The sequence below is a fragment of the Hydra viridissima genome, unplaced genomic scaffold, assembly GCF_058129835.1.
Source record: "Hydra viridissima isolate aposymbiotic clone 2 unplaced genomic scaffold, HvirCarnegie_v1 scaffold_6, whole genome shotgun sequence".
Lineage (NCBI taxonomy): Eukaryota > Metazoa > Cnidaria > Hydrozoa > Anthoathecata > Hydridae > Hydra > Hydra viridissima.
This window is the reverse complement of record NW_028324305.1, coordinates 3,494,482-3,555,429: the sequence shown is the minus strand read 5'-3', so window position 1 is coordinate 3,555,429 and position 60,948 is coordinate 3,494,482. Positions and strand designations below refer to the sequence as shown.

General features: G+C 29.8%; 5 protein-coding genes, 1 non-coding gene and 2 pseudogenes across 10 annotated transcripts; 6 read left to right on the top strand and 2 right to left on the bottom strand.

Annotated features, from left to right (window-relative positions):
- The first annotated feature begins 218 nt into the window (after window positions 1–218).
- Window positions 219–290, top strand: Trnae-uuc (transfer RNA glutamic acid (anticodon UUC)). Its single transcript has one exon. It is a non-coding gene; the product is annotated as a tRNA-Glu (tRNA).
- Window positions 291–13,803: 13,513 nt separating this feature from the next.
- Window positions 13,804–20,483, top strand: LOC145189995 (uncharacterized). The gene is made up of 6 exons (XM_080066737.2): window positions 13,804–14,541; window positions 15,683–15,766; window positions 18,478–18,605; window positions 18,796–18,915; window positions 19,948–20,027; window positions 20,131–20,483. Exons 1-6 carry the CDS (start codon window positions 13,898–13,900, stop codon window positions 20,245–20,247), a joined length of 1,173 nt encoding a protein of 390 aa, XP_079922863.2. The 5' UTR covers window positions 13,804–13,897; the 3' UTR covers window positions 20,248–20,483.
- On the bottom strand, window positions 20,071–22,426 carry LOC145189996 (uncharacterized). 3 transcript variants are annotated; one of them, XM_090090919.1, is made up of 3 exons: window positions 22,254–22,426; window positions 21,950–22,181; window positions 20,071–21,620 (listed from the first exon to the last, which is right to left on the bottom strand). In XM_090090919.1, exons 2-3 carry the CDS (start codon window positions 22,017–22,019, stop codon window positions 20,644–20,646), a joined length of 1,047 nt encoding a protein of 348 aa, XP_089947045.1. In that variant the 5' UTR covers window positions 22,020–22,181; window positions 22,254–22,426; the 3' UTR covers window positions 20,071–20,643. The 3 variants fall into 3 exon arrangements, with proteins under 3 accessions (XP_089947045.1, XP_089947044.1, XP_089947046.1); XM_090090918.1 differs by having other exon boundaries at window positions 21,950–22,162; XM_090090920.1 differs by having other exon boundaries at window positions 21,950–22,114.
- Window positions 22,427–25,051: 2,625 nt separating this feature from the next.
- On the bottom strand, window positions 25,052–26,208 carry LOC145190370 (uncharacterized). Its single transcript, XM_080067212.2, has 2 exons — window positions 25,886–26,208; window positions 25,052–25,466 (listed from the first exon to the last, which is right to left on the bottom strand). Exons 1-2 carry the CDS (start codon window positions 26,128–26,130, stop codon window positions 25,073–25,075), a joined length of 639 nt encoding a protein of 212 aa, XP_079923338.2. The 5' UTR covers window positions 26,131–26,208; the 3' UTR covers window positions 25,052–25,072.
- Window positions 26,209–35,333: 9,125 nt separating this feature from the next.
- Window positions 35,334–44,116, top strand: LOC149886668 (uncharacterized). The gene is made up of 4 exons (XM_090090648.1): window positions 35,334–35,580; window positions 35,734–35,996; window positions 42,356–42,574; window positions 42,738–44,116. The coding sequence occupies exons 3-4, from the start codon at window positions 42,537–42,539 to the stop codon at window positions 43,192–43,194; spliced, it is 495 nt and encodes a 164-aa protein (XP_089946774.1). The 5' UTR covers window positions 35,334–35,580; window positions 35,734–35,996; window positions 42,356–42,536; the 3' UTR covers window positions 43,195–44,116.
- Window positions 38,373–41,156, top strand: LOC149886670 (uncharacterized; annotated as a pseudogene).
- Window positions 41,487–42,525, top strand: LOC149886669 (uncharacterized; annotated as a pseudogene).
- A 10,974-nt stretch (window positions 44,117–55,090) lies between the features above and the next one.
- LOC149886667 (uncharacterized) lies at window positions 55,091–56,919 on the top strand. 3 transcript variants are annotated; one of them, XM_090090756.1, is made up of 5 exons: window positions 55,091–55,227; window positions 55,940–56,056; window positions 56,234–56,336; window positions 56,615–56,674; window positions 56,789–56,919. In XM_090090756.1, the coding sequence occupies exons 2-5, from the start codon at window positions 55,976–55,978 to the stop codon at window positions 56,863–56,865; spliced, it is 321 nt and encodes a 106-aa protein (XP_089946882.1). In that variant the 5' UTR covers window positions 55,091–55,227; window positions 55,940–55,975; the 3' UTR covers window positions 56,866–56,919. The 3 variants fall into 3 exon arrangements, with proteins under 3 accessions (XP_089946882.1, XP_089946880.1, XP_089946881.1); XM_090090754.1 differs by having other exon boundaries at window positions 55,096–55,231; XM_090090755.1 differs by having other exon boundaries at window positions 55,112–55,235.
- Window positions 56,920–60,948: the final 4,029 nt, after the last annotated feature.

Here is a 60,948-nt window from a genome sequence, read left to right as displayed (position 1 = left end):
CGTGAAATATTTTCGAAATTAGTTTATAGACGTGTTGCAGAATACAACATAACGCAAATATTTGCAAATGTTAATTTACTAATTCAACTCAATAACCAAAAATAACTTCAAAAAGCAATCAAATATAATCAAAATTGAAGTTCACATTTTATATAAAGGTTTATAATTAATTTTTCAGAAACTTATAATAATATAAAATAAAATTTCAAAAGAGTCATTCCCGCATGGTCTAGTGGCTAGGATTTCTGGTTTTCACCCAGGCGGCCGGGGTTCGATTCCCCGTGCGGGAGCATCCTTTTGCTTAAATGAGAGACGTTCAGAATTTTTTTTTTATGTTAAAAAATTTAAGTTTTTTCTAAACTTTTCGAAGCTTTAAATTTACATACTTAAGATTCATCATTTTAAAAACTCATAAAGATTGCTTGCTGAAATTGCTTGACAGCCTGAAAATGTACCGTGAATGGGGGTGACTATGAACGCTTTTTGAACATTTTTGCATCATGAAAGAAAACTGTTTGCCTAATCACTACCATTTTTACCAACAGAACATTATACTTTTCAGCTTTCTGTAAAAGTTGTAAGCCTGATCAACACTATGAAGTAAATGCCTTAGTTTTCTGGTTTTACACGAGTATATACGTATTTCCGAAACGGGGTGAAAGTGAACAGCCGATTTGGGGTGACTTTGAACACTACACATCGTTTTCATATCCTAAATTAAGGCTATATTACAATAATACAATGGGGGAAAGTACTGTTAAAGATCAAACAGATAACAGAAAGTTTATTGTAAATAGAACAATTTTTTTTAAAATTCAGTTCATGTTAAAAAATTAACATACTACTTTTAAAACCTAGTTTTTTTAATATATTTACATGTATCACAATGTTTGCAAAGCTATCCTACATAAAATAGCACATCAACTGTCACTATCCTTCAATATCTCAAATGATTCACACATGCTGCATACAAAGTTGATATTTTTAATATTGAGCTCATAAAAATAATCTTTATCATGAGGCCACAACACTGGAGGTGATATGGTTTACTGCAATTGTCGCATTAAATCCATACATCATTGCTTAACTCTACCCACTTTTTGTTACATAAAGCAGAGTAAAAATTACTATCTGTGTTGTTGCTAAGCTCTGTTGAACTTGATGGCATTGACTTTTCTAAACAATGAATTCTTTTACCTGGTTCCACCTTTGAACCACGTGGTTTGCGTTTTGCAGGTGGATTTGCGCCTAATCCTAAATTATTTTTGTAAAATATCTAAAACAGATTCGTTAAGAATCATTACGGTGTCTTCACCACCAGGATCTTTATATTTTCCTGGAAGGCGTTTCATAACCTCTGTTTTGCTCCTTAGAGTAGATCCCCGTTGCTCGAAATCCGCTAATCAAAGCTTCTGGCCGCAAAGTGTTATTCAATTTATTTAAAAGCGTAGGTAGGTGTTCCTTTGGGATTGCTCCTTTGATACGACTTTCTACTCTCCACTTCAAAAGAATACTCCTCCACGACTGCTTTAATCCTCTAAATACAGCAACATCTAATGGTTGACAGAGATGAGTTGCATTTGGGGGCATTGTTATAAACTTGATGTTATGTTGAATTGTGGCTTCAATAACTTCAGGAGAAAAATGTGAACCAAGATTATCCCCAATTAACAATGTTGTTCCGGCTTTTGAAATAGCAACAGGTAAGTATATTTCCATAAACCATCTAGTAAATGTTCTACTATCAAACCACCCATTAGGAGTGATGTCATAAACAGTTCCAGGTGGTCCACCTTGAGTCCAACCCTGGTAAAAATTCTTTGCTTTATAAACAACCACGGGCGGCAAAAACTCTCCGACAGCATTGCCAGAAAACATTAAACTGGTCGACTGCTTTGAATATTCTTGTTTTTTTTCAACACGGTTTCCATGGCCACGACGAACAATAACAGATTTGGACCCTGGATTATCTGTTATATTGGTCTCATCATAGTTGTAAATATTTTCTGGAGGTATATCCTTTAACTCTAGGTAAAAATTATCAAAATATTTGTTAAGGGTTTCTTCGTTTACCACGGCTCTACTATGTTTCACATTGTCTGCAACCCTATTTGTTAAACAATGTCTCTTCATGAAAGACTGAACCCAATCTACCCCAGGCATATTATTTTTGAATCAAGCGTCATTTACCTTCACTTTATCACAATAAGATTTGACTAAAAGTCTTATGTCCAACGAATCAAATGGTACTCTCCAGTCAGTCATATAAATAATTGTTTGGACAAATAAATTTTCAATTTTACTATCAAGTCTGGTTTGTCCGCCATGCTTTTTAGGAGCTTGATCCCCAAGCTTTACTTTTTTATGTAATGTTCCTAATGGAATATTGTACATTTTTGAAGCCTTCCTTATGGTAAATCCATGATTTTTTACTTTAATTACAGCTGTTTCTATGTCTTTTTTTGTGTAGCTTGTTTTATAACCACGACTGTTTTCCTTTCTTTTGTAATTTCGAGGCATAGTTCCTAAAATTTACAAAGAAAAGCCTAATTTCGTATTAAAAAAATTTCATTTTAAAATGAGCTATTAATCGGATACAGGCAAGCTATACTTTAAATTATTATTTTATTAAAACATTATGTAGCTGAACGTGATGCGAGCCAACTTTAATGACGTTTAGATGTGGGGTTCTTAAGATATTCCTTGATAAGTGAGTTAATTGCCCTAACCACGTAACTTGCAATGTTTGTATGCGATAGAGAAAAGGCGGGAAAAGATAATTTTGAGGGCAGCCGAAAATTATCTTCAACAGATTATTTTTAAGACAAGTGAGTAAAAAAATTTAAATTTTTGGCTATATTTTATGTGCTACTTCATCATTTAGTAAAACTAGTACTGGTGTTCATTTTCACCCCGCTGTTCATAGTCACCCCCGATCACGGTACGAGATGACAAAAGAATGTTTAACTCACCTTTTATGAAGGGATTTTAATATTATTCAATAATAGATAATTTAGTTAAGATTTAAGGTATTTTATTCAACTGACGTTAAAAAAATCAAGAATTTTCACAAGGTCAATCAATAAAAGTTCAATACTACTCACTTATCAGTATTTAGTATCAATATATTTTTCGTGTTAATAAGAATAAAACAAAAATACAGGTCATTGCAAATAGTGACTTACTAATAAAACTTAATGATCTAAATCAGATTTTGAAAATACAAACAGAAGTATCAAAAGAAAGAAAAAGTAAATAAAATTTAATTTGAAAACACATTGACAAATAAGATAAAATGGTTTACAGTTAGCCAACTAAAATTATTTGAATTCCATCAATATCATTCAATATAATATAATTCTCAGGTTTGTCCCCGAACAAAACCCAAACTAGGAAATATTCCTTGAACTCTAAATAAAATAAGTTTTTTATTGTAAAATAACTTTGTACTAATAGTTTCTTAAGACTTTTGGGCTTTTATAAACAAGTTTTTATGAAAAAAAAAAAAAAAAAAAAAAAAAGCGCGCATATACATTGACAAAAACACATATTCACTAACAAAACGTGTTTATACATGCACATATACGTATATACACGAATGAAAAATTATAAGATACACATATACACAAAGAAAAAAGTTACAGAGGAGAAGAATGAAATTCAGCGTTACTTTTTCGGTTAAAATGACGGAATGACTTTAAGAGCAGATTCTTAAGCCTAAAGATAAAATCTGTTTTTAGAGCGCTCAGAAGAGTACTTGAAGAAGGGACACACTGGTTTGAAATGGAATTAATTCAACGTTTTGTTGTCTGTAATTTGTAGTTGTTATATTGATCTTAGGTTATGCCCACACGTTCTATGATTAAAGTAGGTATGAAATATTGTTGTATGGATATTGTGGTGTTGATCCAAGACAAATGAACGATTTAGGAACTGTATTAAGTTATAGAAGTGAAGAATTTTGGATACCGGATTCTAGAGAGGTTTTTTGGGCAGAAAAGAAGCGAAACGATTTTACAGACGGTTTTAAGTTGTCCCCGATCTTGAAATGCATATGCATATCGTAAATGTGATCCAAATACTGAGTGATACTAACATTTCAAAATTTACGTCATGTCGAACTTGCTTTAATATGCCGCTGGGAAGGCCTAATTTAAGAGTAGGGTTATTTATGTGTATTTTGAATGAAAGTTTTTCATCTACCACAACACTAATATAACCTATATTACTAGACAAACACAGTTTTTGACAATCTATTCTAAATTTCAAGTATTTTTTTTTAACTTTTCTTATAAAATTTGGTATATTGTGTCTTAAATATTATTATTTCTGTTTTTTTAGTATTCAATGAAATTTTATTTACTCAAAGCCATAGAACAAGGCTGGCCTTATCTTCAATAATATGTTTATTTAGTTTTTTGAGAGAGCCTGCTTTTCACCGAAGATTAGTATCAACAGCAAAAGGATACGTATTTTAATATTTGATAGAAAAATTAGGATTATTAACTGAGACAATAAAGAGAAGAGGACCTTATATGGAACCCTGAGGGATACCAATTCAAATGCTTTTATTATCTGAGTAGGTGCAATTTAAATTTAATTACTGTTGATGAGAGGAAAGGTATACCTTAAACCATTACAAGGGTATCCCGTGTATTATACTTTTTTTCGAAAACACCTTAGAAAGCTTTTAAAAGTTGACAAAAATTCTTATACTACTCTACAATTTCTGTAATTCTTTTTAGGAAAACTAAACTGGGGTTTTGTATAAGCATAAATTTTGTTTTACGAAGTTGTATAACTTACTATGTTTAAATTTTATAAAGATTTTGCTTATATTAGAAAGAAGAAAAATTGGACAATATTTGGTGCTGTTAACCACGGATTTTTTTTATAGACTGAAATAACTTTAGAAAGCTTAAAGACATCAAGAAATAATCTTATGCGAAATGAAGTATTTAAAGTAATACTTAGTGGTTTACATAGACCTCCTAACACTAGTTTAAGAAGTTTTGTTGGAAGGCTGTTTGGTCTAACACTCTTACCTTCCAGTAAATTTTGATCTAATTTTACGTTTCCGTGGCATCTCTGGTTTGTCAAGTAAACTACATTCTGCTGCTACAACGGCTGCATCCCATTAGACTTTGAAGCGAGTATCACCCCGGGCTTGATATGTGTATTTAAAGCGATAAACCGAAAAACAGAACTTAAAGCTTACGCGACTTAAATTTTTGGGGCTTTCCAATATGGCGATTTAGGCGTCATAAAAATTGAAGTTTTGCTCGGATTATTATAGAGATCAGTGCTCCTTACGCGTGTTAATGGTATTTCTTGTTTTGCAAAAATTAAGCTACATGCCTAAAATGATTTTCATTCAACGTTTAACATTATAATTTGCTTAAAATAATAATAAAAAAAAAAAAACACTATGAAATAAAACAATATTTACCTCGGAGTGCTGTATTAGCATCCTCGATTATCGTGAAGATCATGCGCAAAATTTTCAATTTGAAAAATGTGTCAAACTTTCAAAAAGATTCCAGATAACCCGCTGCTTCTGATTTATTTTTGGCTGAATTATCAAAATGATTTTCAAAATCCTCTAACCAGTTGATAATGGCGGAATATAACAGATATAATGGTTTTCTAGCCACAGTGATGTTCCACTTTCTGCATCCTCTACATTTCGAAATTTATTGAAACATACCAATCGTTTTGGAGATCCACGGGCAAATGCGATGAATGATTGCACTAAATTCATAATATTCCTGATCTTGAAATTCATAATATTCCTGAATCTTGTGCTACCAAGTAGAGATTATGAGCGCGGCAGTGCACGTAAATTGCCCGCTCTTCTTTCCCCCTCATAAAAGTCTGCAATCCATAGATACTTCCAGACATGTTAGACAATCCGTCAAAACATTGGCCCCGACAATTTTGATACAACAGGCTAAATTGACACAAAACGTCCATCAAACAGTTTAACAAAGTTACGCTCTTGATGTTCCCGGTTTGGTAAAATCCCATAAAAAGCTCCTCAGTTTAAAATTTTTCGCTAACACGCCGAATGCAGATCGAAACTGGTTCTTACGCGGACATACCCGTTGTTTCATCGGCCATCAAACTATAGAATTGTGATTCCCTTATACTTTCGCATAGCTTACGAAACTTTGCATGAGCAAAGTCTTGTAGGAATTTGTTTTCAATTTCAGGCGAGAGCCACTTTTGCTTTTCAGGACGACTGAACCATTTCTTTAGTTCCAGAGAATCGTCTGCTCGTAGTTTGAGTAGCATGCGAAAGTTTGAATTATTTTCAATCTTTCCACGATTGGCAAGGCGTTCCCTAACACATTAAGAAGAAACATTTAGTTATCCAGTAAATAAATTCTTAAACAAAATTGAGGAATTACCAAATAAAGAAATGTTGTAAATATTTTTGATGAAGCCGTACGATTATCCATCATTTTTTTATTTTGGTGATAATTAAGCTGTTGGATAACGGTCAATTCCAGTGTTGCTGAGGTGATCATACTAACAGACGCCCTATGGAGTGCAGATCGCTCGTGAGAACCAAAAATTTGTAATGCTTTCTTCCAATTAGAAAATCCGTTTAAAATAAAAGCTTCGTACGAATCTTTTTCTCTTGAACTACGAGGTAAAAGCATTTTCATTTGGGTAGCTTTGATGCAGGTAGAACAAAAAACTTTTTCTTTCTCGCGGTCATGTAAAACCCATTTATATTTTTCATTCCAGTTTTGTTTAAATTTTCTTCCCTTTTTTGATGACTGTCTTGTAAAAGACGGCGACTTAACAACAGCGGGTGAAACAGTTGCATCATCTGACTGAACAAATGATAAATTTTCACGAGTATTATCTTGGAAGTTATTAGCATTTTGAGATTCAGAAAATAATCCAACTGTTTCCATTTGATTTTCTTTTTTTGAAAAGTATTCACTAATCTTCTTAATTCTACAACATCTTACAACTTATTACTTAAATGTCAATGTACTGTTGAAATGTCAATGAACTGTATTGAAAAGTCAATGTACTGTTGAACAATTAAAGAATTTCTTCAAAAACTTACTTTTTTTTAAATTCAAATGGTTTTTAATTCAAGACTTTTAAATAATTAATACAAATAATACTACCAAAGTTATCAAAGAAAAAAAATACTAAACGAACGTTTAACTCACACAAGTCTTTAGTTTAAGTAGTTCCGTTAATTTGCTTTTTGTTGCGTTTTTACAAATCTCAAACTCCCTTGAGACTCATCAGAAGCGTGGAATTTCTGAAATTCGAAAAATAATATAAACTTTTGAAAATCACCATAGGTATTTGCGGAAATATTACAACCGTTTTTAAATTGTTATATTTGTTAATCTTTAAGTATATTATGGTTTTTATTTTTTAAATATTTTTGAAAGCTTGGTGAATTTTCCCTGGTGGGGCAAAGCCCCAGCGACAAATTTCCGGATGGGGCTCGAGCCCCCTAGCCCCAGCGCGTTCTACGCCTATGAACTAATAACCCTTTTGGTGACAATAGAAATGTATTTGACTAAACAAATGAATGCTTTATAGTTGTTGAAAAAGCTATTTGTTAAATGTTATTTTTAAGAAAAATGTTGCTTTTATTTTTCTGTGAGATTCGCTTAGCTTTTTTTCTTTTTATCAGTAGCAGATAATTTTTCTACCAAATTGGTTGTCAGCAACTTGACAAAACCTTTTTAAATGGTGTGTCATATAAAGAATTTCATATCGTGCTAATTGTTCTCCAAGACTGATTCCCATGCCTTTTCTCATGCAAGAAAATAAATTTTTAGTGATGGGCACGTCAGCCTTCAATTTCTTTCTGGTAGCAGGAGTGCGTTTTAGGTAGGTGTTTAGAATAACTATTTCTAATATAAATAGCTATAATACATACTTTACAGCCATTAATTGTATGTTCCTTTTAAATTTGAGGTTCCAAAAAATTTTTTTTTATTTTGAGAATACTGCTTGAAACATCCTTTTCTTGCTTAACTACTTGAACTCTTCTTATGAAAAAATTAGACAAATCAATAGATTTTTTGTAAAAGTATTTTTCTTCGACATAAACATCAGGAAACTGGCAAAAGAAAATTTTCGTACCTTTTCCTTTTTTGAGAATGATTCTTTTACGCAGCGTTGCCGTATGGCATTATAGGATGGCAAATTTTGGAAAATTGACATTTTTTTGATCTAATGACATTTCATGCCATTTTGGCATTATTTTGGCATTATTTTGGCATTATTTTGGCATTATTTTGGCATTATTTTGGCATTATTTTGGCATTATTTTGGCATTATTTTGGCATTATTTTGGCATTATTTTGGCATTATTTTGGCATTATTTTGGCATTATTTTGGCATTATTTTGGCATTATTTTGGCATTATTTTGGCATTATTTTGGCATTATTTGGGCATTATTTTGGCATTATTTGGGCATTATTTTGGCATTATTTTGGCATTTAGTTACTGTAAAATTAAATTTCTTAAAAAAATGTTAGATATTAGTTTTTATTCCTCGTAATTTTTAATGGTGATGAAAAACTTTTGACTTCCAAACCAAATATTAACTTATTGATCCAATTTTGAAATAAATACTAAGCACAAATATGTTTAAATAGTATTTGTTTCTTTAGAAGTAAAAAGTTCTTTGTCTAGTGTTTCGCTTCTGGTATTTTTCATGTAAAAAATGTTGCTACTTTTACGCCTCCTAAAATGTTCTAAGATTCGAATTTAAATATTCGTATATTTTTCAAGCTTGTTTACTTTTTTTTTTTACTCCCATCAAACTTTGCGCGACAGAAATAAGAAAAGCTTAGCAGCTTATTGAAAATCTTTATTCGAGACTTAAAAAGTCTTCTGACTTCTAATGTCATTAAATCTAAAATGAATATAGAAAAGCTATTCGACAATAGCTATCTTCATCATCTTAGTTGTATATTTATCCTGATATTTTGTTTCTTTTTCTTTTTTTAAAAAATTATTATGAAGAAAATTATTTAAAAAAATTATTATGAAGAAAATTATTTAAAAAAATTATTATGAAGAAAATTATTTAAAAAAATTATTATGAAGAAAATCATTTTAAAATATTATGAAGAAAATTATTTCAAAATATTATTATGAAGAAAATCATTTTAAAATATTATGAAGAAAATTATTTCAAAATATTATTATGAAAAAAAATTATTTCAAAAAATTGTTATGAAAAAAATTACTTAAAAAAATTGTTATGAAAAAAATTTTTTAAAAAAATTACTATGAAGAAAATTATTTTAAAAAATTATGAAGAAAATTATTTCAAAATATTATTATGAAAAAAATTATTTCAAAAAATTGTTATGAAAAAAATTACTTAAAAAATTATTATGAAGAAAATTATTTCAAAAAATTATTATGAAGAAAATTATTTTAAAAAATTATGAAGAAAATTATTTCAAAATATTATTATGAAAAAAATTATTTCAAAAAATTGTTATGAAAAAAATTACTTAAAAAAATTTTTATGAAAAAAATTATTTTAAAAAAGATTGGCATATGGACATATACAAGAGGTTGTAGGTAAAAAAATCAGTACTATTTAACTTTTTGCTTCATTTTGAATTAACTTAAGCATATACTACATCCTAAGCCTTGACTCCCTAACCATTGCAGCAGACAATAACTCCTTAAACTTAGGAAACAAAAATTTATAAATAAGTACAAGTTAGTAAAATATTTTCTTTCTAAAACAGAATACAGTCAAAGATTGTCTTTTAAACTGCGTTAAAATCAAGTTTACTAGCCTGTACCATCAGATCAACCTACTCTGAGCTTAACATACTTTGTATAAATCAGCCTAGGTCAACTTGTAAAAGTTTTCAATGTTATATTTAAAAAAAAGCATAATTAAAAATGGGAGAACCCGGATGAAAGAGTAAAAAAACCTTATTGCGAGATTTAACAAAATTAATTATTTAAAGTGATTAATTATTGAAAAAGATTAATTAGTATTCGTTACTATCATTTCTTACTTTTGAAATGAAACAATCTGCTTGATACTATGATCTCATTTCTATATATATGATTTTTGAAGAGTGCTTAATATTTATTTTTCATTGAGAAACAAGCTTTGTCGGTATTAATTAAGCAGTTTGTATTTTACACAAAATTTAACATAATTTTCATATAATGAATAAAAAAAAGGTTGAATGGAACTTGAGTTAGAAATTTTATATAGTTTTTATTTAGAACCACCACCAGTTTAAAATTCAGGGCTAGAGAACATTAACTACAAAAAAAAAAAAAATTTTGGATTTTGCAACTTTTTCTTACACTTTCAAAAATTATGTTTTTTGATGAAGATAGTTTTGAACTCCTCAATATCTTCTCTTAATTGTTAATCTCTTCTCAGATTGTTTAATAAAACATTTCGTGTATTTTTTTTCTTTACAATTACATTAAATACTATCAGAGTGTTTCATTTTTCTTTTCAATTGTATTAAATACTATCAAAACTGTTGCATTTTTACTTACTTTATTAGGTTCAATAGGCCGGGTGAATAAAAATGAGCAATTGCTTTTACTCAGTAATTGGTCAGCTTTAAGTGAATAAAAACTTCTACAACTTTTTTTTAGTTTTTATTCACGTAAAATTGAGCAATTACTGAGTAAATTGCTTACCTTTACGCGAATAAAAATATGAAGAAAACTGCTGAAGTTTTTATTCACGTAAAGCTGACCAAATACTGAGTAAAAGCAATTGCTCATTTTTATTCAGTATTATCCCCTTTTTTATCAATACCTAGTTGCATTACCTGCAGATAGTTCTCGAACATTTTTAGCCACTCTTCTTCGGATACTGCGGTGAATACCTCTGTAATCTGCTTTTTTGGACTCTAGAAATTTTTATGATCAGTCAAGTATTTTTTGATTTTGTTAAAAAGTAAAAAATCACAAGATTTCAAGTCCGGCGAATACGGTTGGTTGTTGATTATTACAATGCCCTCCTTGTTCAAGTACTTTTCAACAACTTTTTTGTCATTAGGTTTTGTGTTGTCAAGTAAGATTTTCATGTTTCTGTTGCCTGACATTGGTCACTTTACAATGGTCCCAACAACAGGCTCGAGGCACTCCCAGACGTTGTTTAACATATTGGTTTTTCTTTTATCCAGGTAGTGGATCAAGAGAAGGGCCGTCGATTTAAACATGACGGTAATCATGCAAGCTCAAATTGTTCTCCGAGATTCTCCAACCTTAAGCCATAATGAATTTAATTGTTTGCAGCCAACTTGTCTGTACTATATTCAGGATTTTAATCTGAATAAAAGAACAAAAGTGCGTTCTTCTCAACAGAAAAGATCACGAAAATGCGTTGGTTCTTTTTCAGAAATGAATTACTTTTTATCTTAGTTATAAGCTTAAAAACTCTCTAATTTTTGAATCATCGTCTTGAAATGTCGCATCATCTTGAAATGTCGATTAGTTCAAAAGGAGCAGTGAGCTTGGATCGCAGTGCGAATTTAGAGAGAGATTTAGGACTTTACCATCATGCCATCATTTCATCTAAAAAAAGTTGTTTATTCCCTCTCACTTGCACGGTTTTTGAGTACACAAAGCAATATTTTTCGACAATTTAAACTTTGTGCCTATGTTGAGACTGGTCAGAAAAAGAGCAAACCGGTCGTAGAGCAAAAAATGCCTTAAACGCGAAAGGCGTAAAACAGCAGCGGCCGATATATTCAAATTTCAAAGTATTTGCAAAAAAACAATTATGCTCAAAAAAAAAAATGTTTGTTAGTTTAACCGAACGCTCGCTAAAGCTAGACGTGCCTTTAATCACCGAGATGTACCTTGTCTTTGTATGTGTTTTTACAAATTAAGTCGCCCAAGGTTTTTAAAGGTAAGAATGTTTATGGCGACGTCATAGTTTAGAACATTTAACATAGACCTAAAAGAGATTTATAAAATAAGCCAATATTGAGATTCATAATCTTCCAACTTGGAGCATGTCCCATTTAACAAAACAATAATTTTCGAACTTAACAAAAATAATAATTACTAAAAAAATAAATGTGAAAACAGTCGGTTTTTCTGTCCACATGACGAAAATTTGAATCCCGTAAAAAATTTTCCTAAATTTGGCCGGAAGAGTTCGTAAAATAATGAAGATTTTCAAGTGTTTATAGGCTTATAACACCATTTAACTTTTATATCTGAATATAGAAATTTGAGCATTGGAATTTATTTTTCTGATTGAAATTAAAGATGTAGAATTAGTTTAACAATCGGCGTAAAAAATAACGATCCATGCAAAAATAATTTTTTTTTTTATAAAACCGTCGATTGAAAGTTAGTTTATAGGAGGTAATTTTTCACGAAGCGGTTTTATTTTCATAAAACCGTCGATTGAAAGTTAGTTTGTAAGAGGTAATTTTTCATGAAGCGGATTTATTATGGGGTTTTACACCAAATAATTTCTTTTTCTAAACAGCTACGGTGCAAAAATAATTTCTCTTCAAATCCTCATGAGATATTTCTTAAAATATTTTCCTCTTCCAAATAAATTCTCTTTTTCTTATACTCAAGTGCAAAAGAGTTTTGTCAAATCCTTCGGTTTATTAATTTGATAATTTTAGGCTATGTTTACTTTGCAAAATAATTCCTTAAACAACGCAACCTTTGGAAAGTATAAAAAGAATATACGCTGATCTTATATCAGCGTTTATTGGACAACGTCATACTTTGTTATATGATTGACAGTTTCAGTAAACTTTCATTTATAGGATTTCCATCTCCTTTTTCTCGACAATCTCCAAACAAATGTTTGTCTGTGCCACCAATGAGCTGCACAATTCATGAATTAATGTTGAACTTTTTATACACTTTGTGTTTTATCCGTGTTTTATCTTACCCACTGGCCTTAAAGAGTTGAAAGCTAGGATAAAATTTTTTGTTAGTTCTGCTAATTTCAACATTTATTGGTTTATAGTGATTATTATTGCTAACATGTTTATCATGGTTATGTAAAAAACAGAGCAGCAAAAGTATTACAATAAATTCGTTAAGCATGAAAATCAAAATCTTATAAGCATAAACTTAAAAAAAGGCAAAAATACTTATTACATCTATGAATTTTGATGGTTAAATTGAGCGTTAGAATTTAAAACATCTAACAATTCAATAAAATTGATTGTTAGGCATAATCTGAAAACATTTTTGACCCCTCTTTTTTAAAAAAGATTCAAGCGATCGGAGCTTTGATTTTTTAAGCAATAAATACGACGAAAGATTGCTAAGGGTCTGGTACTTGGTTAGTTCAGGCTATAACTCCAGCTGTCGCAAAAGAAATAAAATCAAAATAATAAGTACTGTTTTCGTTTTATTTCGAAAGGAACAAGTGCTCTTAATCTACACCAAAAAATAGTTATTCAGAATAAGTTAAAATTTCCAAGGACTGATAAGCTTTTGTTATCTTTTAAAAACAAGTTGATGATTTAAAATATCTTTCAGTTGGCTAAACATGAAAAACAGATGTAGAAGTCATGACTAGCTAACCTAGCGACGTTAATGCCCACTTATCTTATCCACTCATGTCGTTAGCTATACAACTTAAATCTACCAACTCTATCTGATTAGAAATATCCCATTACTTTTTGATATTTGTAAATGCAAGCATGAAGTTAAGGAATAAAAATTAATATGAAATTCTAATTTGAAAAAACACTGAGCTTAAATGCTTACGTATTTAAAAGTTTCATATTTTTTAAAAATAGTTTTTAATTATTATACTTTTAAAATATATTATTTAGGATATGACTTAGTTATTTAAGGTTGAATAAAGTTAATCTAAATCAAATTTGGTTAAGCAAAATTGCTTCTTTAGAAAAAAAAATGCATATTGCTCGTCGCTATTCACCACCACCACCTGATCCTTATCCACTACCCAGCCTACGTTTGGTTATACTGTGTGTATCTGTTGCAGTTGCATTAAGTATGGTAGTTGTTATTTTACTTATTGATGTTCGTCCACCACCTCTTTCAGATATATTTCTTACAACTGCATATTTTCCACTTGGTCAAAGTTTACAACTAAAAACACGACGATGGACAAAAAATGAGAAAAGTTGTCAGAGCTATGGAGTACCTAGATTAGTTTCAAATATTACTGATACTCTTTGTGGACAGGCTGTATGGCAAAGTACAGCAGAATCTGAGGAAGGAGATCGTTATGTGAATAAAATTGATACAGCTTATAGATTTTTTATTAATTACAATGACAGTTCTGAGTACTTCAAATGGTTTTTATTCAGTGGTAGTGCTTTGCCTCTACCTATTTCTTATTATACAGAAGAAACCAATAATGCTCCAACTGCAGGTCAGCAATATCGTGCATTTCGTTGGGACCCTTTAAATGGGATTGACTTAAATCCTAATAATGATTCTAAAAGAAATGAACAGTTTGGTGTAAAGAAAGAGAAAGTCTGCAGTAATAAAAAATGTAGAGATGTTTTTCGTCATATTGTTTATGTTTTTCGGTAAGTTATGTAAAAACCATATATTTATGGATTAAGTAATATGTAAAGTTTTTCAAGCCTTATGAAAAGGAAAGATCCAAGAGTAATAATATTATTGCCAAGGCATGGATAATTAGTTATTTGTTTGGCTTATGAATAATCACTCTTTTTCTATGGGAAAATCTCAGTTTTTTTTATCTGATTGAAATGGAAAAAATTATTTTGCTGCAGCCAATTTTTCATCAAAGAATGATGTTAATAGCCTTATTTGTTGCTTTATATATTACAAAGACTTTAGAAAGTGTATTTGTATACTTATAAAAAAATTTATATTAAGAACAAAAAAAGAAAAATAAAAACAGCCTTTTAAAGGCATATTATTTATGTATAATCAGTATTATGATAATTTAGAAAATATTAGGATAAGAAGAGTATAATTGAATAAACATAGCTAGGATTAGCGTAATATTGATTACAGCTACTCTTGAGCTGAATATAGATTAGTAGTTTGTTCTCATGTACAATAATATGTGGTGCTTACATAAAGGTTAGAAGTAAGGGTGTTTATAAAAATAATTTTTAATTAAAAGAATATGGTACTTAGATAAATACTCCTTTGAAAACTGAAGAGCTTATGAAAAGGTTCATAAGCTCTTCAGTTTTCAAAGGAGTATTTATCTAAGTAACATATTCTTGAATTGTTCTGAATGTAAAATTTTGGTTAAAATGAAAATTGGTTTTTATATTTTTAGCTCAAGTAAGCCTATTATCATGGGCAGACAAAATAGATAATGAAAAAACTAACAAAAGAAAGTTTTGTATTTAAGTTGATAGCATAACCATGCTTCCCTGTTCAGTTAAAGTATCAGAAAAATTGTTTTTGACTTGATTTCGGGCACAATTTTATGGCAGCAGCAAAATATTATAATTTTTTCATATGGCAGCAGCAAAATATTATAATTTTAAATAACTTGCAAAGTTTTTAGGATAAATCTTTCTACATTCAAATGTAAAAAATGCTTTTTACAAACTTTGTTTTCCAGTGTTTACACTTTTCAAAGATAATTTTGAATTTTGAACAAGAGTAATTTTTTTATTTTTACATTTTTAAAACAGTTATTTGATTAACAAGTTAAAGTTATTTATTCTTTTTAAATTTCAGACAGAAAAATGCTTTTGCTCGTTTAATTATATATGGTTTCAACCATAGTAAAGATGGAAGACTTGGTGTTGACTTTGCTGGCCGGTTGGTTAATTTCAAACATTTTTTTAAAACATGTTATTATACCTTGAAGATTTTTAAGTTCACAAAGTTTCAGGAATTTTTAAAAATTACATTGTTTCTAAATATTTAGCATAGCATTGTCAGATTGTTTAGCACAGTAAAAGATAAAGCTAAATTAAATTTTTTTTTTATGCAGGATTTTCTCGATATATATGCATTACTGTGTCAAAAGTTCTTCTTTCATTAGATGAACTTTTAAATGAAAAAACTTACTTAAAAAAGGTTCCCCCAATGTAGAAAAAAATCAACTTTAAATAGAAAAATTACTGCAATATGGAAAATTTGTATAAATGCTTCTTATTCATTGCTCAATTTGGAATTTTAATTTACTTTTTTTTTATATTAATGCATTTTGGAAAAAGGTCTCAGACAACTTTCAAAGTTCTTTCTATGCAGATATTGCTTTGTTGGGTGAGAATTAGATATAGGAATCTTGACCAAAAATTTCAAATAATTTTATTTCTATTAGTAATCTGACTCATATTCTTAAAGAAGTTTGTTGTATTGTTCAAAAATACAAGTATTCATTTATGAGATGATGAAAAAAGTGTAACAAATTTTAATATAACCAACTCTGTTTGAGGTTGATTTGATCTAAAGATGATCAATTGATGATTTAAATCTTAGTCAAAGATGTGATGCACACAACTGAACTTCATTCTGTAACTTCATTCTTTACCTCTATAACTTTTTCTTTATGAATATGTTCATCTTATAATTTTTTATTTGTGTATATGTGTGTCTGTATATGTATATGTGAATACATTATATTAATTGCTTGACCTATATTTATCACTTTTAAAAGTCTTTTTTATGGGTGTTACTTACAAATTTTATAAAATTCTACTTTTTACTATTTGATTAGTTTGTTTCTAATGTTTTTCTTTTGTCCCTTTCTTTGTCTTATTTAGGTCATTGTGTTTTATTGATGAATTACCATTTGAAATGATCTATGTTTTGTAACATCCTTATTAACATGAAATAATAAGTATATATATATATATATATATATATATATATATATATATATATATATATATATATATATATATATATTGAGAAATAGCAAAAAAAATGTGACTTTATGAAAATATTTGTATGTGGAGGAGCAAATTAAATGCATCCTCTCCTTTCATTTCTTTCACACCAAAGAAAGTAAATGGCTATTGGTTCTTTATTTTATAAAAAGATTTGCTGTAGTATGTATAATCTATTTTAACACAAATTGAAACGAACTTTGTTAGGTTCATTCATATTTTTTTAAAACTCAAAACCTGTATACAAAAAGTTTTCATCTTTTTTACTTCTTTTTTTGTTCATTTAAGATTACTATATTGAATTATCATTATTTTTAACTCTGCAGAAAAATGTTTTGACATTTTTAAATATATTTACATTTGTGTCTTTGATTTGCTTGACTGTGACAGTAATGGAATTGACAGCTTGACTTTGTAAAGTCATTCTATTCATAAGTCCTTCTTTCATTAATTATTATTTTCTTATTTTCTTCTTATTAATAAAAGTATAATTAATTTTAAAATAAGTATAATCTAATTATTAAATTTACTTTTTTATTTATTATTTTGTCAAATTAAAGCAGTTTCGCCAAACTGAGGCATGATTTTGACCACCATTTATCTTACACTCTAGTTAAAATGCTTTTCTTGCTTTTTCTCTGTCTTGTGTTTGTTCCAGACAAGATGTTTAGTTGTATTTATTTAAGACAAGAGCTTTTGTTTTGTGTTCATGATGGGCAAGATATTTTGGTGGAACACAAAAGTAATCATAACTCGATAAAAATTAAGCTAAATTTGACCAAAAATGTAAGCAAAGTTGTTTTGAGTATTAGTCATCCATATATGAATTTTTATCCTGGACATAAAAGTCATTTCTGCATGTGACTTTGATATGTGACTTTGAAGTTTACTAGCTTAATAAATGTTTATAAGGTGAGTTTAAGTAAGTGCACACCAAAAACTTTATTTAAAAAAAAAATTGTTAAAACATTAAATTGATTTCTGTTCCAGCCTCTTTTCAAAATATTTTTTTACTAAATTAACCTATAAAAGGTTATTATATCATCTATAAAAGGTTAAAAACATCAATGATAAATTTAGTCAGATTTAAGAGCTGTTATGAGATTTTAAGAAGACTTGAAGTTTAAAATATAAATTAGTAGACCAGCTGGATCACTGAAGATGAATAAAAATTTGTTGTTGCTTTATTATTTATTTTATTGGATTTTTCCATCAAAATTTTTCTTTTAAATAAAAAAAAAATTAGGTCAATATCTTTGGTTCTTATTTTTAATTGAGTTTAGTGGACAGTCATGGGATGAATCTTTAAAAGTAATGCACAAGATCAATTTATTATCTGGCCTAATACTTAAACCTGAATCAGTAATTAATTTTTACACAGGGGAGAAATGTCTGTGCCTATTACTTTTCAAGGGGGAAACTCTTAAGATTGAAGGAAAAAATATTGAGTTCAAAAGTGTGTGGATGTAACTCTAAATGATTAGAAATAGAGTTTCAAAAGTCTATTAGTGTGAAGTATGCAGGCTATGTTACAAACTACTAGAGCCTAAGAAACTTAATAATAAGGCATCTTGCAGTGAAGGACTGTAGAAGGTGTCCTTTATATACATTATTATTATTTAAATTTTTTTTCAGCTTGGCAGGTACAATGGTTGACTTAATTTCTCAGAACCAACCTTCATCACTGGATGCTTTTATTATAAATTTTCAAACATGGGTACAATTTATTGTCCGCACTTTACCTCTTAAAGTTGTTAGTAAAGGTTAGTTCATTTACTCTATTACTCAAACAAAACATTTTGTATTAGTATTTTCATTTATTATTAATGATGATTTATCTGTTTAAGTATATATATTCAGCGGCAGTTGTATAAAATTGCATTTTAATTTACTTTTATGCTGTTGAATAATCCCATTATTCAAAATAAACTTATTTTAAATTCCATTATTTAGCATATATGAGCATTTTTATGTTGGGGACAGGCATCATGGCATTATTTGATGCTGACTCTTGGGTGATTCTCATAGATTTATTCTCAAGTAAATTACAGTTATTATGGCGGCATCTTATTGGTATTAATTATTTTTTGTCTAAAATTTTTAAACATCTTTATTACTAATATTATACTTCTTGTTTATTTGTATTAGAATTTTATGGTCTTAAATATTGATAAATATACTCTGCTTGCATGCAACTCCCTGTATGTATGAATCTTACCAAATAATTCCTAATTATTACCCAGGAAAACAGTGATTAAATATTAAAAACTGTAACTACTTATTATGCTACCATACAGCGATACATTCTTCTTTTACCTTCTCTTATCTCACTTCTCTTACATCTCTTCTCTTACTGTATCATAAACTAGATGGCAAAACTAGTTATAGAAGCACACTGACATACCTACTGAAATAACTCACCAAGTTTATCATTCAGGGTATAATTTTCAAAGCTACCATACATTTTAATGAAAAAGCACTAAGAAGATCTTGGTAAAATAACACTTTTAACAACACTATAAGCAATGTATATAGATATGAAATCATTTCTACACCATAAAGCAATGCACCAAAATCATCCGATTGTAATGTTAAGGCATGAATTTTTAAGATAATCAGCACTCTGTTTTTAATTTCAACTATCCTAGTAGAGAACAAATTAAATATAACTGGAAAAACTTCACAAAAAATAACTATCAAATAACTATCAGTTTTAAATCTGAAAATTTTAAAAAAATCATAACAAAAATCTGAAATTAAAAGTATCATAAATGAATTTTGTTGATATTAAAAATTTAAATAGAAAAATGGAGACAAATATTTATAAGTTTATAATAAAGGAGAATTTTTGCCATATTTAAGCGCAACATTTTATCCTTGTAATATTAGTAAACGTTTGCGTGTGTGTTCTTTTTTGATTAAATCTTTTTAAATTTAGTTTTTTATGGTTTGCAATAAAAAAAAAGTTTTTGGTGTAACTTTTGTTTATTTTTTTAATAAATCTATTTTATTTTATTTTTTTATTAATCTATTTTATTATTATTTTCATCTATTTCAGTTTCTGACTGTAAAAGTTTAAAAGCTTGATTTTTTTTCCTCCTTCAGAGGCTTCGATAAAAGACTTGTACTTTTTGGTGGTTGCACTATTTTTACTTGTCGTCCATCGAACGCAGATATTTCTTTCGGTAAGTTCATTTTTTTAATTATATTAAAAACCATAGGCAAATAACCAACTCCAAAAAATATTAATCCGACGAGCAAATCAATTCAAAATTTCTATTATTACAGCCATACGGTGAAATGAATCACATACACACAAAATGCAGCAGTTTATTGACGTCAGCAGTTGAAAAAACGCGTCAGCAAGCTGATTCTGTTAAAGACGATATAATTTTGCAGTCCTGATCGATTTGAGAACGCATCAAGGAACAATTTAGTTTTTAAAGAAATGTTTTGCTTGTTTGAACAAGTTTTATGTTTTATATTTTGTTTACTATGTTCCGGTAACCGTTACTTTCTACGTGATGGTTTTCTCCGGTAACCGTTACTTTTTATGTGGTGGTTTTTGTTTGCATTTTGTATATTGAGGCATATACACGTGTTTATTTTTTATTTTCGGACAATAGAAGTCCTTTAAAGGCTTTTTTTTGTTTGCTCGTTCGCCACATTTTTAACTAGTAATAGTTTTTGTTTTCTTCATAACGTGAAGACTTGCCTTGTTTTCTTCATAATGTGGAAAAGACTTACTAATAAAAATTTTCAGCATGCAGTAAATGGTTATTAACATGAGATTAGTTTCTGCTAAAATGTTAAACACTGAACATATCGCTGAGTTTTTGCGATGAGCAAGTGTTTCAATAAAAGCAGATTTAAATCCCTATTGTGGTGGCTTTTGTGGTGCAACTTAAAGGGATGTATGAACCAAATGTACGGTTTGCTTAAATAAAGCATCCAGAATATTCTACTATCTATAACACGCTGGTCATTTTTTCTCACATCGCCAGGAATATAATGTCCGCTCAGTACTTTTAGTTGGTTTGACTCCGTTAAAAAACGCAACATGGTTGGTATAGCTATTTCCAGAAACACCTGATGCCTATAAAAAATTCTAGAAAGCTCTTGGAACTTCATGGCAAATTTTTGTGGAATATATAATATATCTGAGCGTCCGCTGTGCACCAAAGACAAGTTATTTCCATTTTTTATAAATGTTCGAAATAGTCGGTGATACATTTTATATCTTTTACCTAGCGTGTGAATTTCTTGTACAGCCTGCTTTGTGTTGTTAAACCCGTACGGAGAAACCCACCAGTACCATGCCGTTGGAATCGACTCGTTTAAGTTTACATAACCGTATTGATTGTTCGAATGCCAAATTAAATCAAAATCAAAATTTCCATCTATCAAGTTCCAATAGTTTAGTATGACGTCATCGTTTATATAAAAATAACCATCAAAGTTGTGGTGGGAGCGAATAACCTCCGCCAAGCATTCATATCCAAATAGTCCACGTCGTATATCGACTACAGTAATGTTTTTAAACGATTTCCCTTGCACTGAGCCGCAAAAAAATATTTTACGGAATATTGGTCCGTAAAATTCGTGTAGTAACGGAATGCTATCATAAAACGGATTGTTGTAGATTATTACTAGCGCAATACGATTAAAATAATTTTTTCTGCATTTGAGCTCTTCATGACGATAAGAGTCATTGTTAAAGCAGGTGTGTACTGCCAATTGTCTCTTATTTGATGGGTTGAACTGCTGAAGGTCGGTATCTAAACAAAGTATTCAAATACATCAACGTACTTGTTGATTGGTTTAAGTGGCTTTTTGTTGATTGTTACAAGTGGCTTTTTGGTTAGCGAACATTTGTGGCATTATATATATATATATATATATATATATATATATATATATATATATATATATATATATATATATATATATATATATATAATGCCACAAATGTTCGCTAACCAAAAAGCGAACCTAATTTATATATATATATATATATATATATATATATATATATATATATATATATATATATATATATATATATAAATTAGGGGGTAATTTTTTATTTATATTAAAAATTGATTACCTCTGAAAAAATAAATAACAAATATTAAGATAGCAACAGCTAACATCAAAATCAAGTTCTCGTTTTTCATCGCTTTCGTTCGAAAACAAGTTTATAAAAAGTTTATGAAGGTTTGAGCCTTTAAACTTCCAAGATCGGACCCTTTATATTATAAAGTTGTAGTCTCTAAATTATGAAGCTTGGTCTTTTAACTATGAAGGTTGGTGCCTTAAACTAATTAAAAGAAAGTGGTCTACAGAAAGTTTTACAAAAAAAAATGCTTTCAGAAAATTTTCTCTAAATTAAAGACAGTAACAAAACTTACCATTCTAAAGAAATTCTCTTTATATGCTATATGTTTAAACGTAATTTTACATATTTGAAAATGAAATATCTTTTTAAAAATAGAATTTAACTTAAGTATAAAAATCAAAGTCAAAATGATTTCACTTCAAGTTAATAGTGCACATTACTTTTTTTCTTCACACTCCTGTTAGGTATGGATCACACTCACTATCAGGTTTATTGTACAGAGCGAAGAGAGTTGTCTCTCACTCACGATCAGGTTTATTGTACAGAGCTCATTGCGAAGAGAGTTGTCTCTCACTCACGATCAGGTTTATTGTACAGAGCTCATTGCGAAGAGAGTTGTGGTTTAATTTTCATCTAGATTGAGACACACTTCATAGCCGGATAAATTTTATAACTATTAGGCCCAAAACACTTCTATGAACCACAACTCTTAGACACCAAATATCTTTATAAAAAATAAGTAGAATGTTTTTGCTCTTAAAATTATACAAAAACAAAAGGCTATTTAAAATCATCTTGTCCCGCTAAGGAGTTGACAAGTAAATAACATATGCTTTCAATTTTAAGATCAACCTTTTGAACACCAAACTATTTAAAATGATTCTTTTGCGCAAAAGTTTTACATTTTCATTAAATTTTTCTTTTAGTGGTTTCATAAACTCAAAGTTAACTTCTTTTGATGATAAAAATTCTAAAATATTTCAAACTATAGGAATGTAAAAAATAATATTTTGCATGTTAGTTGTACAGAATAAGTTTCGAAAACTTTCAAAGTAACCTGTCAACAGCTTGTTTATATATGAAAAATACTTAAACTTTTGTTTGTTTAGAGTGCTACACATGAGCTACGCATGAGCTGCACATAAGCTGCACATGAGCTATACATGAGTGTAACTGAAAACTCAATTTAGTCCAATTGAAGTGATCATAATTTATATTTAGAGTACTACATATAAGTCACGTGAGTGAAACTGAAATCTCAATTTAGTTCAATTAAAATATTTACAATTTATATTTTGTTTATAATGACTGGAAAAGCAAAGCTAAACACACATTAATGTACTAAATATAAATGCAAATAATAATAATAATAATAATAATAATAATAATAATAATAATAATAATAATAATAATAATAATAATAATAATAAAAAATATATGACCATTAATGTACCAAATTATATACTAAATATTCAATAAATAGAACAACTCGCAGAGTTTTGAAGTTTCTAATATACAAATCAATTTGCACATACATAACTTTAAAAATAACACAGGCCAACACATCTTTTGGTATAATATTCAAGTTTTAAATATAACAAGGCACCGTTTTAGTGTTGATTTCTAAATTACTTGAAACTATTTCTGTTAGTTTGTATTTATAAAACTTCTACTTGTAAGTTAGTTTTGTTGTAAAATCAAAATTTCTGATATTTTTAATTATTTTGTTAACCATATTCATTTTTTGACTTAGGCTACGGCCAATTTTTATGCAGTATAGGTTCACGTTTCTTTCTTGGTTGCAGTGAAAATAAAATAATATCATATGGGTTACTGTCAGAAAGTAGTCATATCATTTACAGATTTACAGGTCTATTAAGCTATAATCAAGTGCAGTGTTTAGTTTAATTTAATATGATATTTCTAAGATCTGTAGATTGGGGAAATTCACTTGCTCAAAATTAATGTGGACAAGAAGAATTCTTGGAGAAGCACTGGAGAATATAAAGTTGGACAATTGAATTATCAACTTGTCAAAATTCATTTTAATATTGAATAGTGTAACTGTAAAAGTTCAAAGGGTAAATTGAGAATCTGAGATATAAACTAAGGTGGGCTCTTGGTAAATTTTACAGCCACTTGGTTGTAAATAAACTAACTACATGCTACGTAAAGTCAAAAAAAGAAGACTTCAAGACGGTTTAAATTTTAGTAATATTGTAAATAATTAATAAATAAATGATTAATACTTCATTAACTTTTCAAAAAAGAAACTTTATGATCATTTTGTGGAACAAAAAAATTGGAAACCCCGCTTTATTGTTTTTAAATAACTAAATGCTAACAAAAAATGATACAAAATATCTAGTTTAATTGTCCAGAGTGACAATTTTTAAGAGAGTGTCTTTCAGAACCTCGTTTTGTTAAGATAAAGTTGTTGTTTTGTTTATCATTTTGCTGAAAATTCTATTTGAAAAAAAGTCATCATATTACAAACTCCCCTCACAACGTATGGCCGCATTTTAATGTTCTGCAGAATAAAATCTGTCACTAGTCTAAAACGCTGTTAACTAAGTAATTGACGCATATTTTATGTACTTAAGTAATACGGGCCATTCATTTGGTGTTGTCTTTCTTTTAAATGTTGTATCCGTCATAAAAATATGTTTGAAAGGCCCACCTAACCTTTAATGGGCTCTAGTGTGGCACTTCGGCTGCACCTCCTTTTCGTGGGGTCTGCTTTGTATAGTTTGGAATGATAACACAGTGAGGGACAAATTTGCTTACTGTTTATTTCATGCGTTCAAAGAACAAATCTGCATACTGTTTATTTTATGCGTTCAAGTTTTGTCAATAATTGAATTGGTTATTTATCGAAGGACATTAGTCATGATTTTTTTTAAAACTGATTGACTACCGAACATTTAATATACTTTACTTTTGTTTTTGTTTTTATCGTTATTTTTTTTCTTGTTCACATAAAAAAATTTTATTACGCAAAAAGGCTATAAATTTTATTGAAAAAGCTTAAAAAATAAAAAAACATAAACACAAAAATAAAGAATGAACATTAAAAAGAAAAATCAAACATTGTTTTCACATTTCTTTAAACTACGCCACAATCTTTATATCTGCGCAATTTACAAAGTGCTCTTGAGGCCCAAATCCCATACCACATTTTCTCGTTGCACTGTCACATCCCCAGTTGTTTCCGCCTTTGTACCACCACTGTAAAACGCATCGCTCGCATGTTAAACCAGAAGGAAGACGTACCTTATATTTATATAAAAATCTACCCGCTTCTGTAACAGGAAACTGTGTTCCTCCTTCTACTAATGACAAAAGTTCTCCATTTAACTTTCCAATTGCATCTCCTGATGTCTTAGTATTTGAAAAATCACCCACTCTAATCTCAAAATATCCTTTGTGACTTGTAGTCAACAGAATTTCAACATCGATTATTTGTCCACTTTTATATGTCCTTGTAATGATGCCCTTTGCATAACTAAATAAAAATATATATGCATTTCATAAATTAACTAATATTGCATTCTATAATTAATGTTTATAATTTATGTAAATTGATTATGTGTATTGAACGCAACAAATTTTTTAATTAAAAAAAAACAACCGATAAATCATTAATCAAGGTAATGGCTACATTTTAGTTTCCACACTAATTTCATTGGCTAATGTATAGTAGTTAGAGATACAATAGTTAAAGCTTAATAAAATTTAAGTTTTCTCTATTTTATCTTTTTTCTAAGTTTGCTTGTTTCCAATCTTCTACTAAAAGAAACAAAAGCTATTTTCTCTTCTTCGCTTTCCCCCGCCTTTTCTCTTTTACCTTGCTTTATGTGAGAAAAAAAAGACAATCTTAAGAATAAAAATACAATCAATTTAAATATTGATATTTTAGATTACCTTCCTCCGTCCATATGTGGCTGATCTTTTACATGCCAAGGGTCTCCACAAACTCCACAGCGACCACCATTGTTTAAGTTCATAACAGTGGCTCCTCCACAAAAGAGCTCGTTATCATTGTAATTTTTTGGTGTATTAAAGCCGAACCTCCACATTGAATTCCTTGCAGGCGGGTTTTGTAGATAACCATGACCAGAAATTGGTTGAGCAAGACTAATCAAAGTGATGGCTACAATAAACTTCATGTTAAAAGTATTTTTTTAAAAGCGTTTTACTTCTTCAATACTTCGTTAATCAGATCAAAAGAGAGTGTTTTGAATCCATTTCAGGTATTTATACTAGCTTTTTACAGTTTGTACAGCTTTTCGATGCCTCTTCATAATTTAAACGTGTTGTTTTATAATAAGAATAGCAACGAAAGAAAAATTTGTCAATATTTAAAAAGGTATGTTTGATGTCGTTGTGTAATTTTCCACTCCTACTTTATAATGCCTATTTCTTTAACTCCTACCTTTTTCATGCCTATATCTTTAACTTGGCCAATCTAATTTTAAAACTGTATATTGTAATAAATTTTGTTGTAAGAACGAATTAGCTTCTTTGGTCGCTTATAAGGTCCTTTTTTATATTTGACTTTTCATGTTGATCGAGGCAATTTTAGATAATCAAGGATGTTTTGTGCGTATCTATTTATATATTATCTAGGTGTATTTATTTGATCATTCTTAGCATTTAAGCCAGCACTAAAATTAAATCCGGCGATCGATTAGGAATAAACTTTACATTAGTTGACAAGAGCGGTCACATTTTCTATACTTATTGCACACCATAGTGTCGTTCATGAACAGTTACTCGGATATTTAATGATTTAAGTAAAATATTTATTTTGATCGTGGTGAGGAGAAAGGAGGAGGGGCACTTTTCCTTTTAGAGTTACATTTAAAAAGATTCTCAAACGACATTTTTGTATGATTGAAACTTATTAGTAAAATGCGTTGAAATTTATTTGAAAATTATGCCTATGAGTCAAAATAAAAGAATACAGTGGATAAAAAAGTATGCAAGTTATAAACAAATTAGTAAAATTAAGCTGATACAATTACTATACTTATTATAAACTAGGGGTGGTAGTTAAGATAAGTTTTAGTCTAACTAAAATTAGCAGACTAAATTTTTAGCGTAACTAAAATTAGTCGACTAACTTTTTAGTCAAACTAATATTGGTTGACTAAAACAAGATTTAGTGCTAAAAAAAACTGAATAACCTATACTATAAAATTATGTGAATATAATATGAGTTATGACAAATAAATTAATTTAAAGTCATTCATAAAAATTTATTGTTTTTTAAGAAATTAAAAAAAACTTAATACAACTTGTGACAATTAGGCAATAAAAATGTTTTGTTTGTACCTAGCATTGCCCCAAATTTTCTTTTTTTGACTTAAATAAAACTGCTTTGTTAGCAGAATAACTCCGTCAAAAGCAGCTGTTATTTTATACCGAAAACATAATTAGTTATTAGCATTTTAATAATAATTTTTAAAAGAAAAACAAAATTTAGAGTTGAACAAGATATATATTCAAACAAGATATTTATTCAATTACACAATATAGAAATAATAAAAAATATTAAATGCCTAACTGTTTATTGCCTTATTGTTGTCACTGTAAATATCTGCGTTTTTATGAGTGTTGATAAAACAAATTATGTATTATTACCTCAAAAAATCATTGCAGGTATTATATAATGGAAATCTGAAAATGCTTCTGCACATAATACACCTTTCAAAAACATGGCACCATTTTTTTTTATAAATTGATTTCACATGTATTTTATAATTTGTAATTCACTTTAAATAGAAATTGAAAAAATCCAGATCTGAACCGCTTTTCATTGAAAATTAAAACAAATACTTAATAATAATGGGTGACTAATTAGATAAGTTTTACTACAAAATTCCGAGTGTCTATGCCGCAAACCTTTCTCCAAAAACCTGAAAAACACTGAAAATCGAACTTTGAAATAGATGCCTTGCAGATAAAAATTGTAACTTACAGCAATTTGTAATTAAAAACATGGCGCTCAAAACACTTCACAACTAACGCATAACAAGATTTTAAAAAGTGTTTTTTTGGGTAGCAGTAATAATATATTTTTCGACTAAATTTAGTTAGACTAAAAAGTTAGTTGACTATTATAAGTTACGTTAAAATGTCAATCGACTAATTTTAGTTAGACTAAAAAGTTAGTCGGCTAATTTTAATTAGACTAAAAAGTTAGTCGACTAGTTTTAGTTAGGCTAAAATGTCATTCGACTAAATTTAGCTGGACTAAATTCTTAGTCGGCTAACTTTAGTTTGACTGAAATGTTATTCGACTAAATTTAGTTAGACTAAAAAGTTAGTCGACTAAATTTAGCCACTACTTTTTTAGTTTAGTCAGTCACAATTTTTAGTTTTGGTCACAACACTATTACAAACAGTGATTAATATTTTTTGCATAAAAGTAAGTTGTTTTAGATTTATTTTTATATAGAATTTTTTTTTGGTGCTGCTCCGTATGCTGGTTAGAACAGATCCAGGTCACCAAACCTCTTTTGTATCTTATTATCAAGAAAGTTTGACAAACTGATTTTATTATTACACTCTATTCATTTAATGTAAAACTTCACTGGATATTGTTACCTTTTCAACAAATAAACAGCAGTTTGATGGATGTGTTAATGGAAGAGCGCTTTCTTTTAAAATGTCTCTTTCAGGGGGAATTTACAAATTTATTAACGCAAAGTTTGATAGAAGGGATGAAGATGTGACCATTTTAAACAGACGTCCTCGTCATTTATATAATCACAGTGTTTTGTCAAATTTTAAAAATAGACCGTGGAATAAAACCTAAAAAATGGAGAAGGAAAAGGGAGTTACTGATTATCGATATCCTTGTGCGTCTTGGTTATACGTAGGATGTTTTCTATAATATGTAAGCGTTGCGATATTATCATAGGCTTTCCTTTTCATCTTTAAAATATGCAGTATATTAAGACATATTGAAATTAAAGGGATTTCTTGTTGCACAGCTGCAAGAAACCCCTGTAATTTGACTTATGTTTGTTATAATTAAAAGTATTATAATTATACCTAGAAATGAATAAGAATATTAATAATACAAATTTTCAATAACTACAGAAGCAAAAGTCTAACTTTCAGCACGCTCTGATAAAACCTTGCAATGATAAAAAAATGAAACAACATAAAAATGAAACAAATCGAATTGTTTTTCGGATTAAGTTTGCAAGATCGGATGGGACTAATATTTCAGATTATTTATCGAAGTTAAAATTTTATGGTCCATGGGTTATTAAAAAAAATATTTTTTAAATAATTCCATGTATTCTACCAATTTAGCTAGGGTAGAACAAATATTTAGTAATCAATTTGCTACTACTTTGAATGTAGGGGAAAACCTCAATGAATGGGACAGTTTTTGCAAAATGCTTTTTAAACGTAAATAAAATTGTTTAACATATATATTTAAATATGTTTGATAACCACCAACTCTTGCTCAATGATATAGTAAAACAAAAAAATTGGATTTGCATTTGGCTATTGGAAAAAAGAGAGTTTTTTTGGAGCATGATTTTTGTCCCATTCATTAAGTATGTCTCATTGAATGGGACAAACATAAAAGAATTTAAAATAAACGTATTCAATTCAATCATTTTTCAAATTAGTTTATTAATTGTAAATGTAGTTAAATATATAGATACATACATAAAGACCACACAAAAAATATTTTTAACTTTAAACATTTTAACTCTAATTAAATTTCAATCAAAGCAGAACTTTCTCATTTTAGAATATTATATTTAGTTATTTTTATTTAAGTAAAATATTGCAGTATAAAAGTGTGTAAATAATACCCATTACCCATGGGGATAAAAGTAAGGGACTGCAGCATCCCTCTGCTGAGCTGTAAATAATACTTTGTTAAATTCATTCAATAGGTAGTATTTTGTCCCATTCAATATGCGCATCACTTTATCCAAAAATGATTAGTCACACCAAAAACATCATTAATTAAGCTTGAATGTTTTACTCACTGTAGTACTAGAGACTGCTATCTATTTAAGCATGGAATTTTATTTTCCATAACTTCAAAAATTGCTGCAAAATCAGAAAAAAAAAAAACGCTTTTAAAAATTACTTTTTACATTTGAAAACACAATAACATCCATTGTCATTATGGTCATAGAGCAATAGGATGGATGAGACGATGCTTCTATAAGAATCTGAGTTTGTCCCATTCAATAATCGTCCCATTCATTAAGGTTCTCCCCTTTATAATTTTATACTTATTGCCTGACAATACTTTGTTCTTTAGTCCTTTTTATTAAAAATATGGATATTTTGTTCGACATACTGAATTCTTCTAAACCAAAAGCAGATAAAAAAACACGTTTTGCTTTAACTCTAAATGATAAGTTTATACAACAGCTCGAAGATTTGAGAGTTTGGTTCTTAAGGTGGCATTTTTGTGATGCTAACAGTCAAAAAAGTATATCTAGTCATTTGGTTTTAGATGTCACTATTTCTAATATTGTTTGTCTGACAAACAAATTGTTTTATGAGGGTTTCTTTTATGTTTTTACAGCTCAGTTTAATCATGACTTTGTAGAGAACTTTTTTGCATTAATACGAAGTAATGGAGGTTGGAATGACAGACCAAAAACAATGCAAATCATGTCAGCTTACCAAAATGTGTTAGCGCTCCCTTTAATAGAACAACCTAGTTCTAACAGTAATTGTCTCCCAGAGTAAGACTTTTCTGGTGCAGTTACAATCGACTTAATAACCAATATAGTTATTGAGAACCATATCTCTACAAATAAACAAGTGATTTTCAAACACCCATCTGCATTATTTAAAAAAAAAATTAGTACCTCGTATATTACGAAATGTTTCAAGTGATTTAGTTTTCTCACACTCAGTTAAAGAAGTTTTTAAACCAATTGCTGATTACTTCATGAAGAAAGTTCCAATTTGTCAAAAACGTATTCAAGTTCTTTCAAGTTTGTGACACCAAGTGAAAGTAATTTTTTTAATACTGATTCTTTTTTACAAAACTTGCTTCATGAAATGGAAAATTTTATTAACTAAAAGAAAATTTTATACAACAAATTTATTGAAATAATAAAAAGTAATTTCAATTTTACATATATTTGTATTGAACGTGTTGATGATCACTTTCATTTGAAAGAAAGTCTAATTAGAAACTTTGTTTATATGAGAATATGTTATTTTATGTTTATGAGAATATGTTGTTTTTTGTTTATATGAGAATATGTTATTTTATAGGTTTTAAAATCGAGATATGGCACTACGGAACAAAACATGTTAAAAAAAGTCGGCTCGTATTATCTATGCTTAATTTTATAAAAAAATTATTATATTAAAAAAATATTACAAAAGTATATTAAAGTGTGATTAATGCAAAAGTTGATATATTTCATTAAGTTGCGTTTTATCAAGAATACCGACTTTACGAAATCGGAACGCTTCACGAATGTGACGAGAACGTAAAACGATGGCTCCGCGCAAAATCGGACTATCTGCAATCTCCGCTAAAAACAAAATTGATCTATCTGCAATCTCCGCGTAAAACAAAATTGGACTATCTGCATTTTCCGCCAGCTTTATTTTTAAACTATCTGCATTCTCCGGGCGTTCAAAGTTTTTATTGCATGAAATTATGCGCCTTGTCAAAATTTGATTTCACTACAAATGGCAGATCTGATGATAAAAGTTGTTAATAAGAAGACAGTAATTGCATTATTTTCCATCTATTCCTGAGATATAAATCTGCTTAAGTTTTAACACAAAGTTTCACTTGCCACATTTGATTTTTTTTAGAAGTAATTTTTTTAAATAGTTATATGACATATGGTATGTTAATGCAAATGAAAAATTTGCAATATTTTTAGAACATCATTTTAGCAGCTAAAATAAGAACAGTCTGCATCTACTTTAATCTCAAGTCTGAACTTAGTAAGCGTATACACATCGTGAATTGATCAAAGTGTAGCTGATCGCAAAACCAATTTTATGTATTCAAATTTAATTTGAAATTAAGTGATAAGTATGAAGTTAAGTTAGCGGCCCATAAGCCTCGTAACCCAGTTTTACGAGGCTTATGGGCCGCTAACTTAACTTCATACTTATCACTTGAAACTTCATAATATGAAGTTAAGTTGGCGGCCCAACTTAAAAAATTATGAAAAATACAGATACTGTGTTTTGACGTTGTACAGCTGAGTTGCAGTTGGCGTTTTGATTTCGTGAAGTCGGTATTATTTGGTTTCGAAAGCATCCCAAAATGCTTTGTGCCTAAAGTTACACTATTTATCGAAAGTTTGGCATTCGTTAAGACTTTTAAATGGGGACTGACTGAAAATAAAAAAGAAATCCAATATTTCTATGACGCGCTCATAATGCAAATAAAACTTTTTTGGACCGCACCATTTGATAGTAACGTAAGTTAAAATGAAATTGATTCGTAAATATTTTTCGGATTATTTATCCGAACATCAAAAAGAATTCACAAAATAAAAATTCTTTAGTAGTTTGTAAATTAACTTTCGGATTATGATTTGTAAAATATTTAACAACTGGACTGTTATAATCCGCAAAATAAGTAAGATTGACTTTTTGAAGATTTCACGAACTAAATCGCCGGTGCCTAGTGACAACCAATCCCTCTCTCTCCGAATCTCTTTATCTAAATGAAAAGAATAACTATGGACTTATAAGAGATGGACGTGCAACGATATTGTTTATTTTGTGAACCATGCTCGTTGCGTATTGTTACAAATCTTTTGTTTTAACAATAGAAATCAAATTATATTAAAGTTTGTCGGATTTGTCGAGAGTTTTTGGTCTCGTCTAGCCAGTCACATCAACTTAAAGTATATAGCAATAAAATTAAGCTTAAAACTTGGTTCTATTGCAGTTAAAGGTAAAAGCAATAGAACCAAGTAATATGCTTAATTTTATATAGCTAGACATTCTTAATACTTTAAGAAATAACACTGATGGTAATATAGAAATTGAGATCATTTACTTAACTACTTTAGTACATTTATAACTAGAGATGTAATAAATAATACAAAATATCAACTAGTTTTGTAGCTACCTAAAGCACAATGGTTTCGTGTCCAGGGAACTACTCCATCTACTATATTGCTGTGGACTTCCAGTTTATGAATATTATAGAATTTTCTATTTTTATGTTTAACAACAGAATTATATACTGTTAAGGATAAGTAACTTATACATGAACGTAAATACAATAAACAAAAAAGTAATTTATCACAGTATTAAAGAGTTTAGCAAAGCCAATTTATGGCAAACTGCAAGAACAACTAAGATTTAATATTAAAATAACATGATTTACCAGCTATATATAAACTAATTTTTATTTGACAAAAACAAATGGGTTGTTATGTCTTTTTTATGACAAATGAAAAAATATATGATATATGAAAGACGAAAACATGAAATATCTAGCCGCATTTTGCAAGATAATTATAAATTTGAACAACTTTTTAAAAAGGTTTTGCACTATCAAAAGAATTATAAAAAAGCCCATTAGAAAATAAACCTACTAAAAAAATAATCTATAGAAGAATATATATTATGGAGCTTATAGAGTTGTCGAGGCAAAATATGGCGACATATCGGAAAAAATACTAAAAAAATTCACAAAATTAAGGTGAATGAGGGATCAAGGAGTTGAATGAAACCAGATCTTGGCAAAAAAGTTTATTTAAGTTTTTATATATTTTGCCATACTTTTTTTAGCCATTTTAAAATTAGCCTTACAGGTCCATTTTATTATTGACGGGCTTTGTTTACACGATAAAAGTTCCCAAATTTACAAATGTTCATCTTGGAAAAATGATGAAAATCTGTTCGTGCTGACAATTAATTACCTTTACCTTGGTGTAGTTTGTTGAGTAATTTGTCAACGCGTGAAGTAGTTTTATCAATGATATATTAAAAATAACTAGATGTCTAACTTCCGCGTATTTTTTAAAGCAAAAATCGGCCATTATGGGGGGCAAATTTAACAAATCAAAAGCTTCGTACTTGTTTTGTTTTGATAAATAGCGTAAAGATTTTGCCCCCCATAATGGCCGATTTTTGCTTCACTTTTTCTCATACCGATTTACGGCAGTTAGACATCTAGTTATTCTTAATATATCATTGAGTTTTATTCTGAACTGCCTTATTAAACAAATGTTATAAAAGTTTAATCCAATACCACGTGAACAGAGTTTCTGTTTTAAATCTGTGAGCAGCCATTTTAATAGATTTTTTTGCTGACGGGTGAAAATTTAGAGGTTGTCGGAAACTTGCATGGCTCGCTGATTTCTGCGGCCTCTCTGATGTGAAACAATGAGTTGCACGTCCGTCTCTTATAGGTCCATGGAATGACCAATCAAACAAAACTATTCTTTTAAAACTAATCTAGATTTTTCCGGAATTTTCGTTCTTGATTTAATAAAGCATATTTTTTTTTTTAAGTATTAAAGCAGTAATAAGAATTAATTCCTGCAAGTCGCAATTTCTTCGGTTCGAAAAAACCTTATAAAGACCTTATAATTTTTTTTATTTTTCAATTTTTAAAAGTGATTTGTTTAAGAGTTATCAAATTTGCAAAAGTTATTTAATTGCACATCAGTAAATGGATCGTTGTAAATGCATAGGACACGGCAATGATCAAAAGAACGAATCAATTTATAAAGGTATTGTAGAAAAACTCATCGTAATTGGAGATGATTTAAATGCCCGTGTAAAACGGGAAAAATATATCTTCACTGTGAAAGTTGCTGTTGTCCTCGGCGCAGGCATTTTTGCATATTGGTGGACAAAACCCTAGCCTCCTGTATTTCTTTTTTTTTAATATGAACAAACGATAAATGTTTTGCAGTACTGAAAATTATTTATGAGATATTTTATTTATTTTAAAACTAATTTATAGTTTTGTAAGCATTCGTTTTGGTAATCCTTTAGTTAAGCGGCGTAAAATAAATACATCCTTTCGCTTTTTCAGCACTTACGGAGGAGATAGTTTTTGTTTTAATTAAAACAAAAGAAAGAAAACTTTACATAATTACATAGCATAATTAACTTTAATTAAATTAAATTTAAAACTGCAAATAATTATAACTTTTCTGTTTAAACTTTACTAGCTTTACAAATTTCTTAAGAATCAAAGATAAAAAATTATTCATTATTTTGTTTTAATTTCATTTTCCAATAAAGTATCTAGTTTTTGATTACTTTTAATAAACTAAAACAAAAGTCTTAAGAATATATTGTTTTGATTTGGTCATGCGCCAAAGATATAAAAACGATTCACTGTTTTCAGCATTTATTTCTTGTTTATATCGTCAAAATCCTCTCTAAATGCAGTTTTTTTTGTCATTCTCTTACGGTAAGACAGCAATACACATAATAAATTTACTTGCAAAATATTGTGGTGCTTTTATTTCTTGTTATGTTTTACTATTCATTTTTTTATCTACGGGCGAGAGTGATTTATTCAGACGTATTTGTAACAACAACAAAAAAGCGAAAGGATGTATTTATTTTACGCCGCTTAACTGAAGGATTACCTTAGTTTTTAGAATTATGTAAGCAAGTTTAAGTAAACAATTTTAATTTATGATTATTTTTCAAGATTTTATGAGTGTGAAGTAATATGTATATTAACAAGGCTAATGACAATTTTTTTTGGATGTTTTCACCTGAATTTATTGTATAACTAGTTTAATTTTCTCTCAAAGATAGCGTTTAAAAAATAGCGAAAAAGAGGGATGGTTGAAGCCCTGCTGAAACTGAATACATATTCTCAAAGAGAGATTGCCAAAAAATTTGGTCTCAGTCAGAAAGCAGTTGATACTATCAAGAAAAGACTTGAAGAAGGTCTGAAATCACCTTTAAAATGCTCAACCTCTGGCTAGAAATTATCAATTATAGCTCGTGCAAAGTGAGAGTTGTTAAAGAAGTGAAGAAAAAAACCAGAAAATGACCAGCAAGCAGTTTTAAGGTAAATGAAGCAAAGTAAACAGAATTAGGCTGTTGCCTTTTTTTTATTTATAGCTAGTCTGTTGTATATTGTATATGCTTTATATATAAACTTTTACTCTTTGCTAATTATTTAAAGCCTAGACCTACTTAAGCTAAATTGACTACTGGGCCAGATCATAATATTTCAACCAATTTCAAGAAAACTTAGTGGGGTATCATCTCTGATTTTCCTGATTTTTACATATCATTATCTACATGATGTAAATAGGATAAATGTGCAATTTTAGAGTTCAAAGTGCAATGGTTTAGAAATTATAGTCTTATAAACTCTCTCAAATAGCCTCCCGTCGGTTTCTCGAATGGTAAAAATAGACAACATTAAAGCCTTACAACACTTTTCTAACTTTTAACAAGTGGCTCATTTTTTTCTAGAACTATTTTCTGGATATTTCTGTCTTAAAAATAGTGGCTTTCATTAGCTTGTATCATGTTAGAAAGAAACTATAGCCTCCTCAACTTTGGAAAAATTCTGAAAAATGCTAAAAAAAGGCAAAATGAAGTTAATAGTAGCATTCTTCTATTCATCAGCAAGTCCTTAAATGTTAGTTTCTTGATCAGCTACAGTTGTCTGGCCTAAATATAAGCAGCTTGTTACATTTTAGATATCAGTTATATCTAAAAATATATTGTCCACTTGACTAAAAAGTCATATTTTCAGTCATTCGGGGATAAATCGTAACTTTTTTTAACACTTTGTATTGATCTGATGTTAGCAGCAAATAAGGCCATTAGATCCAACTATATAAAAATGTAAACATTACAAACTTGTCATGTTCACAACAAAAATGGCAGCATTTTTTAATAACCCTATTTTTCTATTATCAGGGTTGAATAGCGTTATTGGAAAACAGTGCCCCTCCAACCTGCCTCCTGGCCCTAGTAAGGGATGTAACCTATCATAAGTCATTTCTTATAAAGAAAAAAGATATGGTTGGTTACTTTCTCCCTGATCTGGTCTTTACACTGGACACGGGCATAACTAAAGGAGTAATAACTATATAGAGCCCTGCATTAATATACAAATGTGATACTCAAAAAAAAATTAAGTTAATCCTAAAATTGCGAACTACTCTTTATTATGTTGATTTTTTTGTAGTTGATTGAATTGCTAATAATTCAAAACAAAAGTCGGACAATAGATTTATAAATTAGAAGTAGAACAAGACTAATCAAGGCATTATAATATTGTTTTGATGTTTTGTTCAAAGAAATAATTTTTTTTTACTTAGTATAAATGAGTTTCAATTTTTTGTGTGAATCTTAATCATTTATTTAAAAATGCAATAGTTCTATAAAATATACCTTTTTACAAATGTAAATATGTAAGTATTGGTAACTCAAAATAACTTACCTTGATATTTTTCTGGTCAATAAACTTTGTCATTTCAGTTTATTTCCATTTTTTTCATTACAATATTTGTTTTTGTCTCTATTTGTTGGATATTATATATATATATATATATATATATATATATATATATATATATATATATATATATATATATATATATATATATATATATATATATATATATATATATATATATATATATATATATATATAAAATTGAATCAAAATGTTATTAAACCTACTTCTCCTTTATAGCTTCATATAAAATTATGTAGAAGAAGGTTCAGTAATAGTTCATTCTAATTAAATTTATTAGATAAACATTAATACTTGTTCTATTGGTATTGAACTTAAGTTAGATTGTCATAAAAATACCTACTGCAGTCAGAAAAATTAAATGAAGATAAATACCTGCTGACCTTAAGAACTGGAATAAAAAATGTTCATCTGCATACAATTTGCACTCACCATAGGTTTCAATGTATTAATTACTATTCAACATGCCATAAATCATGTTGTTACCCTTTCTCAATCCATTCAAAGATTGTTAAAGGAAACCTGATAACTGTCACTATGGAGCATAATCAACTGAACTCTAACTTTATTCCTGGGGAATAAAATGTTTTGGTTGTGTGAGAAAAATCATGAGCCTTGAAGAAGTTGACAATGGACATAACCCAGATTACATATTACTTGATAACTTTGTCATACAAGTTGATACTACAAATCCTTGTCTTATTAAATTTGGTGTGTCTCCTATTTAAAGATCATCCAGCATGAGTATGCTACAAATAGACAACAATATAAAAAAGAAAGTTAAATTGCTAAATAAATCATTGAATGCATCTGAACAAGATAAGCTACAAATTAGTAAGCTTAAAAGTTACATTTTTTCTTTTTAGATTTTATTGTAGAACAGCTTAAACAAAAGTTTCATAATGATATCAATATTTCACAAAATATAAAATTGCTTGCTTAAGTTACTTTCCATTGCACAGTTCAGGAAGCAATAAATGAATTTAAAACAACTCAAAATATGGTGAAGCAAGCTAGAGCTTTGCAAGATGTTAAAGGAGTCCTTGGTTAGAAATCAACAAACATAAGATATCCTTAAAAATTGACTACTGAAGTTGCAAATGAAATTGTCAACTTTTATGAGGGTGATTATAACAGCAGGTTTTTGCCAGGAGCAATGGATTATATCAGCATAAAGACAGTTGATGGTAGACAGCGCATTCAGAAGCGACTCATACTATGCAATCTTTCAGAACTTTACCAGAAATGGTAAGAATCAAAATCCACGGTTTGAAAATTTTGACTTTTTTGCTGACTAAATATCCCGAAATTGCCCTTTTGAGGTTTGATTCCATATATATTGGGGACTCCAAAATAATAAGTTTTAAAATCCAAGGGAGATATTTAGCTTCGCATTTATTTATTTTTTGGATACTTTACAAATATTTATTAGCACAAATAGATTGTTTTTTTACCATACTCTAAGGATTGCGACACAACCAAGTCCCTTTGGACAGTCATTTAGAATATTCTCTATAAATAATCATTAGTAATTTCTACAGAAGTAATTCCCTCCGGACCAATATTTGTCCCACTCTCATCAGACAATCACATTGATTGCAAAACTAAATAAAATAATAAGGCATAGGTATTGAAATGATTGTTATTTTTAGCTATTTTTAGAAAAAATAAAAATGCCTACACTTTTCAAAGACCATGATGAATGCAGAAGGACAGTGTGTGTTATTTGTATGAAGAAAAGTGACAGAGAAATTTCAAAACATTTCATTTCGGAGATTCATCGCTTGATTTCATCAGATGTAAATTTTCAGGATGAGAGAGTGGAACTTGGAATTTGTGTTACATGCTGTTGCAACCTGAAAAAATTGGGTGATGGAGCTAATGCCTTAAAGTCAATACAACTCAACAGTTTTGATTCCATTGTTGTGAAGCCATTAATAAGACTTACAACATGTTGTGATTGCATCATCTGTCAAATTGCGAAGGTGAAAGGCAAAGAAAAGCATCTATTTGAAAAGGATCTTGCATCAAAATTTTTGCAAGAAGAAAGAAATTCAGTTGAAAAATGATGCACAAAATGCTTGTCTATCATTTCTCATGGAATTTCTCTTATGAGAAATGACAGTGATACAACTCCGCGTGCAAGCTTATATCAATTTGCATTGGAAGATTCTGTGGGCGCAGAACAAATTGCTTAATTTGTCATTGCATTGAAAGAAGTATCTCCGGGCAGAACAGTTTGTATTGGTCAAGCTCATGGCCAACCTCTTCCGACAAGAAAAGGTTAGTCATTTTATTTTTTTGTACATTCTGAGCAATACAATTTATATGTGAAGTAACTGATTTATTTTTCTTTGTTAAGGAACATCTGCAGCTCATTCACTCTTTCAAGACCCTTTGACAACAAAAAACATGGTTGATATTCAGCAGAGTACTGGGCTTTCAAACAATAAAATCAGAAAGCTTGGATCTTTTCTAAACCAAATTAGTCCAGTTCGCCTTCTTGAGCCAAATTTTCAACAGAAAATTGCATCAGCAGGATCTATTCAAAAAGATTTCAGGTTTCATTCTAATGAGGTTCGTGACATGTTCATTGTATCAATTTAAAAACCCTAAAGGAAAACATCACAGTTTCAAAAGATTTGATGACCTCGGACACTGTGAAACTTTGTCTTGATGGTGGAGAGTCCTTTTTCAAAGCCAGTTTGAGTCTAATTTCTGAACACCAAACAGAGCAACAAACTCCAGTAAAAAAGTCAATTAAGTTGGCTTCAAGTAAAAATTTTAAAAGCACAGGTGTCAAAAAGCAACTAATTGTATCAATCTCTGAAACACCTCTGAAACATTTGGCAATATCAAACTGATTTTGAACCTAATGCAAGTTAATGGATTAATTGACAAATTGATTCTGTCATGTGAGATGAAACTTGCAAATATTATCTGTAGAATTCAGTCTCACAGTAACAAGCATCCTTGCTGCTGGTGCAACATTGAGTCAACAAATTTAAACAACAAAAGCCAACTCAGAACAATCAGAGAGCAACATCAAAAGTTTAATTTATCTGGTGCTGATCTAAAGAAATCAAAAAAATTCAAGAATGCTGTTCATCCACCAATACTTCGATTCCCAGATGAAAAGCTAATCTTAGAAGCTATTCCTCCAATAGAACTTCATTTGCTTCTTGGCGTTGTTAACCATCTTATTAAGCACTTGGTTTAACTTTTGCCAAAAACAAAAGAATGGTTAACTTTAATACATATACCATTACAGCCGTACCATGGAGGTCACTTCAATGCCAATGATATCATTAAGTTGCTGAAAAAAATTGACACTCTGAAGCAGATAACCATGGCTGATAAGGCATTTGAAGCATCATCCATCTGCCATGTTCTACATTTGTTTCTCCAAGTTGTTAATTTTTGTTTTGGATGCTCACTCTCTTCAGACTTTGAGAAAAAAGTTCAAGAGTTTAAGAGCAATTATCTAAAGTTGACTGTTTCTGTCATACCAAAAGTTCATGCTGTCTTTTACAATGTCCACAATTTCTAAAGCACAATAAAACTGGTCTTGGAATTTACAGTGAACAAGCAACAGAGACATTCCATTCAAGTTTCAAGCCTCAACGGCAAAGATTCAAAAGGATTATGTCTCATCCAGATTATTCCAAACAGCTGTTGAATTGTGTTGTTGATTACAATAGCAAAAAATTTTAAGAAGCACAAAAGGGTACAGCGAAGATATTTGTCATAATTAAATTTAGAAAGATTGTGAATAATAGTTTTACATATTTATTGTGTACTTTTTTATTGTTATCTATTTACTTTTTTATAGCAATATAATAAAATATATATTAAAATTATTTGAGCTAATTTAGGCTTTACAATTCCAAAACAAAGTATTTGAGTAAGTGAGAAAATTCAGTAATTTCCAAGCTAAATATCTCCCTTGGATTTTAATCCAGGATTTTAAAATTTATTGTTTCGGAGTCCCTAATATATATAGAATCAACCCTCAAAAGGGCAATTTTGTGGTATTTAGTCGGCAAAAAAGTCAAAATTTTCAAACTGTGAATCCAACCGTATAGTAAAGGTCAGACTGAAATCATTTGCTCTATTAAGGCCACAACATTGAAATGTTGCAGGAAAATCTGGCACACACACAGTCTGTGTTTGTATTGACCATCAAAATCCAAATCTTATGGTTAAATCATTAAAAAGTGAATTAAAGTCGAAAGATCTGATGGCTTTAGCTGTATGTTCAATAGATAATAGACCATGTATGTTTCATGGTTGTGAGAAGTGTCCTGGAAAAAAGAGAATTGAAAAAAAGTTAAATGAACTGGTAGGAGATTCAGCAAATGAAATAACTTATAAGCAATAGTTAAAGAGTGATAGATTCTCCTTAGAAACATTAGTTAAAAGTCCTGATGAGTTTCTAGAAGAGTTAACAGACATGTTATTTAACCTCACCAAACATCTTTATGTCAGTAAATCCCAGACATGCTTTTTAAAGCAGCTCAAAGAAAATATGAAGCTAATTGAATGTATCATGCAAATGGATTTTACTGAAAATTTTTCATTTATTATACAAGATGAAGTTCAGCCATCCTATTTTTCCTAAAAGCAAGCAACTCTCTATCCATTTGTCATATATGTGCGATCTTTAAATGGAAACCAATCACCAGAAAGCAAATGCTATTGTATTATATCTGATAATCTAATTAAAAATACTGAGGCAGTTTTCAGATAAATTTCCAAGCAGCTAGTGTAAAAATAGGTTAAAATTTTATATCACAATATTTTTAAAAAATTTTGATTAACAATTACCTATTCTAACCAAAATGTTTTTAGCCCTTGAAATGATGTTTTTGAAAGTGGATACAAAATTGATAATGATTAACTGAATAGGTTTTTTTCTTTTTGTATTTTAGGTTTAATTTGAAGAACCTGTGTCTTCATGAAAAAGACTAAGGACTAAAAGCAGAGTGGCACTTTTTCGGGACTGCACATGGAGAAAGTGCATGTGATGGAATAGGCGATACAGTGAAAAGAGTTATTCATAACCTATCCTTTCAAAAGCCAATTAGCACTCAAAATTTGACACTGAGGGACATGTTTTTAGTTGCTAAAGAAAAATTTAAAAACATCAGGTATAAAACATTCTATTGTCAATGTGTATCTTTATTTGAGTTATGATACAAGTTATTATGTTTAGTTATAAGTCAAACAGTATAGAAAAGGATTCCTTAAAACAAAAACTTACTAAATACACATTTTGAAAAAGAATTATGATTTATGTTAACTTTTCTTCAGATTTTTCTACATTTCTGAAACCGAAACAGCTGCTATTACACATGAAGTGCTTGCTAAACGATTTGAGAATGTTCCTGCTATCAAAGGAACTCGCTCATATTATTACATCTCACCTCAATCATGCTGCTTAAAAGCTTATGTAACATCGTTTGACACTTTTCACATGCTTGGAGATACTTGCGTTAATACACAAAAATCGATGAAAACTGATATCAAAACTAATGATTGGTTATTAGTGAATTATTTTGGTGAATTCTTTCCTGGAAAATTAACTGATCTTAAAGGTGACATGGTTTGTGTTCGCTGTTTACAAAAAGCAGGAAATTATTTCAAGTATCCAACAACCACAGATATGCATCTGTATCCAGTTAGTGACATTATTGCCACATTACATGAGCCTGAGCTCAAAAACACTAGAGGGTTTTACTCTTATCACATTAAAAAAAAGACGAAATGAATTATCATATATAATTATTTTCAACTACACTATTATAAGGGAGTATACAAGAATCTTGAAAAAAAGATAGCTATGTTTTTGACACAAATAACAATGCTGGGCTAGAAATGGTTTTTGTAGCAATTATATAAAATTTTGTCAAACAAATTACAGATAGTGGGTTACAACCCTCACATAGGCCAGGAGGCAGGTTGGAGGGGCACTGTTTTCCAACAACGCTATTCAACCCTGATAATAGAAAAATAGGGTTATTAAAAAAATGCTGCCGTTTTTGTTTTGAATATGACAAGTTTATAATATTTTACATTGTCGACGGAGTTTAAAAATGCTTCAAATAACTTCAAAATTCTAATGATGGTCTTGACTTTGCTAATATAAGATTCGTCATGTATCAATTTTTTTCAGTTCTGAGTCAGATATGTCACTATCAGGTCAAAGTATTTGCTACATGGCTGGAAGAAGCGCTTTTATTGATTCCAGTTGGGCTAAGTCTGAATTCCAGCGCGTCAGATAGTTCTGTATCAATTTAGTTATTGTCATTTTAAGGGCTTTTGCGTTGTTGACAAAATCATTTGTCCTCTTCCTTGAGTTGTGAAAATATTTTACCAAACCCGTCATCTTCTTGTGAAGTTGATTCCATTGTGAACATATGTACATTTTCCTACACTGCTCTTTTGCAGCTGGTGAACCCGCGACAATCAGTGGATTTTGTGGTCGATTCACCACATGTTGGTATCAATGTCACTATTTGTTTTTGATCCCTTTTTGAATGTTTGCAGCGCCGTCTGTAACAATTGTGATCCACCTCACTGTTTTCAGATTCTACTCTATTTCGTGAACCATATAGGGGTTTCTCTTTATTTTTTAAAATAGTCATAAGTAAATAAAAACCGTTAAAATAAGCATAAATAAAAATATAAAAGTATATATATATATATATATATATATATATATATATATATATATATATATATATATATATATATATATATATATATATATATATATATATGTATATATATATGTATATATGTATATATACAGTATTGGACAAAGCATTTGCAACCAACATCGAACAATGCTAAAAAGTGTTCCTAATTTTATGTCTTAAAATCGAAACGAACTATACTACCACAGCAAGCAGTTCAGGAGTCTGGAGTCATAGCATGCCATGACATGAGCAATCTGCTGACAGGTGACAGCACACAGGCAGAATTTCGTTGACAAGTGCCATTTTGCAGCGGACAAAACAAGTGCAACTTTTTTGGTTTTTTTCATTTTCTTAAGTCTGGTCCGTGTCAACGTCACGGAAGTTTTTTAATAATTAAAGGAAGTATCCAGAAGTTTCCAAAAGCATGCAGAAGCATCCAGAAGTTTCCAGAAGAAGCATCTTGAAGCATCCAGTAGCATCCAGAAATATTCAGAAACATTCAGAAGCATCCACACGCATTCAGAAGCTTCCAAAAGCATCGAAAAAAAGCATCTAGAATCTTCCAGAACAGGTTCACACAGGTTCATTTTACTATATAAGAGACATGTAAATCGACATGTAATTCAGTCAGTATATGGAAGTCAATCAGTCAGTATTATCAAGACAGTTTATCGAAGTGAGTTTTATCAAAGTGTTTTATCGAAGAACATCAATACAAGAAGTGAAATACAACAAGTGTTTCATTACATCAATTCCTTCCACATCCAACCAAGACGTTGTGTTCCACAGAGCATTATTGCATCATCACAAGGTAAATGTAACACGGTAAGCCTTGAGAAGCGTGATTATTTATTTTTATTATTTTTATGACTTCAAGTGCAAAAATGGCTCCCGACAGTCTTGGATTGGAACTAAGAAAGAAAATTATTGGCGATTACGTAAGTGGAATGTCACAAAAAAGTATTTGTGATAATTATCGCGTGAAAAAATGGACCGTATCAAGACTATGTTCCAAATATCGTTCTACAGAAAAGTTGGCAGCAGATAAAAAAGGTGGAAGACCGCGTTCCACCACTTCTAGAGAGGATTCTATGATCGTCAGGTCCGTCAAGAAGGATCCCTGGATATCATCAGTCGAGATACAAAAGCAATTAGAGCTGCCTGTATCGGACCAAACAATCAGACGACGTGCTGTTGAAGCCGGATTGTTTTCTCGACGCCCTGCAAAGAAACCGCTGATTTCACTAAAAAACCAGAAAAAAAGACTCCTGTTTGCTACATCTCATATTGACTGAAATGTGCAGAAATGGCGAACTGTCCTGTTCAGCGATGAATCGAAGTTCAACATCATTGGGAGCGATGGCATTTGCCGTGTACGTCGACCGGCCGGAAAACGCCTCGATTTTCGTTACTGCCATAAGACCGTGAAGCATGGTGGAGGCAATGTAATGGTCTGGGGGTGTTTTTCTGCTAACGGTCTAGGTCCAATACATCGAAGCGATGGAATAATAAAGCGTTTCATGTATAAAAATATCCTGAAAGATGTTATGTTACCTCATGCTGAACGGAATATGCCAATAAAATGGGTTTTTCAGCAAGACAACGATCCGAAACACACTGCAAAAGTAGTCAAGCAGTGGTTTCAAGACAAGCACCTATCGGTGATGGATTGGCCGCCTCAATCTCCGGATCTCAACCCTATCGAGAACCTGTGGGAGATCGTCAACCGCAGAATTAATCGTGAAGGTGTTCGTAATAAGGATCAACTGTTTGAACAAATCCAAAAGGCCTGGGCAGCGATTCCACAAAGTTTAATTGATCACCTGATCGAATCTATGCCTCGAAGATGCAAGGCTCTGATCGGCAACAAGGGATTCGCCACGAAATATTGATAGCGAAATACAGCTTGGTCAACATTTTGTCGAGTTGCACTTGTTTTGTCCAGAAAGAAATCAACTTTTTTTTAATACTTTTGATTAATTTATTAATTTTCATGTACAAATAATGAACTTTGTGATGAATAAAACTTGAAGAACTTTGTCTCTAAACAGTTACATAGTTATTTCTCTAAATTGAAAAAATGCAGCACTTTTATATAAAGAAACTAAATTAGCATTATTTGGTTGCAAATGTTTTGTCCAATACTGTATATATATATATATATATATATATATATATATATATATATATATATATATATATATATATATATATATATATATATATATATATAGCCATTAAAAAAGTAAAAATATGAAAATAAAGTTTATATAAGGCCGCCGAAAGGGGAAGGGGGAAAAGATGGGGAAGATTCCCGGGGCCTCGTGTGTCTACAAATTTTTTTTTAGAGTAATTTTTAAAAGATTTAATAACTTTCATTTTTAATTTTCAATGACCAGAGCACGCTTCTATTGGTTCTGGGTAAATAATTGATCATGATGAGGGCCTCATTAGACTACTTCTCCAGGGCCCGATGTTTCTTTCGGTGGCTATGGACACATTAATACATACATACATACATACATGCATACATACATACATACATACATACATACATACATACATACATACATACATACATACATACATACATACATACATACATACATACATACATATAGTTTTATAGGAAGGATTTAAAATAATCATAATAAGAATGAAAAAATGTATATAAAACTATTTTACATATTTTGTTATTAAAAAAAAAGCACGAGATATCCGATTTTATTACCTGACTTGCGATTAGTTCCGAAATACGGGTAGTTCCGATGACCGGTTAACAAAAGCGGGTAGCGTACGAAATAAAAAAGTAAATGAATTAAATAAAATAAATTTTTACTTATATATTTAAAAGGTGAAAGCGCAATCTTTAAAAAAAACTGTTAAGAGTTGATTATTAATTCCAGTATCAATTTTTAGAAACTATTACTTACATAGGTTAGGTGGAATTAATACTTACTTGGAGTATTAGTCCCACCTACTTTGTAATTTTTAATTCATGTAAGAATTAAATTTTAGTTAAAATTTAATACTTACACGGAACTAATAAGTAGAAATAAATGTGATATTAAAAGAATTAAAATAAAGTTAAATGTAAAAAAACGCAGTAAAAAAAAAAAGCAATAAAAAAAATTAATGAACGAAAATACCCGCGACAATTTCGGTACGAGAATCGGGTAATGTTATTACCCGAATTATCGGGTAGTCTTATAACCCGAATACCGGATTATCGGTTAATTTTATTACCCTATTTTCGGGTACTTATACGGGTATTATTCGGGCAGTTTAAGTCGGGTAATACACGACCTGAATGCTGGGATGTCGGGTAAGTAAAGTTATTAAAATTACCCGTCTACGGGTACTCGCGGGTATTCGGTCAGGTTTTTGCTCCCGACGGCCAAGTGAATGCCATTCTGAAAAAAAAAACATTTTCATTTTTCTGTGGCCAGGTAAATTACCTGATATGAATTCAATTGAAAATTTGTGCGTGATTGTCAAATTGAGCATTGCCCACTATAAGTCAATAGGCAAAATCACTCTTTTTGAGGCACCAGTCAACGTGTGGGAACATGATGTTGAAATCAAAGAAATATGCCCAAAACCTAAAATTGGCCATGTTGAACTAAAGCAAAAGTCACATCAACAAAATATTAGATTTGGGCAGCAGAATGTACTTAATAATTAATTTGAAATGAATTTCTTATTATCTGCCTTTTAAAGTAACGGTTCTAATAAGTTTCACAACACTGTGTATGTATGTATGTATGTATGTATGTATGTATGTATGTATGTATGTATGTATGTATGTATGTATGTATGTATGTATGTATGTATGTATGTATGTATGTATGTATGTATGTATGTATGTATGTATGTATGTATGTATGTATGTATGTATGTATGTATGTATGTATGTATGTATGTATGTATGTATGTATGTATGTATGTATGTATGTATGTATGTATGTATGTAAATGAAATTGATTCGTAAATACTTTTCGGATTAATAATCCGAACATCAAAGAGAATTTACAAAATAAAAATTCCTTATTAGTGTGTAAATTAGTTTTCGGATTACAATATGCAAAATATTTAATGACTGGGCGGTTATAATCCACAAATCAAGCCGGATTGACTTTTTGAGGATTTCATTAAGCATCTGCGTAATCGTTATCGAAATATTGAAACTAACCGATACTTTTTACTATGATGGGTTTCGATATGAATTGGTATGATCCGATATAATTCGATAAGATTCCGATATAATTTTGTTTGGGTTACGATATACACTATATGATTATCGCTTTTGGCGATAAATATCGCATAATTTATCGTTAAAGAATGTATAAAAATATATTTTGAGTTTTGATATGGTTCGATATGTTCCGATACAATATCGTTTGGTTTTCGAATCTTTTCGATATTTTACCATATTTTGTATTCGATATAACTAAATGTTAAATTGTTTTATATTAGATATTTTACAATATTTTGTATTCGATAGACTAAATGTTAAGTAAAGTTATTTAGCTATATATTTTCTTAACTTATTGATTAAAATATTGATAAAAATTAAAAATCGTCAATTTTTTAACGCCATTTTTTAGATCAAGCTGTTAAAAACGGCTCAGACGGTTAGGACAACGATTCAACTGTTAATTTTTTTAAACAAACAGTTGAAAAAATAAAAAGTATTCCAAATTATTTTTCATTTTTTAAAAAAAGAGAAGGTTTTTTTCTTTAAATAGTTATAACAGTTGTAATTAATTCAATTAAAGTTCAGGAAAGTCCACTTTTTTTAATAATAATAAATACATATTATGTAATTAAAATATAATCTTGCGGAGATATTGCCGCTGATTGCTACGAATGGAAACTTTCAACTTCGGTATCAGTTTCGACCGAAACCGAATCTGAACTTTCTGGTTCAACAACCTTTTAATTTTCTGTTTCGGCCGAAATTTCGGTTCTAACCACTACTCAGTGGGCCAGAATGCACTCTCACTGGTCAAACTTATCACTCGTTATATAAAAAAGATTAAAGAGCCATTTTTGCACTGTTTACTAATTTTAGGATTAGTGTTAGAGCTATCAGGCAGACGATCGAGTTATAAAGTTATAAAACGTGTCGCTCTTGTCGTAAATGCGATACCTTCTTATAAATTTTAGTTTTATAAAAGAATTTACGATTATTTTTTCGATTATTTTTTTTTTTTTTTGTTGTTAAAGAAAAAAATTAATTGGAAAGACAAACTTTCATAGAGTAATAAAAAAAGGGCTTTCTTAATGTTCTTTGCAAAAAATATTCCTAATAACTTTGTGTGGCTATGAAAATAGTCGTTTTTTGATTTACACAACCTTAGGCATGAATGATAATGTACGTTACGTTTGATGCACACAGGATATCAAACAGGATACGCTGTTAAAACTTGATCCCAAAAGTGAAAAAACCAATGTTCGGAAAATCTCTGCATCCACATAAACTCGGATAAATAATCAGCTACTATTTCGCGATTAGTTAGCCCCATCATTGATTTGAATTTTGCTTTTGATCGACACCACATAGCTTCCACATGATTTGTTGTTACACCTGTCTGTGGATCTACAAAGTTGAGGGTAAGGTTAACGGTACCATGTAAATATGCAGGAGCTTGAAAATCATTATATGCTGCCCACATATCACTCCAGACAATAGAGCCAGGAAGTATCCATTGAAGTATGATAGGAATCAAAAAGCCTTTCTTCGTTGCAGGTTCATACCCACCAAATATCCACTGCTGCGACATTATTCTACCAACTTGATATTTTCTTCAACAAAAACAGATTCATCTATTTCAACAATGCACCCTTGACCCCCTATTGGATCAGGGATATCGAGGAAATATGAGACGCAAATGTCTCTGAAAAATTGATTCCCATCAACAATGGTACTGTCGTTTCCGATATTTAACTCTAGCCTTAAATCACTTATTGATAATCCCCGGCTCTTACCTGCACTTCTACTCTAAGCGAAAGTTAAGCCCAATATTTGCCACAATTGTAGGTGAGATTTCTCAAAGAAGCTGCCTTTTTTAATGTTGAAGTTCTTTGCAGCGCTTGACTGGACATCTCCAAATAACTTGATCAACTGACCTATTATTTGTTTGCTGTGTGCAGGGCACGTTACATACACTACAATTCATACTTTCAGCGAGTAAACCATAAGTTCTGCACCAGTGAATTGTAGCTTCAATATCGTATTTGAAATTTGCTCCTATTTCTGTCAAAGAAAGTGAGTCAAAAGCGTCTATTGTTGGTCTTCGAAGAGCCATGATATGTAGATAAATGAAGAAGCAGAAAAACTATTCTGAAGCACTCCTTTTTATATGACAAACATAATGAAAATAAATTTACGGGGGTTTAACTTGAAGTATTAAAAGAAAGTCAATAGTTTTATAAAATTATTTTTTTAATTAAAAAACTTTTAACTAGTTTTAAAGTTAATTATAGAATAAAATCAATGAAAGAACTTTTCAACTTATTTGACTAAAGTTTTAAAAGACACTCAAGCTAACAAACTAACATACATACATACATACATACATACATACATACATACATACATACATACATACATACATACATACATACATACATACATACATACATACATACATACATACATACATACATACATACATACATACATACATACATACATACATACATACATACATACATACATACATACATACATACATACATACATACATACATACATACATACATACATACATACATACATACATACATACATACATACATACATACATACATACATACATACATACATACATACATACATACATACATACATACATACATACATACATACATACATACATACATACATACATACATACATACATACATACATACATTTACGAGCTTATCATTGGTAATTTTTTCTTCTTTTATAACAAAATGTTTAATTTATCATATTTTACTTTAAAAACCGGCAAATTATTTTAAATATTTTTAAATCATACAATTGAAAGCTTTTCCTGATAGAAAATGAGAAATGACAACATCTCATGAGAGATGTGTCATTTTTTTCAACTCTCAAATCTTAACTTCGAAATATGAATAGGCCTCTACGCGGAAAAAAGAATTATGTGCGGTACTTCCAGAGACGTAGGAAAGGGTTGAACTGCAAACCTCATGAATACAAGGCGAGCGCTCTTACAACTATTCTACTACAGCACTAAAGCTGACAACAATTTAGCTGATTTCGACATTGACGAAATCCTGAAGTAACAAAACAGACTTAATATAAGTCTGTTTTATTTACCTGTAAAGATGGTTAATCGGTCAACTTTTCTGAAAGTTTTTAACGTTTTCAGTCAGTTTAAGTTGTTCTTGTTGGGTAGTTAATGAATTATTTTTTTGAAGTTTCATTAGTTACTTGTTTTTGTAACCGAAATAACTTTACTTATATGATTTGAAATTCTAAATTAAATAAAGTTGGTTTTTATATATTTATGCCTTTATACTTTCAACTTCTATTTAGCTAGTGTCATGATGAAAAGAAGCGAAGTTACGGTAGTTAATATCAAAGCGGAAGTTCAAAAAGTATTGCGGTATGCCCCTACCGAAGTTGTTGGAAGAAATGGTGGGCATCTCTAGAAAGACACTGATGCAAAATAGAAAGTTGTTTTTTGTAACGAATGCTTTTACGCCAGAAAATATGTGCTATTTTTTAATTGTATTTATTATGTTGGTTTAACATCGCTCTACCACATAATGACATCGTCTTTACATCAGTAACCTGACGTCGTTCCGATGTTGGTTTAACACCGCTCAACGTTGAATGACATCGGAATGCTGACGTCGCCCGATGTCTTTTTTTCGAGGTCGCCCAACCTTTCCATTTCCAACGTAAATCCGACATCGAACCGACGTCAGCTCCGACATGATCCGACGTTGTTCCGATGTCGCTTTGCCCACTGGGTCAACATGTCAAGTAAGTAAACGATAAAATTTACTTCCTTGACAGGTTGATTATTCATCTTAGGAAAGAAGAAAAACTAAAAATAAAAATAAAAAACAACTGGGAAAAGACATAAACACGAAGACTCATTAACCGGCCTTTTAAATAAATGATGAATAGGCATCGCAACCAAAAACAACCAAAAACTATAAAAGCGCAAACAAAAATGGTTTTACAGAGAGGAGCGAGTTGGATAGATGGAGGAAGACGGAGTTTTAAAGAGAAGATAAAAAAGAGTTTTAAAGTTTTTAAAAAGAATTTTAAAGAGAGAGATTTTTTGTGATTGAAAAATATTTGAATAAACAAGAAGTTTTATGAGTGAACAAAAGAGAAAGAGAAGTAAGGAAGAATGAAGCAGAAGTCAGAAGAAATATTAATCAAAGAAGAATAATGAGAAGTTTTTGGCCGTTTCAAATAAAGAAGAGATAATCCTATAAAAAGAAAGAACAGAAAGAGAAATAATTGATAAAAACAGTATCGAACACTAAAATTGGAGTATGAGAGTATTATTTGTGTTTTAATAACGTTGAGATTGAGTTACATTGCATTATAGAATTTACGGAGGACGGCCCTTTCACACATAACACCAGAGCCATACCTCTCTAAATCCTAAACCATTCTACAGCTACATAGTACAAACAAACTAACAATTAAACAAATTAATAAACATTAAACCATAGTTATTAAACACACCGCACAGTGACTCAAAACAACAAAAAAGTGGTAACAAACCTCTCACTACTTTTTTGTAAATAAATTGCCCTTTTCTTAATAACATGATTTTTTTATGGTTAGAAAAGGTTAAAAATTTTAATATTATTTTCAAAGAAATCTGAAAAACGAGAAATTTTTATTTAGTAAAAATGGAGACTTTTTAATCTAAATATATATCTTTATTTAATTTTACAACAATCTTTTAGCTTTTTGCATTTCAAATGTGATACATTAGGATTATGGAAGGATTTGCTTAACAAAATCAAGTAAAACTGAAGAAATTAACAAAGAGAATATAAATATAGCAAAGGCTACTTTAGCTACATTTAATTCAAAAGTGAAGAAAAAAGTAAAAGAATGCGGTAGAAATTATGAATCGTTTATAGAGAAAAAACATCAATAGCTTCAAGAAAATCTTATGACCAATAAAAGAAGCCACTTTGGTTCTGGAAAACTCCATAAACAATGGGCGGTACTTGGAGAGCGAACCAAAGGAGAAAAAATAAAATAATTAGGTGTTAAATATCATGCTCTTTTTTTGGTCGCTGGAAATAGTTAAATACTATCCTAAAATTGCTTTTTTTTCTTTAATTTCAGCTGCTACCATTAATATTGCTAAAGTTGCGTTTTTATAGATGGTATAACAATACCAATAGTAGCAGCTGAAATAAATGATGGCAATTCAGCCGGACGCATGTAAATATCAAATAGAGTAATAAACCAAATTAATGTGCATTGGCTCAGAAATTCTAAAAATTTAATTAAAACTATTTTTTACGCGTGCAGCCAAACCTCACGAGCGCGTATGCACTCAATATACGCGTCAAAGGTGCGCGTTAAAAAGAATTGATTTAACAAATTTGAATTCATCGACCCAAAAAACTGTCATTTTCACTTATTTTTTTTTTTGTATGACGATCAAAAGAATGAAGCTCATCCAATATAATTTTAATCCCGATATTAAAAATTTTATCACCGAAAAAACATCAAATAACTGCAGATAATGCTTTCTTATTAAGTTAAGATTTAAAAAAAAAAGATTTTCAACTATTATCTGTTAAAGCCATCTGACAAGAAGCCATGCTTTCCAAATAGTAAGATGTCACTAAAACGCGACATTTAAATTAAAGAATTATTACTTAAACCAGCAGTAAAACTAAACGCACAGACAGAGTCCTTTTTTAAATTAACTTCAGAAAATTAAATCTCAATGAACGATAAAGTTAATGCAACATCTATGACGTTTTTTGAGGTTTAATTCATATTACTAGTTACAAACAATCAAAAAATGTAAATTTTTAAAAGTATTAGTACCGCAGTAAATACATCGGCTCGTTTTTCAGCCAATGAAAACTTTGAAACCATTTTCTGTAACACTTTACTTTCTCTTTAACACATGCGCTTAAAAGAGAAATTAGTGATCAGCTGTAAAAAAACGTTATTCCCACTCTTCCCTTTACTCCCACTCTCCCAGTTATTCCCACTATGTTTCCCACTTTTAAAATATTATATTAGATCAATTAAAATTGAATATACAAACAAAATAAAAGGAAAACTATTATCACAAAGTAAAGAAAAAAAAAAAAAAACCAATGGGCATTTTATATCATTTTTTACAACAGTTAAAGCAAAAAATTAACAAAAAAACTTAATAAAAAGCAGTCGTGTAGATAGGTGGGGGCAGATGGGGTGACTAAACTTTTTTTGGGGTGGCAGATTTATAAAACTTTTTCGCATCCTTAACTGAGTAGTATAACACATTACTTAACATTTTGTGTTAAAACGCATCAACTGGTTACTTCAATGAGAAAAAGGAAACATTAATGAAGTGGTGCTGCATACAGTAAGCTAAGAGTTAAGTTAATGTGATACAGCAAACTAGATTCAATGTTCAGATATTTTGGTTGAATTAAAAAACAGCTATAAATGATATTCTTACCCATGAATCAATCTTTAAAAATAACTGATCTTTACAAGATAAACTACTTATAAAGATGTCTCTTTAGTAATTGATCAGTATCATAACAATATTAGAGATTGATAAAATGAAATGAAGTGAAAAAATTGAAATAAGGATTTTAGGATGATTACTCGACCAAACCGACTTTTAGTCGATTAGTAGGAGACCCGTAGCCGAATAAATTGACTATTTGATTTTTCAAAGTCGAACAATTTCGAAAGCCGACTTTTAGTCGATTTAGTCGAATTCGATAATAACACTAATTAAAACACCCATTGATAAAAGGTGAGTTTTTGTTATTTACAATAATCCTTTCGGATCCAGGCTCCAATACTTTATAAATAACATTTCGCAACATCAAATTAGAGGAGTGCCAAACCAACAGATAACAAGTCAAAGGTTGGTAGGTAAAATATTCTGTATTTCTCTTGTAAACAATCATTAAAATTACGCATCGGCAGTTTGATTTTCCGTTAGTAATGAGTAATAACGAATAAAGTACAAATTTCTATACCAGTCATTTGAAATAAATCGACTTTTAGAATAATTTTCTATATTTAGACCTGTAAAGTTATAAGATTCAAGAAAAATTTTTAGATATCTTACAACTTGTTTCAACCCTTCAAGACATTGCGCAGAATTTCTATTCGATTAAAACCGTTAACCTTTTTTTTAAAAATCACAAACTTAGATAAAAAAAATAAAATTGTCGCACTAAGAAATTTGGTGTTTTTGTGAACGCTTACAGAGTTCTATTTTAATAAACTTCACAAGTTTGTCTTTTATTTGTTATTATTAGTTTACGATGAAAAGTCCGCCGATGCTTAATCGAAATGTTTTAAAAGTAAAAAAAAAAAGGAATAGCAAACAAATTTAAAAACATTTCTTTTTTTTATGTCGTTAAAAGTTCCTAGAATAACAAAAAACTTTGCTTTTTATGATTGTATTTCTAAGTTAAGAATCCTTAGCAAGTTATCCCTCTCATGTTGTGTCATTACTGCTCCAAATATTGGCAGTTGCTAAGGTTTCCTAGTTAAAAAATGCTAAGTTTTGATGACATTTTAGAATTAAAAGTCGAATGAAATTCAATACTTAGATTTTTTTTTTTTAGCCATCGTTTAAACATCCAAAAACTTGATCAATAAACATGGAGATTGTTTCGATCCAAGTAGTTATTTTGACTGCTTTGCTTTCAAGTGTTGTTGCTGCCCCAACGTATGAATTTGTTGTAAGTTATCAAGCTTATTCAGAGATTAAATAAACAGAATTTTAGATCCTAGGAATGTCAATTTAACTACTGCTGTATTAAAACATAGATCTGTTGATGCTTGCACAGTGTAATGCTGCATGCTGGCAGAGTTCTTTTTTTGTGCCATCTTACATTTTTGTTAAATCAAACATTTAGTGCCCTGCTGGAACTGAACTAAAAGGACGAAGGGATTGGACTGATCAGCAGCCAGTTGGAACAGCATTTGCTGGTTTTACTTGCTGCCCTGAGGGATATACAAGTGAGGATGATTATTAATAATGTAATTTGTTGTGCAAATCTCGTACTAAAATTTATATGCTTTTTACTTGTCGGTAAAGGCGTCTAAAATAAAATGAGAACTTTAAAAAACGTTTGGTCAGCTAACATTATGTGAAACTTACAAATTGTATTACTTGCATCATACTTTTTATGATTTTCATTCATGTATACAACAAGTTTTTCGGATTGTATTTGCACTCCTTAACATCAAATGATCACTTTTGTTCACGCAAAATTTTTCCCAATTTCTTTTTGTAGGTTTTCAATATCTCAACGAAAACTACTTTTGCTGCGAAACTGGTTCCGGTGCAAGATGCAGTGAGAAGTTTATTTTTAAGATTTAGATTTTCTTGTGATTGTGATGGTTTTTTGATGATTCAAATGATAAAACCTTTTCAGCATATTTAGGTGCAACATTTTTTTTTTTTTAAGTGAGTAACAGATGCAGCTGCAACAGCGGAGAATTAAAGGGCGGAGTTATTCCGACTATAAACAAAATTAGCAGCTAAATGACATTTCGCAAGTTTATTAAACTGGAATAAATTTTCTTAAAATTTTTTAAATGATTTTTTCTTTGATTTGTTGTCATTCCCAGATTTCACATGACGTCAATTAAATTGTGTCATTTTAGAATACGTCAGTTTAACTTAATTTAGGCAGCATGCTTTCTAGTCGCTATTTACAAATATCTGGAGATAAATTACAACTTTTCTAAATTAAGAATAGAAATTTATTATGTCAGAGTCATGTTTACTAAATTAAACCACGAGTTTGTATTAAACGTGTAATGAGTTTTCAATTAAACCAGGCTTTTACAACAGCCCCCTATTCACTTAGCAACCAATTGCGGCAATGCATTTTTTTTTACGGAAAAACCTCTTCTTGAAACAAATTCACAATATGAAGTTTGTATACGATCAATATATAATATTTATGATGATAGAAATTACAATTTCACTACAGGTAATGGTTTAACTAATCATGACACTTTTTTAATTTTAAAGCTTTAGAAAGTAAAAGATAAGAGATAAATATGTCATTATAGTTTGTTTTTTGTTTACTGCTGATTCTGTTTCCTTTTAATAAAGTGTAAATTTCGTCGTAAATATTTATGATCAGAATTGCTTATCATGTAAGAGACTATAAATTACTAAATGCATATCCACTAATCACTTTTAGCTTATTTTTTAAGTGTTTGTAAAATGAATTCTAAAAGACGAATTTTCAGTCACCAAGAAAAATTACTTCTGATTAATCCAACTAAAGACTACAGTTACATCGAAGAAAAGAAGACGGACAGTGTCTCCCTTAAAAAAAAAAGAAAAATTTTTGTGGGAAGAATTAACACAATTATTCAACAGCAAAGACATCGGAGTTAAAAGAGATCAAAAAGAACTTGTTGATTAATTTTATGGACAAATACCCACTAAACATAAGACATGTTTTAGACATGTAAAAAACGTCTTGTATTCATTTTGCAAACGTTATTTCTACTAAAAAACATTATTAAGGTGTGAAATAGCAAGATAATTTTCTGGCTAAACTGTATGGTTATCAATAAAGTATATACAATGTTGGACTTCTCTGTGTCAGGCTTTTACTGTATATTTTCTTGTCGATATTACTTTTAAGTTAATAATAAGAACAACGACTTGGGAATTTAAATCGTTTAAATCAAACTCGTTAAACGTTTAAATCAAACTCGTGGTTAAATTTTAGAAACAAAAAACTCGAGATTGATGTGTTTCGATGTCAAAGTCGAAGCTTTGACGTCGCTAAAAGTCGTGTGTGAACGTGCTTTGAAATCGTTAAAAGCTGCATAGTATTTAATCAAACGGCTTTCAAAATCCTATTATTTCAAATAAAGTATATTTTCGCGGTTTTCAAAATCGTAAAAACTTGTATAAATTCGAAAATGGTGTGTTTTAAAATTGTTTAAACTTTCTTACGGCTTTAAAATTCTCTTCCAAAAATATAGCTGTCTTCGAAATCGTTTAAGTAAACAAGACGAGTACATACAAAAAGTAAACCAACGAACGTCGTGTGACTTCGTTCAGGTTTTAAGCTCAATGGCCTGAAGATCAAGTTTAATGACTTCAACTTCAAGTTCTATAAGTAAAAATTTTAAAAAGAAATGAAGTGATAAGCTATATTTTAAGTTGAACTTGTATGTGGCTGCATAAGCACTATTATATTCTTCCCTTCTATTCTCCTAGACTCCTACTCTATCCTTTAGATTTAGAAAAAGTCACAATCAATTAGAAGCTACTTTTGATCAGGTTTAAAGACATCGATATAAAGTAAAGTGAAGTGATAACTGCTTTGGCTAGCAATTAGTTTCCTAAGTTCTAATATCTAAATAATAAAAACTTGAAGTGTACACAACAGAAGTATTACACAAATACAGAATATACAAAAGATATGCTAAGACCCTTGCATTTATTTAACAATCATCCCAGATTTCAAAAATCCAATTGTTTAAACATGTGAAAAAATCATTTGCATATTATCAATCATCTAGTCTAAAATAATCATAGAATGCTACCCTAGTAAAGAATATTTATTTTATTCCAGTTCTACAATACTGGAGATAGGTCTCCGTTTTATTTCAAAAAAGACGGTATCATCATCATCATTACCATCATCATCATCGTCATCATCATCATCATCATCATCATCATCATCATCATCATCATCATCATCATCATCATCATCATCATCATCATCATCATCATCATCATCATCTTCATCATCATCATCATCATCATCATCATCACCATCATCATCATCATCATCATCATCATCATCATCATCATCATCATCATCATCATCATCATCATCATCATTTTGATCTCTGTCGAGATCAAAATGATGATGATGATGATGATGATGATGATGATGATGATGATGATGATGATGATGATGATGGCATATCTCTGCGATGTGTCCTCCACCAGTCCAAGACATCAACCTTCGAAACTATCACAGTTGTTTCTCTGAATTTTGCCTACTCAACAGTAATCGGAGGACCTTCAGCTGTAGCATTTGTCTGATTGAATTGACTGGACACAGTCTAAAAACAAGGAAGGAAGTTAAAAGTTTTTGTTAAAAGTGGCAGTAAAAAACTAGTTATTGAGAAGCATGTTGAAAGTGATATTTATCATTTAATTATTGTATGTGGATGTTTTAAATGTGGATTTGTAACTTAATTATTGTTATTATTGTTAATGGTCAATTTATTGGTGCGTTCTCTGTTGGTAGAGCAGCATAGACACTCTTGCATTTACACTAGTTAAAAAATATATCGTCTCTCCAATCGTGCAGTTTTTTAATCCTCGAGATTTTACATGGCGCCCGATGAAAAACTATGATGAGTTAACGAATTAAATGATTGAAGAAAGAAGTTTATCAAGAGTTAAGTAAAGTTTGAGTTGTTGAACATTGAAGTTAGTGGAATTTGTTATTTGTGATTTTGTTCGGGAAGATTTGATAGAATTAGAATTTAATTGTTGAAGGTGTTGATTGTGACGAAAATTTGATTTTATTCTGAGTTGTTGTGCATTTTTATTTAAAATGGAAGCTACGTTAGGAAGGAAAGTAGCGAGAAGGAGAGTGTTACGAGTAAGTTTCGGAAATTTGTTGAGCGAAATAAGAGAGGAATTAGAGAGTGAGGAGTTAAACTATACAAAATTAATAGGTCTAAAAAATAATTTAAGTGAGAGTTATGAGAGATTAAACAGTATTGATGAGGAAATATTAAATAATTTAGATCAAAAGGAAATTAAAAATGACGTTTTGGAGAGTGCGAAAGTAGTTGAGTGTTATCATGAGTTAATGGCTGGGGTGACACTAAAATTAAAAAGTATAAAAATAAATGAATCAGATAAAGATTCTGTTAAAAAATTAAATAAATCAAAGTGTGTTTTACCTAAGTTAGAATTGCCAGTTTTTAATGGGAATCCTATAGATTGGCAGGGTTTTTGGAATTAATTTAATTTATCAATTCATAGGCATGAAGGCTTAAATGATATAGATCGATTTAACTATCTAAAAAAATATTTGTCTGGCCGAGAATAGGCTACAATTTCGGGACTTTCACTTAGTTCAGAAAATTATAAAGAGGCAATTGAAATCTTGACTAACAGATACGGGAAAACACAATTTTATTTCAGCACATAAGGATATTTTGTTAAAAATAAAGAAAATTAAAGATTTCAATGATCTAGAAGAATTAAGAAAACTTTATAATGATACAGAGAGCTGCGTACGTAATCTTAGATCTCTAAAAATAGAAACAACAACTTACGGCTGTTTGTTAATTCCTATCCTTAAGGAGAAACTGCCTGATTAACTTTTGATTTTAATTTCTAGTAGATTTGCCTTAGAATTGTGGACTTAAGATAGACCTTTACAATATTATAATGAAGAGTTACAAGCTAAAGAGTGTTGTGCCAAATATCTTTTAAAATCAAACTTTGATAATAATGAACATAAAAGTTTGAAATACGATTCTTTAAACAAAAATGCACAGCAAAATTCTTCTCCATAATTATAGAAACAAAAATAACTTTACAACATCAGGTTTTCATAGA

What these genes read in the sequence shown, in the direction of transcription:
- LOC145189995 (XM_080066737.2), top strand. Translation starts at nt 13,898, where the DNA reads ATGCATATTGCTCGTCGCTATTCACCACCACCACCTGATCCTTATCCA. An exon ending in GGTGTTGACTTTGCTGGCCG is followed by an intron (nt 15,767 to 18,477) that starts GTTGGTTAATTT and finishes ATTTTTTTTCAG; the next exon opens with CTTGGCAGGTACAATGGTTG. An exon ending in ATTATGGCGGCATCTTATTG is followed by an intron (nt 18,916 to 19,947) that starts GTATTAATTATT and finishes TTCCTCCTTCAG; the next exon opens with AGGCTTCGATAAAAGACTTG.
- LOC145189996 (XM_090090919.1), bottom strand. Translation starts at nt 22,019, where the DNA reads ATGAAAAACGAGAACTTGATTTTGATGTTAGCTGTTGCTATCTTAATA. An exon ending in TGTTATTTATTTTTTCAGAG is followed by an intron (nt 21,621 to 21,949) that starts GTAATCAATTTT and finishes TACTTTGTTTAG; the next exon opens with ATACCGACCTTCAGCAGTTC.
- LOC145190370 (XM_080067212.2), bottom strand. Translation starts at nt 26,130, where the DNA reads ATGAAGTTTATTGTAGCCATCACTTTGATTAGTCTTGCTCAACCAATT. An exon ending in CCACATATGGACGGAGGAAG is followed by an intron (nt 25,467 to 25,885) that starts GTAATCTAAAAT and finishes ATTTTTATTTAG; the next exon opens with TTATGCAAAGGGCATCATTA.
- LOC149886668 (XM_090090648.1), top strand. Translation starts at nt 42,537, where the DNA reads ATGTTTTTAGTTGCTAAAGAAAAATTTAAAAACATCAG. An exon ending in GAAAAATTTAAAAACATCAG is followed by an intron (nt 42,575 to 42,737) that starts GTATAAAACATT and finishes ACTTTTCTTCAG; the next exon opens with ATTTTTCTACATTTCTGAAA.
- LOC149886667 (XM_090090756.1), top strand. Translation starts at nt 55,976, where the DNA reads ATGGAGATTGTTTCGATCCAAGTAGTTATTTTGACTGCTTTGCTTTCA. An exon ending in CCCCAACGTATGAATTTGTT is followed by an intron (nt 56,057 to 56,233) that starts GTAAGTTATCAA and finishes TCAAACATTTAG; the next exon opens with TGCCCTGCTGGAACTGAACT. An exon ending in CTGCCCTGAGGGATATACAA is followed by an intron (nt 56,337 to 56,614) that starts GTGAGGATGATT and finishes TTCTTTTTGTAG; the next exon opens with GTTTTCAATATCTCAACGAA.